This window comes from Podarcis tiliguerta (assembly GCF_965153285.1).
Source record: "Podarcis tiliguerta genome assembly, chromosome: 2".
NCBI classification, from domain to species: Eukaryota; Metazoa; Chordata; class Lepidosauria; order Squamata; family Lacertidae; genus Podarcis; species Podarcis tiliguerta.
In genome coordinates, this window is record NC_139535.1 from 9,117,926 (window position 1) to 9,184,551 (window position 66,626).

Sequence of the window (66,626 nt, forward strand, 5' to 3'; positions counted from 1 at the left end):
CCCTTGCTAAAAGACATGTGTCAAAGAGGCAGTGGAATTGTGAACAGCATGCCACCCCTGTTGCCGTTTGCTTGAGGACTAGAAGGAGAAGAAGAGTTTGGATTTGATATCCCGCCTTTCACTCCCCTTCAGGAGTCTCACAGCGGCTCACATTCTCCTTTCCCTTCCTCCCCCACAACAAACACTCTGTGAGGTGAGTGGGGCTGAGAGACTTCAGAGAAGTGTGACTGGCCCAAGGTCACCCAGCAGCTGCATGTGGAGGAGCGGAGACGCGAACCCGGTTCCCCAGATTACGAGACTACCGCTCTTAACCACTACACCACACTGACTAGTTTCTTTGACAGGGCTGCAGAAGCTGGGACCTTCCAGGTTTTTGCTGGAATATGACTCCCATCACCCCTCCAGCTCCGTGTACTCTTCCACCACCTCGCAAGAAAAGAGGGCCTTTCCTGAGTGGAGTGTCACAGCTGCTAGGGGGAATTCCGAAGGGAGCCACGGGTGCCACACGAGCAACCTTCACTCAGCGGTCAGCAAAGCTTCCCGCTTCTCCAGAAATCAGGCTGGAAGTTAAGCAGAGCAGAGGGCAGGAGGGAAAGGGATCCCCTAAGATGCTGTAGCCATGAAGTCACATGGCCTGGCCATACCTGGGCTTAACGTGGACTGTGAATCGCTTGCTCGCCCTTTAATGATCCACGCGACGGTCACCTCCAGGCTTGATTACTGTAACTTGCTCTACGCGGGGCTGCCCTTGAAGCTGACCCAGAAACTCCAGCGGGCGCAGAATGCCACGGCGAGGCTCCTTATGGGGTCCTTGCCGCGGGATCACATTCACCCAGTGCTTTACCAACTGCACTGGCTCCCGGTGAAGTACAGGGTCAGGTTGAAGGCGCTGGATTTGACCTTTAAAGCCCTCTGCGGCCTAGGACCACGTACCTACGGGCCACCTCTCCTGGTATGCCCCTCGGAGGACCTGAAGGTCCACAAATGACAACATTTTGGAGGTCCCGAGCGTCAAGGAGGTTAGATTGGTTTCAACTAGGGACAGGGCCTTTTCAGCACTGGCCCCGACGTGGTGGAATGCTGTCACAAGAGACTAGGGCCCTGCGGGACTTGACATCTTTCCGCAGGGCCTGCAAGACAGAGCTGTTCCGCCTGGCGTTTGGTTTGGACTCAGTCTGACCCTTATGTTTCCCTCCCCTTATGGTCTTGATTTATCAGCTACTTTAAAATGAGGCTGCATTTTAAATTGCATTTTAACCTGTATTTTAAATTGGTTTTTTTCCCCCTTTTCCTTTCCCCCGACCTCTCTTTCCCCCCTATTATGTTTTTACTGTGATTTTATTGGTGTTAACTGCCCTGAGCCTGGCTCTGGCAGGGGAGGGCAGGGTATAAATAAAATGTATTATTGTTATTATTATTATTATTAATCCCACCTCGTCCATGTGGTCTTCTCCTTCAAAGGCAGCCATCCCACAATTTCTCCTCCCTAATCCCAGAGATTCCCTGCGGCATTCGCTGCAGCTCTCCTATTCGGATTTTCAAAGCATGTGACTTTGCGGCTAGACAGCGACAGAGCCAGCGATTCCCCCCCTCCCTCTGCCTCTTGAGAATGGCTTGCTTTTCCTGGTGTCTTGGTCAGCCCTGATAAAGCTATTTATTGCCTGGCTGTGGACATGAGACGCTTTCTAGGTCTTCTCTTCCCACTCAGCCGTTTTGGCATGTGGTTCATATTAAGTCAGAAAGATGCATTTTTAAAAAGAGTCTGGGCGTAATCAGGGTGGGTCGTAAGGCAACTACAGCCACATTCACACCTCTGCCGGATTCAAGTTACAAAAAAAGAGATTCCAACTAAACAATGATTCCATCTGCTTGACAGTGAATGGTCCCCCAGGAGGTGATGGCCGCTCCTTCCTTGGAGGTTTTTGAGCAGAGTGTGAATGGCCATCTATCATGGATGCTTTAGCATTGCAGGGGGTTGAATCAGACGACCCTCAGGACCAACTCTACAATTCTACGGTTCTATAAACAGTCATGGTTCCCCCCAAAGAATCATAGAAACTGTGGTTTGCTAAGGGTGCTGAGAGGCCTCTGTTCCTATCGCAGAGTTACAACTCCCAGTGTGGTTTGATATTAAGCAGAGGGCCTTCTTGGTAGTGGCGCCTGCCCTGTGGAATGCCCTCCCATCAGGTGTCAAGGAAATAAACAACTACAGTTATAGCTCGGGTGACAGCTGCTTCAGGTTGCATTTTCTCGGGTTACGCACCCACCGAAACCCGGAAGTACCGGAACAGGCTACTTCCAGGTTTCAATGGTTGCACATGCACAGAAGCGCTAAACCCGGAAGTACCGGAACAGGCTACTTCCAGGTTTCAATGGTTGCACATGCACAGAAGCGCTAAATCGCGCTTTGCGCATGCGCAGAAGAGCCGAATCGCAACCCGCAGATGCGCTGCTGCAGGTTGTGAACGCTGTGGGTTGTGAACATGCATCCCACACAGATCACGTTCACAACCTGAGCAACCGCTGTATCTGGCTTTTAGAAGACACCTGAAGGCAGTCCTGTTTAGGGAAGTTTTTAATGTTTGATGTTTTACTGTGTTTTTAATGTTCTGTTGGGAGCCGCCCAGAGTGGCTGGGGAAGCCCAGCCAGATGGGTGGGGTATAAATTAATAATAATAATAATAATAATAATAATAATAATAATAATAATTCCCTCTTCACAGGGAGCTCTGGGAACTGAGGCTCTGTGAAAGGAATAGAGGTCTCGCCTAACAACTCTGAGCACCTTTAACAGAACACAGCTCCCAGAATCCTTTGGGGGGAAGCCATGACGGTTTAAAGCGGTACCACAGCACGTTAAACGTACGTGTGAGTGGAATACATGTGTGCATCAAAATGTCATTTTCCTAGACAGTATGGAACTGTGAAACTCAAGTCTGTGTGTTGTCCCCCCTCCCCATTTCTAACACTTCCCCTCTTGGTGGGTGCTCTGATGCCGCACGAGAAGCGAGCGGTCGCTGAAGATCTTCCCGCAGTCCGAGCACCTGTAGGGCTTCTCCCCTGTGTGGATCCTCATGTGGACCCTGAGGTTCGAGTTGCCGCCGAAGCTCTTCCCGCAGTCCGTGCACGTGTAGGGCTTCTCTCGCGTGTGGGTCCTCTCGTGCACCAGGAGGCCTGAGCTCTGGCTGAAGCTCTTGCCGCAGTCCCTGCACTTGTAGGGCTTCTCTCCCGTGTGGATCCGCTGGTGCCGGATGAGCACCGGCCTCTCCCGGAAGCTCTTCCCGCAGTCCGTGCACTTGTAGGGCCTCTCGCCCGTGTGGGTCCTCCGGTGGACGATCAGGTTGGAGTTGTCGCAGAAGCTCTTGCCGCAGTCCGAGCACTGGTACGGCTTCTCGCCCGTGTGGATCCTCTCGTGGGTGATCAGGTACGCCCTCGTGCTGAAGCCCTTCCCGCAGACGGAGCACTTGTAGGGCTTCTCGCCCGTGTGGGTCCTCTCGTGGGCCTGCAGGTTGCACTTCAGCTGGAAGTCTTTCCCACAGTGGGCGCAGGACTTCTGCCTCTCGTGAGCCGGCTTCTGCGACTCGCTTGGGGCAGGGACGGCGAGCTGGGCAGCATTCCCGTCAAATTCCACGTACCTGCCCTGGGAATTTATAAACTTGTCCCCTTCTTTCTCGGGGCGCGCTTCCTCCTGGCTGGCAGACGCTTTGCCCTGATTGGGCCAGCCAGAGGCGTTCTGCCCGCCTCTTCCTGACAGCACCCAGTGCCGTTCCCGTTTCCTGGCATCTTCTTGTATGTTCTGCTCCTGCCCTCCTCCTGCTGGAATAAAGAGAGAATCTCCATGTTATTTGCTGTTTGCCTGTTAGCTACGAAGCCATGTTCAAAGCCTTGCTATTACAGTGGTGCCCCGCAAGACGAATGCTTCGCAAGACGAAAAACCCGCTAGACGAAAGGGTTTTCTGTTTTGGAGGTGCTTCGCAAAACGAATTTGCTATGGGCTTGCTTTGCAAGACGAAAATGTCTTGCGAGTTCCTGCTGGGTTTTTTTCCTCCCCACCCTTTTTCCCAAGCCCCTAAGCCGCTTATCAGCTGATCCGCTAAGCCGCTAATAGCGCTAATCCGCTAATGGGCTTGCTTCGCAAGACGAAAAAAACCGCAAGACAAAGAGACTCGCAGAACGGATTCTTTTCGTCTTGCGAGGCACCACTGTAATGTGCAGAGCCCTGAGGAGCTTGGCACCAGGTTACCTGAAGGACAATGTTCTCTGTTTAGCCTTTGTTAAGTGTCAGGGCCACTTTCCCTTCTGAGGGCCATATGCCAGTGCTGGGCAGGACCAAAGAAAAACACGGGAGAAGCAATGTGGTTAAAACTCTGCCACCAGGAATCCTTACCCAGCAGGGCCGCATCCCTGTCGCCTTCCTGTTTGATCTCTCTGAAGAGAGGCCTTGGCCAGGCACCCAAGGGGGATGCCTCCACTTCAGGGATCTTGGCAGCCCCCTCCTTGGACACCCCCGGCACCTGAAACAGAAGGAGAGATTGTTCTTACTTATCCAACCCCAGCCCGGTGGGCATGGTGCTTCACTCCTGCCCCAGAGAGCTTACACTATTTAAAAAAAAATAAAAATAGGTGGGTGGGAGAGGAAGGGGAAAATGTGTGATTATTTCAGTTACTGTAGGGCATACTCAGACCATTCACAGGCTAGAAGCACCCACCCACACCCTGGGACCTTCTGCTTGCTAAGTGTGAACAATGAATTAAGTTTCTTCCCCATCTAGCTTAGTGTTGTCTGTTCTGACTGGCAGTAGCTATCGAGGTCACATGCAGAGGAAGATTATTCCCATCCCTTGCGGTCAGGCCCTTTTTCGAACTGAAGATGCCAGGGAATGAACCTATGAATATTTCTGTATCCGAAGTAAGAGCTCTGCCACTGTCCGTCCATTAAGGCCAACGCTCACCCAACTTAAAACACTAGGAGACCATGTCGAATAGTCATGGCTTCCCCCAAAGAATTATGGGAGTTTGTAATGGGCACTGAGAGTTGTTGGGAAGCCCCCTTTCCCCCTCAGAGGCCGTCAATTCCCAGAGCTCCCTGAGAAGAGGGATTGACTGTTAAAGCACTCTGAGAACCGCAGCTCTGTGAGGGAAACGGGGGTTTCTGAACGACACTCAGCATCCTTAAACCACAGCTCCCAGAATCCTTTGGGAGAAGCCAGGACTGTTATTGTGCCTTAATGTATGCTGTGAATGTGGCCTATCTCTGCCCTGTCCGCAACTCCGAAAGCCTCACAGGTAGCATGGAGAAAGCAGAATATTCCTCCAAATATTCCTCTATGCCACAGGAGTGGCAAGGATCCTAACTGTTAAAAACTGGAAAAAATAAATTGTGCCAACGAACAAGGAACAGCAAGACAAGATATTGAACTGGGTAGATTAACAGAGGCAATTAGAGATCACACTAGACAAGAGTTTCAAAAAGCATGGGGGAAACGCAGAGAATACGTCACAAAACAGTGCCCTAAAATACCTACCTGGACTTGTTTCGATTAATGTCTGCAGGAGACTTTGTGGATATTTAAGTTATAATTAGAAAAATCTTAATAATTATTCATAAAGGAAACAGCTTATAAGAAGTAAATAAGGAGGCCAGATACAGGATAGAGGAAGTCTTTTATTTGGTTGTTTGTATTGTTGTATGTTATGCTTATTGGACGTTATGTTCACGTTTAATGAGGGTGGATTTCTGTATTGGCAGGAATGGGGGGTTTATGTTATGTTGTAAATAAAACTTCCAATAAAATAAAAAAAAGAGGACGGTAGCAGGGAGAAGCAGACACTCACCTGCTCGGGCCGCTGCTGCCTTAGCAGGAAGTCTTCCGCCAAGGCCACCGCCCGCGAGCAGCTGTCCGGCCCGCCTTTCCTGACCCAGCTCTGCATCTCCGAGGGCAGGACAGCCAGGAACTGCTCCAGGATCACCAGCTCCAGGATCTGCTCCTTGCTGCGCCTCTCCGGCTTCAGCCACCAGTGGCAAAGATCCCAGAGGCGGCTGCAAGTCTCTCGAGGCCCCTCGGCCTCCTGGTAGCCGAACTGCCGGAAGCGCTGGCGCTCGGCGTCCATGCCAGTGGCCACGCCGTTCTCCTCCTCCCCCAGGACCTCTTCCTTGACTTTCCCGGACTCTCCTGTCTCTTTGGCCAAGGGGCTGTTAGCTGGCTGCTGGGCTTCTCTGCAAGACCCTGGCAAGAGAGGGGTTGTCATCTCTCTCCTCAGATGCGGCCTGGCGCCATCCATTCCCACCGAAGGAAGCAGGACGGGGTGGGCCTCATCCCGCAACGCCATCGTCCGCTGCGGAGGGTTTCTCCCATCGGAGTGGGAAGTCTCCATCGCTCTGAGGAACTCCTGCAGCTGGGCCTCCCATGGCTGCTGCGGCCCCTTCTGTGGCTCCTGCTTGACGTGGCCCGACATGTTTCTCTCCCAGAATTCCCTGGTATTCCTGGCCTGCGTGACGTGCGGGCCATTCCCCACTCCTGGGTCACGGGCCGCTAGGTCCGGTTGCTCCAATTTCACTCCCTGTTGAGGCCCAGCCTCGGGCTGGAGACCCAGCACCAATCCGTCCCTCGGCTTGGCTGCCATTTTATTTCTTCCCGGCAAATGTCCGCCCGAGCCCAAGTTACCAGTTCTTTCCGCAAGCCCAGGCTGTGAAGCTTTTGACCTCACGAAGCTGCTGGGTGTGCAGACATGCAAGCGGTTTGGAAGGGAAGTTTAAGCTTCCTGAGGAGGGGGAAAAAAAGGAGATTTATACTAATTTCATAAGAATCCAAGACAAGCACTGTTAGGTCAAACCAAGGCTAAACATATGCACTTAATACCACTCCACAATCACAGTTCGAAAGCACATCAAAGTGCAAGTAGATAAATAGGTACCACTCTGGCAGGAAGGTAAACAGCGTTTCTGTGCGCTGCTTAGTCATGCTGGCCACATGACCTGGAAAAACTGTCTGTGGACAAACATTGGCTCCCTCGGCCAGTAAAGCGAGATGAGCGCCGCAACCCCCGAGTTGTTTGTGACTGGACTTAATTGTCAGGGGTCCTTTACCTTTACCTTTAACAACTGTCCATGACTCTTAAAATGGAACAAGAGTGTTTCCAAAAGGTGTGAATGTCATTCTCTGTCACCCCAGGGGCTCGGACTAGATATAGGGCTGCCACATATACTAGGATTTCAAATGCGGAATTGAAAATTTGCCCTTGATCTTAGGCAGTCAATTGCAAAATCATGGGTTTTTGGAGGTTTGGTAAGAAAAAAGCTCAACAACTTTGGGGTCTTCCTAAAAAAAAATCAATAACTTTTGGGGTTTCCTGGTTTTTACTTTTTGAAATATGGCAACCCTAGACTAGAACCTGTAGGACGGAACCGCAGGGAAGATGCAGATTTTGGATAAATATCACAAGAAACCAATGGCCTCTCCTTCGCTGGAGATGTTTAAGCAGAGGCCGCGCAGGGACGCATTGAACAAAAGCATTGAATAGATTACCTCCCTGTTCATTTCTAGCTGTATAATTCTATGAACCTGGGACTTTCCACACGCAAAGCAGGGGATCTACCCCTGAGCTGTGACATTTTCTTCATTTGGAAGAGATTTATTTCACCCTCCTTCCCATATTTCTCCTTCCATGCCTGTGTTCATACATATTCAATACAATCAACACCCACAGCCCTTTTAGGGAATAACACTAAGGCGTGTTGGGCCAGACCTGGGAGACCAGGGTTCAAATCGCCCTCAGCCATGAAGTTCACAAGGTGATCTTGGGTAAGGTTACCAGACGTCCCCGTTTCCCAGGGACAGTCCCCGGATTTACACATCAGTCCCCATACAAAATAAATTGAAGTGGAAAAGTGTCCCTGGATTCATTCAATCTGGTAACCTTAATCTTGGGCCAGTCAGCAATTCTCAGCCTACCCTACCCCCAAGGGCTGTTCTGAGGATAAATTGGAGAGGACTATGTCTTCCACCTTGAGTTCCATATAACACCGGTCTTGAAAGACCTACACTGGCTCCCAGCACGTTTCCGAGCACAATTCAAAGTGTTGGTGCTGACCTTTAAAGCCCTAAACGGCCTCGGCCCAGTATACCTGAAGGAGCATCTCCACCCCCATCGTTCTGCCCGGACACTGAGGTCCAGCTCCGAGGGCCTTCTGGCGGTTCCCTCATTGCGAGAAGCCAAGTTACAGGGAACCAGGCGGAGGGCCTTCTCAATAGTGGCACCTGCCCTGTGGAACGCCCTCCCACCAGATGTCAAAGAGAAAAATAGAACTTTTAGAAGACACCTGAAGGCAGCCCTGTTTAGGAAAGCTTTTAATGTTTAATAGGTTATTGTATTTTAGTGTTTTGTTGGGAAAATCCATCCAGATGGGCGGGGTATAAATAAATAAATAGATGATAGATAGATAGATAGAGATAGATAGATAAATCTTCCTCATAGGTAAGGTGGTTTATAAAATATAATTAGTAAATAAATGGCCCATCTAGTCTGGAATTCTCTTCTCACAGTGGCTAAACCAGACACCTCAATAGGAAACCCCAAGCAGGACATGAGTGTAACAGCACTGACTCTTCCCACTTGTGATTCCCAAAAATTGGTACTTTGTCAGTGCAAGGAAACACAGACACTGCGGCTGGCAGCCACTGAATGCTTTATCAAGCCAAGAAGCATAAAATCACAGAATTGCAGAGTTGGAAGGGACCACAAGAGCCATCTAGTCCTGCCCCCAGCAATGCAGGGATCTTCTGCCCAAAGTGGAGGTCAAACCCACAACCCTGAGATTAAGAATCTCGTGCTCTACCGACTGAGCTATCTCCCTAGGTCCTTGATTCAGAGCGATCCAACAGAGGAAGGGCGTGTGCGCGTGCAAAAAGGCACCATCACAAGCTAACCCCAGTGCAGAAATCCGTCAGGTGCAGCTGCTCCCAAACACAGAAATGCCATGATGGAGGAAGGCTTCACCTGTTCAACTTCTGCCTGCCACCCAGTTACGAAAGGCACAGAAGCCCAACCGGAGAATCTCTCTGTTGAAATTCTCCATTTCTTCCTGCTGCGAACCCACTTTCCCCCACTCACCTGATCTTTCCTAAAAAGAACAAGGGAGATCAGCACCGCTACTCCTCCTGCAGCGCCTGGGAAATTTAAACCCCTGCTTTCCCACAGTAGGCGGGGCAGGAAGTGAGTTGCGCTCTCTTCGCATCCCTCTGCTCCCAAAGCCGCTTAGTATCTCTAGGAAATGCAAGTCTCCATGAACTTAACCCCTTTGGTGAATGGCCATAAAGCAAATTGCTCAGAAAGCGGAGGGCCATTTCTGTTTAGCATCCCTTGGGATCACAGCCCAGCATCCTGTTTCAAGTCACAGTGGCCTGTGGGAAATCTTCAAGGAGGACCAGAGCAAAAGAGCACTTCCCCCCCCCCCCGTGGTTTCCAGCAAATGGTATTCAGAGGCATAATTGCCTCTGTGTGGTGTAGTAGTTAAGAGCGCTGAACTCGTAATCTGGGGAACCGGGTTCGATTCCCTGCCCCTCCACCTGCAGCTGCTGGGTGACCTTGGGCTAGCCACACTTCTCTGAAGTCTCTCAGCCCCACTCAACTCACAGAGTGTTTGTTGTGGGGGAGGAAGGGAAAGGAGATTGTTAGCCGCTTTGAGACTCCTTAAGGGGACAAACCTAGACAGTACAGTCATACCTCGGGATGCATACGCTTCAGCTTAAATATTTTCGGGTTGTGCTCCGCGGCAACCCGGGCATAATGGAGTGCGTTACTTCCGGGTTTCGCCGCTTGCGCATGCGCAGATGCTCAAAAGGACATCACCCGCATGCGCGGAAGAGGCGAAACGCGACCCACGTACGTGCAGATGCACATTTGTGTCTTACGTTCGCTTCAGGATGCGAACAGGGCTCTGGAACAGATCCCGTTCGCATCCAGAGGTTCTACTGTATCTTAAAAAGCAGAGACATCACCTTGCCGACAAAGGTCCGTATTGTTAAAGCTATGGTTTTACCAGTAGTGATGTATGGAAGTGAGAGCTGGACCATAAGGAAGACTGATCGCCAAAGAATGGATGCTTTTGAATTATGGTGCTGGAGGAGACTCTTGAGAGTCCCGTGGACTGCAAGAAGATCCAACCTATCCATTCTTAAGGAGATCAGCCCTGAGTGCTCACTGGAAGGACAGATCGTGAAGCTGAGGCTCCAATATTTTGGCCACCTCATGAGAAGAGAAGACTCCCTGGAGAAGACCCTGATGTTGGGAAAGAGGGAGGGCACAAGGAGAAGGGGACGACAGAGGACGAGATGGTTGGACAGTGTTCTCGAAGCTACCAGCATGAGTTTGACCAAACTGCGGGAGGCAGTCGAAGACAGTAGTGCCTGGCTTGCTCTGGTCCCTGGGGTCACGAAGAGTCGGAAACAACTAAATGACTAAATAACGTTTATTATTATTGACTATACTGTTTATTCTCCCCTGGCCCCAGGGCACTGCCGTTGGGTCTCACACCATCCTCAGAATGACCCTGTGAGGTAGGCTAGAAGCAAAGTTGCCCATGCAGAAAAAAGGGCAGGTTCCTCTGGGGACAGCTTGATTTACGTCCGATCCCAGTGCTGGGGAATAGGGGAGGCCAGACAGGTGGGGTATCAAAGGTTTACAGCTCCACAGTGCGGAAAACTGGGGCTAGGGAGTGTTTCTGGAGCTGTATTCAGAAATGTGGAGGGCCAGAGGCTCTGCTTCAGTCAGCCTTAGTCCCTCCAGATGTCAAACTACAACTCCCATCAGCCCCAGCAAGCACGGGCAATGGCCAGGGATGCGGGTGGCGCTGTGGGTTAAACCACAGAGCCTAGGACTTGCCGATCAGAAGGTCGGCGGTTTGAATCCCTGTGACGGGGTTAGCTCCCGTTGCTCGGTCCCTGCTCCTGCCAACCTAGCAGTTCTAAAGCACGTCAAAGTGCAAGTAGATAAATAGGTACCACTCTGGCGGGAAGGTAAACGGCGTTTCCGTGCACTGCTCTGGTTCGCCAGAAGTGGCTTAGTCATGCTGGCCACATGACCCGGAAGCTGTACGCCAGCTCCCTTGGCCAGTAAAGCGAGATGAGCTCCGCAACCCCAGAGTCGGCCACAACTGGACCTAATGGTCAGGGGTCCCTTTACCTTTACCTAACATCTGGCGGGACAATGATTCTGCACAGCTTTGTACCTGCTGCATTAACTCACATCCCCGTCAGTTGTATCTGCAGCAGAGCAGCCGAGTGTGTTTTGGGGGCTGGGGGGCTGGGCAGAAATTCATGGGGTGCGTAGGCAGCAAATGTTTGGGGAAGTGGCACTGGTTGAATTTCTGCCTGCAAACATTCTGCTGCCACCACTCACCCAGCGGGGTGCACAGAACCCGATTTGGAATAGAGTGAGGGCAGAGAACCATTTTCAGGTTTTCCCTTCTGGGGGCCACATGCAAGTGGTGGGAGGGGCCGAAGGCAGTGGGGGCTGGTGTCCACACATGCACACACAACCCTCTCCACCCTCCATCCAGGCAATCACTGGATCTCAAGGACATATCAGCCAGGCCCAAACACTCAGGGAGAATTTGAAGCAATGTTGGTTGGAGGCATGGCCTGGGGAGAGGCTGAATTTGCCCCCCACCGTCACCCCGTCACTGATCATCCTATCTGTCAGGGATGCTTTAGTTGAGATTCCTGCATTGTAAATTGAAATACTTTATTGTCACTTGTACAACTTGTATACAGTGAGATTACACGAGCACCCCCCACTCAGCTCTCTTAGTCTTAATTCCCCTCCTTTACTGACGCACACCCACCAAACCCGAAAGTCAGTTTGTTATCTTTTCATTCAGCAGCCTAACAGCCCAGGATAGAAGCTGTTCTTTACCCTGTTGGTGTGACTAATCATGCTTCTGTATCTTCTGCCCGAGGGCAGGAGATCAAGAAAGTGCCAGCCAGGGTGTGAATCATCCCTGATAATTTTCCTCACTCTCCTGAGGCAATGTTCTTCCGCCATTTCATCCAGTGGATTCAAGGGACAGCCCATAATATATTGTGCTGTATTCACCACCCTCTGTAGGCACTTCCTATCAGATGATGTCAAACCAGCGTACCACACCGTGATGCAGTATGAAAGGACACTTTCTATTGTGGACCGGTAGAAGGAGATCATCAAATGTTGATTGACATCGTTCTTCCGCAATACTCTGAGGAGGTGGAGTCTCCGTTGGGTTTTCTTAACCACCTAGGTTAAGGTCTTCACTGAGATAAACTCCTAGGAATTTAAAGGAAGAGACTCTCTCCACACAGCCCTCCCCAATGTACAGTGGGGCTAGTTCTCTTCTCCTCCAAAAGTCCAACACCATCTCCTTTGTCTTGCTGATATTAAGGTGCAAGTTGTTCCCTAGGCACCATGTAGATATTTTTGCAACCTCCTCTCTATACGTTCATATGTCTCCACCTGTTATTAAACCCATTATGTTGGTGTCATCTGTGAACTTAATAACTGCAGATTATTAATTATTAATAATTGTGTAGGGGGTATTCTATGATTCTATGATATGTGAACGTATTTTCTGTTTTAGCAGAGCCAGCATTAAGGCAGGCATCCTAGGCTGTGATCCGAACCCCACTTACCTGAGAGAAAGCCCCGCTGGATTCCACCAGGCTTCCTTCTGAGCAGATTTGTGAGGGCTGTGTTGTTGATCTTTCCCAACAGATGCCCTCTTTGCATCACAAGTGAAAAGAAGCAACACCTTTTAAGCCACATGACTTTGGGAACCCGTGGCAAACTGAGGAAGCTACCAAGCTGATTTTGATTGTGTTCTCTACACAGACTGCCAGGGGCTCTCCAAGGTTTCAGAAGGGAAGGTCTCTCCCAATGTTACCTAGAGATGCTGGGGTTTGAACCAGGGACCTTTCTGCAGCATCAGCATCCCAGGAGCTCAAGGTGGTCGAACTAGGTTTCCCTTGGGGTCCCAAATCTATGATTCTACGGTTCCAACGCTGCGTGGTAGCTTAGGCTGAGAGACAGTGACTGGCCAGCGTGTGTCATGCCTGAGTGGGGATTTTAACCCTGATCTCCCAAGTCCTACGTCAGCACTCTAACCGCTACACCACACTGCCTATTTGCAGAGCAGATGCTCTACCACCTTCCTCATTGCCTGAAAGTCCAGTCAGTAAGATTCGCTGGATGACTCCCGTTTCTAATGTTATGAGAGAGAGAAAGCTTTCCTAGGCTTCATACAAGACACCATCTTTAAAGCACATTCAGAGCGCATTCTTCCCACCTCAAAGAATTCTGGGCACTGTAGTTTGTTAAGGGCTGCTGGGCATTGTAACTGTGAGGGGTAAACTACAAGGCCCAGAATTCTTTGAGGGAAAGGATGTGCTTTAAAGGTACAGAGTATATGCAACCCTGTTCGCCTTCACCACACGAGTCATGGTTTTATAACAAACAATGCTTTCGACCCTGAGGTGTATATTTTCAGGACTCAACTTCTTTTTGTAATTTCAAATTGTTTTACACTCTTTCTAAAATTAATAATGTTTTTTAATTGCTCTAACCTGCCCTGGCATCTTAGGGTAAGGGGCAGGTAATAATTTATAATAACAACACTACTACTACTACTAATAATAATAATACCCATGTAGCAGTTCGAAAGCACATCCAAGTGCAAGTAGATAAATAGGTACCACTCCAGCGGGAAGGTAAACGGTGTTTTTGTGCGCTGCTCTGGTTCACCAGAAGCAGCTTAGTCATGCTGGCCACATGACCCGGAAGCTGTGCGCTGGCTCCCTTGGCCAATAAAGCGAGATGAGCGCCGCAACCCCAGAGTCGTCCGCGACTGGACTTAACTGTTAGGGGTCCCTTTACCTTTTTTATGTCGCACAAAGAAACACCAAAGCGGAGGAGCAATAACCACAACAGAAACACTTGAGAAAGTGCGTTACTAATTTTACCAGCGTTTCCTAAACTGCACATAGAAGCACCAGCTCACGATGTTATGGATTGAGACCAGGGGGGTTGGGAAGGGACCTGCCAGTTCAGATCCAAGTTTTTCTCTAGAAACGTTCCCTGCGGCCGTTCATGCTTCCACCGTTCAGCTGTGATTCTGCGGTCAAAACGTTCTGAAGTCTTTCTCTCCATTATCAAGACTTTTAAAAATGACTCTTGTCTGAGGCAAATCCACATTTGGCCCTTGAATGGTTTAAGTGGTTTCTGTCACTGAAGTCACTGAAATCTGTTGGTGGTCGGCTGTGTAAATTCCTTCTCAAAATGTTTGTCCACTGAGCAGAGGGTTTCCCTGCTCAAATTAGCCAGAATAGCTTAGTTTGACAAATAGACCATCATTCCTCACATTCACACAAAAAAAGAAATGCACAGCTGTCTAGCCTTATGTGGCTACAAAGATTTTGAGCATACAAGGCTAACCAAAACGAGGCAATAGGTTTTATAAGCAGTTATAAACAGGATAATAGGAAGATGCCTTCTCCTGAACCTGACTGTTGCTCCATCTAGTTCAGTAGTGTCTACACTGACGGGCAGCTGCTGTCCAGGGTTTCTGGCAGGGAGACTCTTCCCTGCTGTCCCTGAAAATGCTTTTGGGCAATTGAACCTGGAATTTCTGCATGAAAGGCAGATGAGATAAGGCCCTTCCACCGAGCAGTGGATTCTCTCATGTCTGCAGGCTGGTGGGATTTTGGGGGGCTCAGGAGAGAAGCTGTGGTGTCTGACAGTGCCAAAGGAGAAGTGGATTTTTATCATGGAACGATAATTGTTCCTAGAGGAGCATCTCCACCTCCATCATTCAGCCCGGACACTAAGGTCCTCCTCTGAAGGTCTTCTGGCAGTTCCCTCACTGCGAGAAGTGAAGCGACAGGGAACCAGGCAGAGTGCCTTCTCGACAGTGGTGGCTGCCTTGTGGAATGCCCATTTATGGGCGTAGATGAGGGGGCAGGGCAGCTGCCAGTGTTTTGGGAGCCAGTGTGGTGTAGTGGTTAAGAGCGGTAGTCTCCTAATCTGGGGAACTGGGTTCGCTTCCCCGCTCCTCTACATGCAGCTGCTGGGTGACCTTGGGCCAGTCACACTTCTTTGAAGTCTCTCAGCCCCACTCACCTCACAGAGTGATTGTTGTGGGGGAGGAAGGGAAAGGAGAATGTGAGCCGCTTTGAGACTCCTTAAAGGGAGTGAAAGGCGGGATATCAAATCCAAACTCTTCTTCTTCTAACCCCCATCAAGTAAATAAATAAAAATAATTAAATGAATCAGAATATTTGAAACTGAAATGCTCGCTGAGGTCACTTGGATGATGTGGTGCATTCTAGCAACTCAACTGGCAACCCAACTGAGTGATCAGCATGGCTTCCATGAACTGACCAATCGCATTGCAGGTAGCTCAGTTCTGGAAGCTTCTCATCGTTTCCAGCATTTCTCCTGAGAGCGCGCACCATCAGGGCCAGCCTAGAAACAACTGGAAGTTTCTATACAGCAGAAAGCCCTCAGTCGATGATGTTATTTTTTTTATTTAACTTCCTAGCTTTCAAATGACTGAAGGCTTTGACAGATTTTCCCCGAGCACTTAGGGTCAAAAGAAAGTAATTTAAAAGAACGGTTGTTGAGACGTTTCATTCCGAATCTGTTGGACAGAGCCAGACAGAGGAGGATGACAGGCGCGTGTCTGCCCCCCCCCCCCATAAATCCTGGCTACACTCATGCATCCTGCCCTCAGATGCCAAGGAGATAATTATACAACTTTCCATAGAGATCTGAAGGCAGCTCTGCATTGGAAAGCTTTTAACGTGTGACGACGGCCTGTGGTGTTTTAGCATACAGTGGTACCTCTGGTTAAGAATTTAATTCGTTCTGGAGGTCCGTTGTTAACCTGAAACTGTTCTTAACCTGAGGTACCACTTTAGTTAATGGGGCCTCCTGCTGCCTCCGCATGATTTCTGTTCTCATCCTGAAGCAAAGTTCTTAACCCGAGGTACTATTTCTGGGTTAGCGGAGTCTGTAACCTAAAGCGTATGTAACCTGAAGCATCTGTAACCCGAGGTACCACTGTGTTCTGTGGGAAGCTGCCCAGGATGGCTGAGGCAACCTGGTCAGATGGTCCGGGTACAAAAATTAAATTATTATAATTATTCTTCCCTAGAGGATCCTGTCGCTCGTGTGGAGTCTCTGGTGTTTGGCGAAGTTCGACACATAGCGGAAGACCTTCCCGCAGTCCTGGCACTCGTAGGCGTTCTCTTCCGCGTGGACCCGTTGGTGCTTGGCGAGGCTTTGCTTGCTGCAGAACCGCCGGCGGCACTCGGCGCACTCGTACGGCTTCTCGCCGGTGTGGCTGCGGTGGTGGGAGACCAGGTGGGCCTTGCTGATGAAGGCCTTGCCGCAGAGCACGCACCCGTAGGGCCTCTCGCCCGTGTGGATCCTCAGGTGCTTCACAAACTCCTCCTTCCAGCGGTAGGTCTTCTTGCAGGCCGGGCAGGCGTAGGGCTTCTCGCCGGTATGGATCCTCTGGTGGTTGGTGAGCTTCCCCCTCTCGCGGAAGCTCTTCCCGCACTCCAGGCAGACGTGGGGCTTCTGCCCCGTGTGGATCCTCTGGTGGCGGATCAGCTTGTCCCTGCGGCGGAAGCTTTTCCCGCACTCCAGGCAGACGTGGGGCTTCTCGCCCGTGTGCATCTTCTGGTGGCGGATTAAGGTCGATTTGTGCTGGAAGTTCCGGCCGCATTCGGGGCAAAGGTACTTGACCGCCACGCCGTGGAGCCCCGCCTCGGGAACAGGCCCGTCGGCGTCCGACCGGTGCGACGGCTCCTCCCATATCGCCGCGGGAAGCCACTCCTGCTGCCGCTTCGATCCGGAAGCTTCCTCAAAGCTCTCGCACCTGAGCGTGAGGCGGCTGACTGATTTGCCCAGGAACATCCTGCGTGCTTCCACTAACTCCGAATCTCTTTGCTGCCCGACCTCTTCCTCTTCCTGGGACGTCGTACGGCTGTCTGAAGGAAAAGACACGGTTGAGTCATCGACACCCACCCACCCCGGCCAAATCATTTTTAGTTTTATTTAATAAGATTTAGATGCCAGTTAAGAATAATTTAAAAACTGAAGCGGTTTCCCATCTAATGTCACTTCTTCCCGCCTTATACAGTGGTACCTCGGGTTAAGTACTTAATTCGTTCTGGAGGTCCGTTCTTAACCTGAAACTGTTCTTAACCTGAAGCACCACTTTAGCTAATGGGACCTCCCGCCGCCGCTGCACTGCCAGAGCACGATTTCTGTTCTCATCCTGAAGCAAAGTTCTTAACCTGAAGCGCTATTTCTGGGTTAGCGGAGTCTGTAACCTGAAGCGTATGTGTCAGAGCTGGCTCCGGGTCCCAGCTCACCAAGGACCAACGCTAGCCGGTAGTACAGTATCAAAGTCTTTATTGAAGAATAGTCTCCATTTACAAATCTCAGCGTCCCAGCTCTACGTCTGAGCTTTAGACCGGCGAAGCTCTATCTGGATCTCCGCCCCCTGTGCACCAGCTTAAAACTCTAATCTTACTCCACCTCCTCCTTCTCTCTCTCTTCCTCTGGGTCTTACTACCCCCCGGGGTCTCTTCCCTCCTGGACTCTTCTGACGCAGAGCTGGACCCCTCTGACTCCTCCCCCTCTCTTCGGCGTGCTTTAGGACCTGGCTCCCTACCCGGGCTGCCCACCTTGCCGCCCTCCTGTACATTTGAACTTGGCGCGCGCGCGCGTTTAACTTTCCTGATGACCGTTTCCTCGCTCCCTGACGAGGGTGTGGCCACTCCTGCTTCACGCTCTCCCTCTGCCTGCGCGCTCCCTGATCCCGATGCCTTGGACTCCTCCCCCCTACTGCACTCTGGGGGGGAAGCTGGTCCGGATTTCCAGCTGTTACTCTCTGAGTCCCCTCTGGCCCCTTCTTCCCGAGGTGTCCCCCTTGCCCTGACCATGGGGGCCCCTTTCTGTGAATCCTCCGAGTCACTGGAGAGACTCAGAGACCTCGGACTACTGTCGCCGCTGACATTTCCTTCCGACTCCTCCCCCTCGCTCTCCGTTTCTTCCCTCTCCTGTGACTCTGCTCCTGAACCCCTGACAGTATGTAACCCGAGGTACCACTGTACATTCAAAGCAGTATGATACCACATTAAACAGTACAGTCATACCTTGGTTCTGGAACGCCTTGTGACTCAAACATTTTGGCTCCCGAACGCCACAAACCCGGAAGTGAGTGTTTCGGTTTGTGAATGCTTTTTGGAAGCCAAACATCCAACGCGGCTTCCGATTGAGTGCAGGAAGCTCCTGCAGCCAGTCGGAAGCTGCACCTTGGTTTTTGAACGTTTTCGGAAGTGGAACGGACTTCTGGAACTGATTCCGTTTGAGAACCAAGGTACAACTGTAATGGCATCCCCCAAAGAATCCTGGGAAATGTACGTGGTTATGGGCGCTGAGAGCTGTTAGGAAGTGTCCTATTCCCCTCCCAGAGCTACAGTTCCCAGAATTCCCATGGAAGAGGGATTGATTGACTGTTAAACCACTGTTAAACTGTAGCTCTGTGAGGGGAATAAAGCTGGGTGTGTGTGTCTCTCTTAACAACTCTTGGCACCTTTAACAAACTACAGGTCCCAGGATTCCTTGGGGAAGCCATGACAAATGCTTTAAATGAGTGGTGTGGCCTTCCTTTCACTTACAAGCTTAATAATAATAATAATAATAATAATAATAATAATAATAATAATAATTTATTTATATCCTTCCCATCTGGCTGGGTTTCCCTCAGCTCCCAACAGAATATAAAAAAGACAATAAAACATCAAACATTAAAAATTTCCCTAAACAGGGCTGCCTTCAGATGTCTTCTAAAAGTCAGATAGCTGTTTATTTCCTTGACATCTGGTGGGAGGGTGCTCCACAGGGCAGGAGCCACTATCGAGAAGGCCCTCTGTCTGGTTCCCTGTAACCTCACTTCTCACAGTGAGGGAACCGCCAGAAGGACCTCGGAGCTGGACCTCAGTGTCTGGGCTGAGCGATGGGGGTGGAGACGCTCCTTCAGGTATATTATTAGCTCCTCCCCCTCCCTCCTCCCCCTCCTGCAAGTTAAGTGACTCCATACCGAGTGTTTCTGCATCTCTGTCGCCCTTCTGCTTGATCTCCTTGAAGAGCGGTCTCTGCCAAGCATCCGATGGAACTTGCTCTCCCTCGGGGGAATTCACCATCACTTCCACAAAGGGTCCCAGCTCCTGTAAGAAGAGCGGAAAGGTTTCTGTCAGAGCTGGGACAGGGAAAGGATCCACTAGAGGCGGCAGGGAGACCAGAGTGGGAGGAAATTTCCCCCAATTTTTGTTAAGAAATGCGTCATTTCATAAAGTTAAATTGCAATGGAATGTTTGTGATGGAGCAGCAAAAAACAAGCTAATGCTATTCTAGGCTGCACCAAGAGAAGTCTAGTGTCCAGATCAAAGGAAGTAATAGGATGGCTGTATTCTGCCTTTCAATGACAAACCTAGACAGCATCTTAAAAAGTAGAGACATTACCTTGCCAACAAAGGCCCGTATAGTCAAAGCTATGGTTTTCCCAGTGGTGATGTATGGAAGTGAGAGCTGGACCATAAAGAAGACTGATCGCCAAAGAATTGATGCTTTTGAATTGCACATTGCGCGCATGCGCGGAAGAGGCGAAACGCGACCCATGTACATGCAGATGCACATTTGTGTCTTACGTTCGCTTCAGGATGTGAACAGGGCTCTGGAACAGATCCCGTTCGCATCCAGAATTTCCACTGTATCTTAAAAAGCAGAGACATCACCTTGCCGACAAAGGTCCGTATTGTTAAAGCTATGGTTTTCCCAGTAGTGATGTATGGAAGTGAGAGCTGGACCATAAGGAAGACTGATCGCCAAAGAATTGATGCTTTAGAATTATGGTGCTGGAGGAGACTCTTGAGAGTCCCATGGACTGCAAGAAGATCAAACCTATCCATTCTTAAGGAGATCAGCCCTGAGTGCTCACTGGAAGGACAGATCCTGAAGCCGAGGCTCCAATATTTTGGCCACCTCATGAGAAGACTCCCTAGAAAAGACCCTGATGTTGGGAAAGATGGAGGGCACAAGGAGAAGGGGACGACAGAGGACGAGATGGTTGGATGGCGTTCTTGAAGCTACCAGCATGAGTTTGACCAAACTGCGGGAGGCAGTGGAAGACAGGAGTGCCTGGCGTGCACTGGTCCATGGGGTCACGAAGAGTCGGACACGACTAAACAACAACAACATTCTGCCTTTGTCAGAGCACACCTGGAACACTGTGTCCAGTTCTGGGCACCACAATGAACCAATCAATTCAAGTTAAAAAAAAGGAGGTTCCGACTAAACATCAGGAAGGACTTTCATTGGAGGTTTTTAAGCAGAGCTTGGATGGCATTATACCTCTGTGAGGGGCAAAACTACAGCTCCCAGGAATCTTTGGGGGAAGCCATGACTGCAAAAAGTGTGATCATAGAATCATAGAGTTGGAAGAGACCACAAGGGCCATCGAGTCCAACCCCCTGCCAAGCAGGAAACACCACCAGAGCACTCCTGACATATGGTTGTCAAGCCTCTGCTTAAAGACCTCCAAAGAAGGAGACTCCACCACACTCCTTGGTGATGAATATGCTTTGAATGTACAGCATGAGACTTTTAACTTCCGGGTCATGGGTTTGAGCCCCAGGTTAAGCAAAAGATTCCTGAATTGCAGGGGGTGGAAACAGATGGCCTTCATGGTCCCTTCGAACTCTACCATTCTAGGATTCTACAGTGTGTACTGTGGATGTGGTCAGAGTCCAACCACCACACCACACTGCTCTACATGCTATACCACACTTCCAGTTCATTCCCTCCCCCCCCCTTTGCCCCACCCACTCAGGTTAAACTCTGGTTTATCAACAGATCCAGGCACTTGGCCCCCACCTAATCTAGCAAATTCCCACGTGAACCTCCCAAACTTCAGGCCGGCCACCGCCCCAGTCACCTCCTGCCCCAATTGTTCTGCCTCTTGTTGCCTTAGCAGGAAATCCTCGGCCAGGGCGATCACGTGGGCGCAGGTCTCAGGCTCCCGTTCCCTGACCCAGCTCTGCATCTCCGGGGGCAGGACAGCCAGGAACTGTTCCAAGATCACCAGCTCCAAAATCTGCTCCTTTGAGTGCTTCTCCGGCTTCAGCCACCGATGGCACAGGCTCCGGAGTTGGCCGTAGGCGTTCTGCAGGCCCTCGGCCTCTTGGTAGCAGAAGCGCCTGAACTGCTGGCGCCGGGCCTCTGCCCCGACCGCACCGCTCAGAAGAACGGCGGCCTTCCCTTTCCTGCTGCCCCTCCTCGCCCTGGCACCGTTTGGCGTGCCAGTCGCATGCTGCCCTTCCATTTCGGAGGCGGGTGTCCTCTGTCGAGACCCCCACTCTCTGGCCAGCCATTTGCACGTCGTGAGCGCTCCCTCGAAGGAGGCGGGGAACACTTTGACCCCATCCCAAGGCAGGGCCTCCTGACACGGCGGCAGGCTTCCCCACCCTGAGCGAGGGGACGGCCTCGCTTTCAAGAAGACCTCGTTTTCTCGGGTTTCCCAATGCACCTCCTCCAGTTCCGGCTTGACATGGGTCGAGGCAGTCCACGCATGAGGCTCCCCGACGCACACCATCTGGATGTCGTGAGCATCAGCGTCAGCCGGGTCTTGAGCCTCTGTTTTTATCCCGCCGTGCTGTCCCAGCGCAACCCGGAACTGCAGGCTCAGGGATGGTGAGGCGCTTCCTTCCTCAGCGGCCATTTTGTCTTGGCCTTCTCTCAGCCGTGGCTCTCAAACTCGCAGGGCTTAGCACACATCCGAGGGGAACATTGTGCCGGGGCAGATGGCTAGGCATTCAAACATGAGAATCGGAGTCTCTTTTTGCCAAACTGGTACCGAAAGAGAAGTTGGGGCCCCTCTCGACTGGCGACTGGGCCTTCTCCCTGAAAGAAGAAAACCGAGAGAAGGAGAAAGAGCTGTTAAAGTGCTGTTACTTTTGGAGCAGACTGCTTTTGGCTTCTCACTGCAGTTTATTCCATTTCTCCTTGTTATTTTGCGCATAATATTTGAGCTGCAATGCAATGGCATCGTTTAGCACTCGTTTCCGCGTCATTTGATTCCCAAATAAATCTGTTTGCACCCCCCTCAACCTAGTGGTGTTTCTCATTGCAATTTTGCCACCTTTTTCATGGGTTCAGGCCACTGCCACTCATGTTGCAAGATGTGAGGCGGCATGCTCTGCGCCCTCTTCCCATTTCAAGGTTCACACCTCTTTGTTTTTTGCCTTATGTGAAAGCATGGCAATATTTGGGCGTACCTTGTCATGCCAGAAAGGGAATTATTTGGCAATTTCCTTTAAAAAAAACGTTCCTTATGAAACTTTGTTAGTGCCCATTTTACCTAAAATAAACCTCTTTCTATGCGTTTTTGCCTAATATGTACATTTTGGCAAGCGGCTTTCACAAACAGAACACATTTTTGCTATATTCTATGTCTCACAAAGATACACAGTTTCATAGACATCCTTTTGGCTGGGGAATGGCACTGTAAATTTCGGATAAGTGCACATTTTGAAGGATCCCTGTATTTTGGTCACATATTATTTCCAGAAAGTGTAAATTAGGAGGGCTGGGGGGTTATTGGTTTGCTTTGTTCTTGTTTTCATTATGCATTTGTGTTTTTATCTTGTATTTCAATGCTGTGAACTGCCCTGAGATCTATGGATCTCCCTGAGATCTATGGTATGCAAATGTAACTAATAATAAAAATTAGTGAACCAAATTTCTACCCTTGCCCTAGATGTAGAGCTTTATAAACGGTACATCAGCCTTCTCCAGCGCCCTCCTGACATTTCGTTTTGGACTACAACTCCCATCAGTGCCACCCTGCACTGGCTGAGGCCGATGGGAGTTGTAGCCTGAAACACCTGGAGAACACAAAGAAACAATAATGATAGTAATAAAATACTCTCCAGGTTTCTAGCTTTCCCCTTTTAAGGGAGAAGTATTCAAGACCCTTCCAGGGGAATATTTATTCATTTATTCAATACATACCCTTCCCTTCCCCAAAAGGAGTCCAGGGTGGAATAGGATGATCAAAATATGATTACAGCCAGGAAAATAAGTTTCTACAAAGAGAGAAGGAAGAAGAAAGGGGGATCAAAATATGTAGGGGCCACCTGAAGCCTTATAGAATCATAGAATCATAGAGTTGGAAGAGACCACAAGGGCCATCGAGTCCAACCCCCTGCCAAGCAGGAAACACCATCAGAGCACTCCTGACATATGCTTGTCAAGCCTCTGCTTAAAGACCTCCAAAGAAGGAGACTCCACCACACTCCTTGGCAGCAAATTCCACTTTCGAGCAGCTCTTACTGTCAGGAAGTTCTTCCTAATGTTTAGGTGGAATCTTCTTTCTTGTAGTTTGGATCCATTGCTCCGTGTCCGCTTCTCTGGAGCAGCAGAAAACAACATTTCTCCCTCCTCTAGGTGACATCCTTTTATATATTTGAACATGGCTATCATATGACCCCTTAACCTCCTCTTCTCCAGGCTAAACATGCCCAGCTCCCTTAGCCGTTCCTCATAAGGCATCGTTTCCAGGCCTTTGACCATTTTGGTTGCCCTCCTCTGGACACGTTATATCCTGGCTCAGATCAGAGGGATCACATCCAGGCTGAACTGAGAGCAGCAAGAAACGGGAGCCTTTAGGGTCATTGGCCCAATCCTGTGGAAGGCTCAGTAGAGACCCAATGCATGCCTTCTCTTTAATCTTTAATCTCTTTAATCTTTAATCTTTAAAAGTCTGCTGCGAACTTTCCCATGCTGCCAGACTTATAAAGGTAAAGGTACCCCTGCCCGTTCGGGCCAGTCTTGCCAGACTCTAGGGTTGTGCGCTCATCTCACTCTAGAGGCCGGGAGCCAGCGCTGTCCGCAGACACTTCCGGGTCACGTGGCCAGCGTGACAAGCTGCATCTGGCGAGCCAGCGCAGCACACGGAAACGCCGTTTACATTCCCGCTAGTAAGCGGTCCCTATTTATCTACTTGCACCCGGGGGTGCTTTCGAACTGCTAGGTTGGCAGGCGCTGGGACCGAGCGACGGGGGCGCACCCCGCCGCGGGGATTCGAACCGCCGACCTTTCGATCGGCAAGTCCTAGGCGCTGAGGTTTTTACCCACAGCGCCACCCGGGTCCCTGTGCTAGACTTATGCAGGCTACTAAAAATAGTTAGTGGATGATCTTGGGTTTTTACATGTTTCTTTAGTGTGTGTTTGTGTGTACTCGTTTGTTGTAAACCACTTTGATATTTTTAGCGGCATACAAACATTTTTTTATTGATCAGATTGGTTTTGTCCGCCTGCCAAATTTTTGACCATTTGCCTTTCTGCCTTATGACAGAACTGCACAGCACCCTGTTATGCCAACGAAAGCAGCTCAAAACGAACAGCGCAGCACCAATGCACCAGTAAATACAATTTTCTCTTTCCGGGCACATTTGGGGAGAATTCCCCTCTCTCTTTCCACAGAGCAAAAAGTAGTCCCTTTCCCCCCAGCTGTTTCTTTTCCTCTCCAACCCCAGTGAAACCTCCTTCCCCCCACAAAGATCCCCCCCATTCTCCTTCCTTCTCCAACTCACCAGCTCCTTGCAGCAGCTGCCCTGCAAAGCCTCTTGGGAATGTCCTGCCAAGGCTCTGGTTTTCCTCTGTGGCAAAACACAGGAAAGGATTCCTCGCCAGGGCATTGAAGGGAAGAGGAAAGAAGATCTTCCCTTGCAGCCTCTTGCCTTTCCTGGCCTCTCTAGGAAGCAGAGAACTGCCTGGGTGACGCTTTATTTTTTTAACCCTTATTGCAGACATCTCTCTCTCTCTCTCTCTCTCTCTCTCTCTCTCTGGGACAAGCCACCATCACTGTCACAAGGCCAGGTACTCCTTAAAAAACAAACAAAGCCCTGGCCTTGAAGCAGCAGCGTGACAGGCAGACATCTAACAGGTGCAGCCAGGCACACCATTGCATTTCCATGCCCGGGGAGAGCTTTTCCTGCTGAATTTCTGCCTGCCACTTGAAAGCTGCAAGATCCCTTAGGGGAGAGGATGGTGGAAACCCCCATAACTCAGGAAGGGCTGTGTTTGATGCGCAGTGCTTGATATTTATAATTTTATACTATAATTTTATTTATAATTTTTCTTATACCCCACCCATCTGGCTGGGTTGGCCCAGTAACTCTGGGCGGTTTCCAACACATGTAAAAACATAACAACAACAAATTGCATTCCCCCCCACCTTCTTCTCTAAGGAGCTCAAAGGAGCATACAGTATGGGTAGGCAAACTAAGGCCCGGGGGCCGGATGCGGCCCAATCGCCTTCTTAGTCTGGCCCCCGGACGGTCCGGGAACCAGCGTGTTTTTACATGAGTAGAATGTGTCCTTTTATTTAAAATGCATCTCTGGGTGATTTGTGGGGCACAGGAATTCTTTCATTATTATTTTTTTCAACATATAGTCCAGCCCCCCACAAGGTCTGAGGGACAGTGGACTGGGCCCCTGCTGGAGAAGTTTGCTGAACCTTGCTCTAACCACTACTCCACACTGCCTCTGCGAGAAGGTTCGGTCTTATTCGGAAGTTCATGATGAACTAAGAAAGTAGGCCGGGTGGTACCTAAAGTTGCATTGCTAAGCTTGTTCATTGGCTATTTAAAAGAACTAGTGTTTATTTAATTCCTGTGTTGCCTTTTGGGGGAGGGCAGAGCCTGAGCTTGCCATTGATTTTTATTGCCCCCCCTTGGCTATGCCCATGACAGCAACAATTAAAAGCCCAGCACTGAAAAGCAGCAGGCCAGCCTATGACAGGGCGTGTGGCTGGAAAGAGTCTAAATGCAACGAATTCAGGGATATAAATGCAACAAATAAATAAAACTCTGGCTGGCAGAGAAAGCTCCTCCTTCTCCTCGCCCTGCCAAGCTCCTTGATCCTTTTAAACTGAGCTCTTGGGATGCTGCAAAGAGTTAAGGCAACAGAGGCTGCAGTTGCTAGAGAAGGGCCGGAAATCTGTGGGTTTTCCTTTCTTAAAAGTGAGCCTCTGTGTGTGTGTGTGTCTGGGGGGTGGAGAATGGGAAACCCTCCAGTCTCCTTCCTGCTCCACCTTCTCCAGGAGGGAACCTGCCTTTTGAATCGCCAGCCTCCGTTTGCACTGCGTTGCTTGGCTGATCTGCAAAAGAGTTTTGCTCTGGATTTATTTCTGCTGCATCTCTGGAAGGGAGGTGAGTTTTAAAGGGGTGGGTGCAAGATCAGAAAAGGGGGGGAAGACACCAGGAGAGGAAGGCAATGGGCTGCAGGGACCAGGCACTCACACCCACCCACCCACCCTCCAGTCATTTAAAAAGCAAACAAACACCTATACGTATCTGTGCAAATTTCACCTACCACAATCAGCTTCTACTTGGTTATTTCATCTGCTTCCTGCATCCACTATGTGCTTTGGAGTCGTTGTCTTTTTCTTTGGCGATCTCTCGTAGCTGAGTAAGATTGTCTTCCATGAACACAGTTTTAACAATGAGTCCGTAAGTGACTGTGGAGGCCAATTCTGGATCCACACGTCCTTCCACAGTGGAGACATTGGTTTCTGGGCTGGAGTTGATCATGGTGAGGGTTTGCCAAGCGTGCCTTCCTCTTAGCACGCTTCTCCCTTTCATCCTGAGTTTGAGCATCTTCACAGTCCATGACACCTTTGGTAAAGGCTGTTCTCCAGTTGGAGCTCTTGCAGGCCAGTGTTTCCCAATTGTTGGTGTTTATACAGTGGTACCTCTGGTTGTGAACGGGATCCGTTCCGGAGGCCTGTTTGCAACATGAAAAGCCTGCAACCTGAAGCGCCATATCTGCACAGGTGTGCGGCGCAATTTGGCACTTTCCGGTACTTCCGGGTCACTGCGGGACGCAACCTGAAAAAATGTAACATGAAGCAAACGTAACATGAGGTATGACTGTACTACATTTTAAAAGATTGCCCTGAGAGAGTCTTTAAACCTCTTTTGTTTTTCCCACCAGCATTATGCTTTCCATTCTTAAGCTGGGAATAGAGTAGATGCTTTGGAAGACGATCATCAGGCATCCGCACAACATGAATAGCCCTACGAAGCTGATGTTGAAGTATCGTTGCTTCGACACTGGTGATCTTTGCTTCTTCCAGCACACTGGTATTAGTTCGCCTGTTGTCCCAAGTGATGTGTAAAATTTTTCAGACACCGTTGATAGAATCTTTCAAGGAGTTGGAGATGGCGTTTATAAGTGGTCCATGTTTCACAAGCGTACAGTAAGGTTGGTAGTACAATAGCTTAGCATTTCGGTTTCCCTGCAAATGTCCCGGTCTTTAAACACTCTGTTTCAATTGGGAGAAAGCTGCACTCGCAGAGCTCAGGCAATGCCAGATTTTGGCATCGATGTCAGCCCTTGTGGAAAAGATAACTGCCCAGGTACTTTGTTGGGGTTTTTTTGGATTTTGAGTGATAGGCCAGGCTTTCCGCAAGCTTCTGCGAAGATACTGGTTTAGAGGTCATCCTCTGAGTGTGCGCACACTACGTTGTCACCAGCATACTGAAGCTCTATGATGAAAGTTATGGTAACCTTACTCTTTGCTTTCAGCCTACTCAGATTAAAGAGCTTTTCATCTGTTCAGTATATGATTTCTACCCCGGTGGGGCGTTTCCCTTCAGCAATGTATAGGATCATGGTGATGAAGATAATAAATAGAGTAGCAGCTGGGGAGAGCAGTGCTCTTGTGTTCAGGTCTTACTTACGTGTGAGAACACAGGATGCTTGACTGGACTGGATCCATGGCTGTGTCCTCCCTCCACTGTCGGAGGCAGTATACTGGGACTTGCAACAAGTGTGTAGAGACCCATCTTAACACACTTTAATCCCCGTCTTAACACTGGCAAAGATGGCACCCTTCCAATTTCACAATTTGGCGAATTACATTTTGAGGTCTCTATTCTGATAAGCAACAATAGAAAATACATCTTAAAAGGGAAGACAACTTTTAATTGTTAACTGGAGTATTGTTTACTATTTGAAATATTGTAACTACAGTATGCATGTATGTATACATGTGTGTGTGTGTGTATACACATGCATACACTGTTTTATTTATTTATTTTTTAAAATATATATTTTTATCAACATTGTTTTATTTCTGTGAAATTATTTTTATATATCATACAATTTATCTCATACAAGTTATCTCATACAATTTATATACTGCTTGACTGAAAAAACCACTCAAAGCAAATGTACAAAAAGAATAAAACTAAAAGTGATCAGTAAAAACAGCTAACAGCAGTTAAAAGCAGCTGCTTAAAACATTCAGATAATAATAAAAATCAGCTAAAAACAGATTAAAAAACATGTAAATAGTCTACATATCTGGGTAGGTTTGCCTAAAGAAAAATGTTTTCAGCCAGCGCCAGAAAAAGTACAGTAAAGGGCCCTGATGTCAATGGGAGGGAGGGAGTTCCAAAATATCACACTAACAGGTCAATTGTTATATATGTTTGTTGTTTAGTCGTTTAGTCATGTCCGACTCTTCGTGACCCCATGGACCAGAGCACGCCAGGCACTCCTGTCTTCCACTGCCTCCCACAGTTTGGTCAGACTCATGTTTGTAGCTTCGAGAACACTGTCCAACCAATCGTTATATATACTGTATATTCTGCATGTATCATATTAATATATGAATAAAAATGAAAACAAACCAAAAAATCCATGTCTTTTTCTGTAAACAGGCCCGTCACCTGTGAGTGCAGCTTGTATGGTTGAGACACGAGCCATTTATCCGAAAGTCTGAAGTTATAAGAAGGCGAGGAAGAGTGGTGTGAGGCTTGACTTGCGATAAGCCTGTCCCGTAGCTCGGGAAAGAAAATGGCCGACCAGCAAAGGATTCTGGGAGGCCAGGCTGCTCTGGATGAAGACCAAATGGATGAGGAGGACCTCACGGGCCCTGAACAAGTTGAGGGATCTGGAAGACGCGGGAAAGCACCTCACGGCATCCTTCATCCCGGGAGCGTCAGGAGACTTATGAAGAGGATAACGATCCCCCGGGTTAAAGAGGAAGCAGAGGAGGGCCTGCTCCAGAGCCAGGAGTCCGAGTGGCCGGAGTCCCCCGGGGGGAAGCAGGCCCCTTGCTCGCAGCCGACAGAGCCCGCCATGCCCTGGGGGGACATCAAGGCCTTCCTGGCCCACTTTGAGGGGGCCGGCGAGGCCAACCAGTGGGCCACCCGGCTGGGAGAAGCAGCCGAGGAGGGCTTGGGCGGCCCCAACGCCCGAGAGAGTTACGGGAAGATGAAGGCGGCCATCTTGCGCGGGGAGGCCAGCTGCAGGGAGTGGCAGCGCCAGCGCTTCCGTCTCTTCTGCTACGAGGAGGCCGAGGGGCCCCGGGAGGTTTGCGGGCAGCTGCGGGATTTCTGCCACCAGTGGCTGAAGCCGGAGAGGCGCAGCAAGGAGCAGATCCTGGAGCTGGTGATCCTGGAGCAGTTCCTGGCCGTCCTGCCCTCAGAGATGCAGGGCTGGGTGAAGGGAAGCGGCCCGGAGACCTGCGGGCAGGCGGTGGCCCTGGCCGAGGAGTTCCTGCTGAGGCAGCGAGAGGGCGAGCGCCAGGAAGAAGAGGTGAGGCTGCTGAGAGGGAGAGGGCAAAGCCTGAGAGCTGCTGTTGCTCCGTACAGAACAGTATTGCTGGCACTGGTTGGCCAGCGGCTTTCCCAGCCATGACCGGAGATGAGTGAGGCTGAAGATTTTGTATCTGCTCTGCCCCTGAAGTTGTGGCGCTTCAGACATGCAAGCTGGGCTGCCTTTAGCTCAGGGGTTGGGAACCTCAGGCCTGGGGGCCACACACAGCGCCTGCTTGCCCCAGGCCACCCCTGCTTGGCAGGGGGTTGGACTCGATGACCCTTGTGGTCTCTTCCAACTCTATGATTCTATGATTCTATGATTCTATGATTCTATGATTCTATGATTCACTGCTCCTGCTTCCTAGTACAGTGGTACCTCGGGTTAAGAACTTAATTCGTTCTCGAGGTCTGTTCTTAACCTGAAACTGTTCTTAACCTGAAGCACCACTTTAGCTATGGAGCCTCCTGCTGCCACTGTGCCGCCGCTGTGCGATTTCTGTTCTCATCCTGAAGCAAAGTTCTTAACCCGAGGTAATATTTCTGGGTTAGCAGAGTCTGTAACCTGAAGCGTATGTAACCCGAGGTACCACTGTATTGTTGTGGTTGTTGCCTTCTCCCTGTCTCGAGAGACATTGGAGTGTGACGACCTCGGGGCTCAAGCCTAGGTTGTGTGTATGGATGCCCTGGGCTGCCCAGATGATATTATCATTATATATTCATTCATATCCAGCTGTTTTTGGACTACAACTCATTTGAAATATGCACTTATCTGAGTTTTGCCATGCAGTTCTTTGGCCAGGTGACATGTACAGAAATGCATATATTGGGGTAAAGAAGTATGCATAAGAATTAGTGAAAATTACAGCCCAAAATGCATTATATTATTGTTGGGGGGAAATGCGCTGCAAAAATGTGTATTTTATGCAAAATTGCATACAAAAGTGTGTTGTGGTATCTCATCCAGAAAAATAATACAGTGGTACCTCAGGTTAAGAACTTAATTTGTTCCAGAGGTCTGTTCTTAACCTGAAACTGTTCTTAACCTGAAACACCACTTTAGCTAACGGGGCCTCCCGCTGCTGCTGCGCCGCCATCACGCAATTTCTGTTCTCATCCTGAAGCAAAGTTCTTAACCCGAGGTACTATTTCTGGGTTAGCGGAGTCTGTAACCTGAAGCGTATGTAACCTGAAGTGTCTGTAACCCGAGGTACCATTGTAATAGCAAACTGACAAGAGCTGAACTTACAATTAGAAAAATGGGGAACTGAGAGGAACTGTAATTGACAGATTTGCCCGTCCTTACTGTTGGGTTCTTGCTGCCTTTCCAGGTCTTGGGGCTGTTTGAGGAAGGAGCTGGGGATTCCCTCGAGGGTGAGCAGATCCTGTTGGATTCCAGCCAGACACAGCTGGACAGTGAACTTGAGCAAGAGAACGACCCAACAGATGGGAGCGTCTGTGGTAAGTCCAGTACATGGGTTAGTCTTCCCTTTGTGTTGCTTTGAAACCTGCCTTTGCAACCATGAAAGCTAGAGACTTCCTCTGCCCTGCTGGGCAGAAACAGAGCCCCAGGACCTTGTCACTCATGCAGATCTCTCTTTGGATGTTGTCTCTAACAGGTGACCTCGAGGGATCCAGTGAAAACGAGGCTTCCGTGGGAAATCCAAAGCAAACAGAGGTTGATGGAGCCTCGCTCAGAAGAGGAAAATGTGTTTCCCGGCACCACCCAAAACCAGGACAAACTTCCAAGAAATGGCTCAGGAGAAGGAGGAAGCAGGAATGCAGCCCAGACAATAGATCAGGTGCCTCTTTCCTTGGAGTAGACGATGTCAAGGACACCCCGGCGAGGCCTGCGTTCGAGAAGGTGGAGCCCTGTGAGGAAGAGGGGGGCGATTTTGGTGACGATGCAGACTTCTTAATCGATGCTGAGGGCAAGCCCCACAAACGCTCAGAGTTTGAGACGTCCAGTCAGAGAGCTGAGTTTATGAAGCATCGCGCGGGAGCCCAAGTGGCAAGTGAGAAGATGTGCTGCTGTTTGAGCTGCGGGAAAAGCTTGCACTCCGATTTAAGCCCAGCTGAGCACGAGCAAAGTGACGCACAGGAAGAAGAGGCTTGCAGATGCTCAGACTGCGGGGAAAACCTGGACAGGGGCTCGGCACTTGTTAAGCGCGCAATAATCCACGCAGGAGAGAAGCGTTACGCGTGCTTAACCTGCGGGGAAAAGTTTAGCCTCTATTCGAGCCTCATGAAGCATAAGCGCACCCACGCTGGAGAGGAGATGTACGCGCCCTTTGAGGCTGGGAAGCGAATCTGCCGGAGCGACAGCCCTCCTTCCGTGACAGAGAAAACTCCGGCAGCAGAGAAGCCTTACACATGCCCGACTTGTGGGAAGAGCTTCAGTAAGAGTTCCGGCCTCCGTTTCCACAAGAGAATCCACACCGGCGAGCGGCCTTACGCGTGCGGGGATTGCGGGAAGAGCTTCAGCCAGCGGTCCAACCTTATCCTACACCAGAGGACCCACACCGGGGTGAAGCCTTTCCGGTGTTCCGAGTGCGGGAAGAGCTTCCTGCGCAGCTCGGACCTGGTGAGGCACGAAATCACCCACACGGGAGAGAAGCCGTACACGTGCGCCGAGTGTGGCAGGTCCTTCGGCCACAACTCAACGCTCATTGCCCACGAGAGGACTCACACGGGCGAGAAGCCGTACAAGTGCTCCATCTGCGGGAGAAGCTTCCGGCACCACTCGGGCCTTATCAAACACGAGAGGACCCACACCGGGGAGAGGCCGTACGCCTGCCCAGCTTGCGGGAAAGGCTTCAGCCAGAGCTCAGGCCTCACGCTCCACATGAGGACCCACACGGGAGAGAAGCCTTACCAGTGTTCGGCTTGCGGGAAGAGCTACAGCCAGAGATCAAAGCTTACCAAGCACGAGAGAACTCACCTGACAGAATAACTTTACATTTTCTCATTTTCTCATTCAGGGGGTCCGGGTGTGAGGTGGGCAGAGGTTGGCTTGTGGGGGAAAACTTGTGGGGGGAAACATCAGTTACATGTGAGGGCTGCCAAACAGTGGGCTCCGTTGGCAAACCTGATTGTGGGCGCATCCCCACAGCAGTGCCATGTGGCACATTTTGACCTGTGTCCACGCCAGATGTCGCCAAACAACACCCACAGGAGACAGTGTGCCCTCCTGTGGCACCTGTGGAAAACTTCAATAAATCACCTCTCAAACATCCACAAGTTGAAAGGGACCTTGGCCTCCCTGCTCAGTTCCTGCCTGCACTGTCTAGGCCCCTCCTGCATTGAATGTGCCTCTTTATAGCTGCCCACATTCCACGAGGTGCCAGGGCTTCAGAGAGATGTTCTGAATGGGAGAGAAGAGCAACTCCCTTCTCTCTGTAAGTGGTGGCAGATGTAGGTGCCTGTTTTTTCTTGAGGGGGAAGGTGCATGCCTGCATCTTTGTGCGGCCCTGTCTCTTTTCCTGCTCTTGTGGATGTGCCCGCCATTTTGTGCTTTGCCACATCCTCACAGCAGCCATTTTGTGACAGGCGCCGCTGGCAGTTTCTCAGAATTCCACTGACCACACGCTATTGTCCTCATCAAAATGCTATCCTGTATCCCCCTTAATTGAGACGTACTATCGCTGTGGAAAACCTGTTGCTGTGGAATTTAATCCAATAAATTTAAAACAAACAAAGAAGCTGTAAAAACAGATTAAATTGGGCAGGGAGGAAGGGACGTCATTTGGTTGAGGATGACATGGTCAAGATACTGTGGGAAATGTGAACAGTACCAAGTCCACAATAAACTGTGGAAGTTAATTGTGTTTCTCAGGGCTTCAGCATGAATTGTGGGTGGTCCTTGTAGCCCACAACAACTCAAGTGTCTCCCATTTGAATGTTTGTTCAAACAATAAGCTATTCCACTGCTTTTGTTGTTGTTCCAGTAAGCGAGGTGTTTGCTCTTTATTTTTCTAATCCCAACTTGTCTTTTTCTTAACATGGTTTTGCCTGCCACAGAGGGCGCTTCCAGATTCTCGCTATTTGGCGGGCAGGGTTCCTTCATATACCAGCAAATGCAGGTTGCACGGTTGCAGTTGATGGGGAGGTCTTGAGCCACAAATCCACTTCCATCCCCCCAAGAAAGGATTAGACTTTTTTAGGGAAGGAAAGTGATGGCCTCGGTCCAGTATACCTGAAGGAGCGTCTCCACCCCCATCGCTCTACCCGGACACTGAGGTCCAGCACCGAGAGCCTTCTGGCGGTTCCCTCACTGCGAGAAGCCAAGTTACAGGGAATCAGGCAGAGGGCCTTCTCGGTAGTGGCGCCCTCCCTGTGGAACGCCCTCCCACCAGATGTCAAAGAGAACAACAACTACCAGACTTTTAGAAGACATCTGAAGGCAGCCCTGTATAGGGAAGCTTTTAATGTTTGGTGTATCACAGTATTTTAATATTCTTTTGGAAGCCGCCCAGAGTGGCTGGGGAAACCCAGCCAGATGGGCGGGATATAAATAATAAATTATTATTATTATTATTATTATGGGGAAACTCACTGAGGTAACCCTTGCTTGGACGCCGTCTTATGTAGCCTTCCCACAAACAAAGCAGAATTCATGAGCACATAGGAAGCTGCCTTATCTACCAAGTTCAGACCTTGGGTCCATCTTGCTCTCAGTAGTTTCTAATCCGACTGGCAGTGGCTCTCCTGGATTTCAAACAGGATCTTCTCCCAGCATTCCCACAGATTCCAGGGATTAAATCTGCATGCAAAGCAGATGTTCTGCAGCCAACACCTGTCTAATCTGTGAACCAATTACAGTCAATGCTCAATAAACAAGACGCCTGGAAGGGCAGCTATACCTCGCACCCTGTTTGTGTCCAGATGTCCAACTCACATTTGCTTATGACTGAAAATAGTTGTTTGGAAGGGGGAAAGCATACTGTCTTCGTTTTTTCAATGGTGTATGTCCACATGCTGGGGATTGAGGGGCACCCCCTCATGTGAAAGGGAAAATACCTCACTTAAGGTGGTGTCTGTTGTATGCTTTTTTCACTTAGAATAGAATAGAAATTTATTGTCATTGTCCGTATATACACAGTATACACAACAACGAAAATCAAACACCCACCCAAAGACCGGCTTCACATACACATTTGCACGTACCTCCAGCACTCTCATCCCATTCAGACATAATCTATAAAACATACATAGTCCAGAATATAACATGACCTATTAAAAGCATAACATGACCTAAACCCTATCTCATTCCTTCCTACTCCCTGCTTGCTATTTCTTACAACTGGCCCTGAGATCATTATTTAGTGCAATCAGAGCTCTTGGATAGAAACTATTCAGAAGGCGTGTGGTTCGTGTTTTCATTGTCCTATATCTTCTGCCCGAAGGCAACAGTTCAAAGAAGTTCTGAGCAGGATGGGTGGGATCTCTCAGGATATTGTGTGACTTCTTCAAAGTGCGAGACGTGAAGATCTCATCCAGGGTTGGTAGCTGGAGCCCTATAACATTCTGGGCAATTTTTGTTATTCTCAGTAAAGCTTTTTTATCCGTTTCAGAGCTGCTTCCATACCACGATAATATACTATAGGTTAAGACACTCTCGATGGTACTGTGATAATAGGACAGGAGTAGGTGCTGAGATAGATTCAGTCCCCTGAGCATTCTCAGGAAATACAACCTCCCCTGCACCTTCCTCACAACCATGTTAATATTTGCAGTCCATGAGAGGTCCTCAGAGATATAAATGCCCAGGTACTTAAAACTACCAACCCTCTCCACCTCCTCGCCATTTATGTGCAATGGTAAAAATACACTTTTCTTTCTCCTAAAATCAACTATGAGTTCTTTGGTTTTTTTGGTGTTAAGCATAAGATTGTTTTCTTTACACCATTGAATTAACCCCTGTACTTCTTTCCTATAAGCAGTCTCATCGTTCTCACTAATGAGCCCCACCACTGTTGTATCATCCGCAAATTTGATGATTGTGTTGGACTTATACAGTGGGGTACAATCAGATGTGTACAGGGAATAGAGAAAGGGACTTAGCACACATCCCTGAGGAGCTCCTGTGCCTAATACTAGAGTAGAAGAATAGTAAGGTCCCATTCTCACTGTCTGCGGCCTGTCAGTCAGGAAATTCCTTACCCACAGACAGATCTTCTGATGTATACCCAAATTGATCATTTTAAGAAATAACCTGTCTGGCAAAATTGTATTGAAGGCAGAACTGTAGTCCACAAACAACAGCCTTGCGTAGGTTCCCTGTCGTTCTAAATGACTCAGTACAGTGTGGACAACGATGGAAATAGCATCATCAGTAGATCTATTTCTTCTGTATGCAAACTGGAACGGGTCTAGAGTGGATGGAAGACCAGCCTTAATATGATCTAGCACCAATCTCTCGAAACATTTCATAACGACAGATGTTAGGGCTATTGGTCTATAGTCATTGAGAGATACCACCACTGACTGCTTGGGGACTGGCACTATAATCGATGTCTTCAGACAGGTAGGGACAGAACCCTGCGACAGGGATAGATTAAAAATGTCCGTAAATACACCAGCTAATTCTGCAGCGCAGTCCCTAATTACCCGTCCCGTGGTTCCATCCGGTCCAGCTGCCTTCCTAATGTTAATGCACCGAAAGGCACGTTGTACATCAGAGGTCTGTAGTAAAAATGGTTGTCTATCAGTAGTAGCTTCTGATGATGTGCTGGTAGCCAATGCTGTAGTGTCAGTAGTTCCAGTTCCCACCTCCAAGCGACTAAAAAATTGATTCAGTTGATCAGCTAAGTGCGCACTGCTGCTAGCCAGTTTGTTTTTAATATTTTGCCCTGTAATTTGTCGCAGGCCTTGCCATACTCGACGAGGGTCGGAGCTCTCAAAATGTTTTTCGATCCTCCGGCAGTACATAGCTTTGGCGTTCTTAATGCCCTTTTTCAATTTGGCTCTGGCTTCTCTATACTGTTGCGCATCACCAGAGTGAAAAGCAGCATTTCTTGCCTTTAACAGCAAATACACATCCCTGTTTAGCCAGGGCTTGTTGTTAGGGAACACCCGTATTTGTTTGGTGGTAGTGACGACATCGATGCAGCTTTTAACGTAGAACAGTACTGTTGAAGCGTATGTGTCCACATTATTCCCCACAAAAAGCGACCACTCGGTGCTCCGAAAACAATCTTGAAGTTGTTCAGATGCACCTACTGGCCACACTCGTATCTCTCTAATTGATGGTCTAATTCTACGTACGAGAGGTCTATATGATGGTATCATAAGTAGGGATATGTGGTCTGACTGCCCCAAATTGGGCAAGGGCTTGGTCTTGTATCCATGCATGATGTTACTATATACTCGGTCCAGGTTATTTCCCCCCCTGGTGGGACAATCAACATACTGGTGGAACTTAGGAAGCACAGTCCTTAAATCAGCTCGGTTAAAATCACCAGCAACCACAAATGCTCCATCCGGGTGGGCCCGCTGCTGTTTGCTAATAGCAGTTAGCAGGTGGCCCATAGCTGTAGTAGTGTTTGCATCGGGAGGTATATACACCGCTGTTATTATAACAACATTAAACTCACGTGGCAAATAGAAAGGGCGGCACTTCACCACTAGGTACTCCAAATCAGGAGAGCAATGCGTGTCCATTTGTTTAATGTCCGAGCTCCAGTTGTTATTTATATAAACGCAAATTCCTCCTCCTCTGCTCTTCCCGGATTCGGCGGTTCTATCCGCTCTAATTACTGAGCATCCTTCTAGCTGCAGAAGTCCCTGTGGAAAGGAGGGATCCAGCCATGTCTCTAAGAGGACCATGACACAGCAGTCCCGGATACTTTTCTGCCGAGAGGTAATAAGTTCCAACTCCTCTACCTTGCATCTGTATTAAAAAAAAAGAATGGATATTTCTTTTAAAAATGGATGGTTAATTGGGATGCATATTTAAAAGAGCTGTGGGGGGGGGGTTGGGGGGGCGTCTATTAAAATGTTTGATTAAAGCAAGGGTGGCTAATTCCCATTTAGGCAGATTTCTGCCCTCTGCATGTTTTTCTGGACCCCCAAACACTGATTTTGGCAAGGGTAATGTCAGTCCAGCTCACACACAGTGAGAGCCCTGCTATGAGCAGACCCCAGCCCTCTTGGGAGGCTAAAAAATGGCCCCTCCTCAGGCATCAGCACCATAGTTTGATGAGCACAGAGAGTATGGTAACTCCAGCCTCCCTCAGCTGATTGGCATGCACAGTCTCTCAGGTATTGTGATTTTATGAGGGAATATTTACTGAGACCTGCAGGGGCTGTCAGGGGGTACTGGCATCCGCAGGCCCCACTCTGGCAACCCCTGAGGAGTGACAAATCCAGAAAACATTCTAATTAAAGCAATTAAAATATTATTTTATTGGTATTTAATCTTCACCAACAATAACCAGAACAAAAGAATAACTGCAATAGATTCCGACTCAATATCAGGAAGAACTTTCTGACTGTAAGAGCTGTTCGACAGTGGAAAAGACTCCATCGGGAGGTGATGGTCTCTGCTTCCTTGGAGGTTTTCAAACAGCGGTTGGGTGGCCATCTGTCAGGGATGCTTTCGCTGAGATTCAGGGGGTTATACTAGATAACCCTGGGGGGGGGGTCCCTTCCAACTCTACAATTATAGGGTTCTATGCTTATTCAAGCACGCGTGGCGCTGTGGGTTAAACCACAGAACCTAGGACTTGCCAATCAGAAGATCGGCAGTTAGAATCCCTGCGACGGGGTGAGCTCCCATTGCTCGGTCCCTGCTCCTGCCTACCTAGCATTTCGAAAGCACGTCAAAGTGCAAGTAGATAAATAGGTACCGCTCCAGCGGGAAGGTAAACAGCGTTTCCGTGCGCTGCTCTGGTTCGCCAGAAGCAGCTTAGTCATGCTGGCCACATGACCCTGAAGCTGTATGCCGCCTCCCTCGGCCAATAAAGCGAGATGAGCGCCGCAACCCCAGAGTCGGCCATGACTGGACCTAATGGTCAGGGGTCCCTTATGCTTATTCAAAGGTTAGCTTAAATTTGTCACTTCCAGTTCCCTTACATAGGCTGTGCTTTGGTGCTGAAAGTAAAGAACAGCTAAATGAGCAAGTGAGGAGGCAAAATTCATAGCTGTCCCTTAGCCTGGTGGTTTTTTGGATATGCCACTGGCGGATTATGTCCAAATTACACAGTTTGTGAAAATAATGAAATTGTTCCAAATTGCAAAAAAATAAAACATTTTAGAAGGCCATTGCAGGAACAGGGTGTTGTTGTTTGCTGTAATGTTTTTAGTAAATACAAGTCAAGCATGGAGATGTGGTTTGGGGGTAAGAAATGTTAACCGTGGGCTTCAAAGCCAAAGCAGTACAAATGGCCATCGGAAGAGGGTTGTGGGACCAGTAAGTCAGTTAACCAGCAAAATGCACTTTGACTTTGCAGGTCCCACCCTCTTCCTTCTGATTTTAACATTGCATTTTAATATTGCAGCAACTGCTTAATGCACAGGTCAACGAGGTGTGGGAGCCCTGCCTTTTTTGGCAACGAGGCGCCTTCAAAAGGAGGAGCACAAATCTCAATCAGACAATCCTACTGGGTGCGTTTTAATCGATTCCAGAGGCGTGATGGGTTTGAAAGGGTTAAGGTTAAAAAAAAGATAAAGCGCGCCTCGCTTCCTAGAGCGGCCCTGAGAATGAGCGAGCACGTGGGTGTGCGCCGATTTGTTGTTGAAGGTTCCTTCCTGTTCCGCCTTCTGGACCCTCCCCCGCCCGCCCTCCCGCTGTTGGCAGAAGTGGCACCTGGAGTTCAGCTGCAGCAGCGACCTTGCAGGGGTCGCCCTCAAAGGAGGTGAGAGATGCGCGGAGCCTCCCTTCTCATCGGGGTGGAAAGCGAATTCAGCATTTATTTCTTTTCCAGGCCGAGGTGAACAGTGGAGCTTTTTATTTTGCAGTTTCCCCTTAGTTTGGAGTTCCAAATGGACCTGCAAATTCAGTTGGTTGGTTGAAAGCCACTGCGGTGGGGGGACGACACAGATTTTTCTCTCCTTCCCATCCCACACCGTTTCCCTATCTTTTTAAAGCTAGGGTGGGGTGGGTTGCTAATAATAATAATAATTTTTATTTATTTATATCCTGCCCTCCCCAGCCGAAGCCGGGCTCAGAGCGGCTAACAACAGTAAAAGTAACACAGTTTACATAAAATCACATTCAATTAATATAAATGCATTCTAAAATCAATTCGTTTTAAAATCAATTCAGAATCAAATTAGGAGTGTAACTTTGGAACCACAGAATTGGAAGGGGCTCCAAGGGTCATCCAGTCCAACCCCCTATAATGCAGGAATCTCTTTGGCCAACATGGGGCTCGAATCCAGAACCCTATACCGCTTGTTTTTTAGACCATCTAGCTGAGCTGGCTGCAGCTCTCGTGAGGTTTCGGGCAGGAGAAATTTCCAGCCTTTACATGGAGATTCCGGGGATTGAAAATGACAGTTATTGATGACTATCATTGGCTATGCTTGGCGGAAATAATGCTTCTGGATACCAGTTGCTGGAAGCCACAGGAGGTGAGCGTGCCTTTGTGCTCGGATCCTGCTTGCAGGTTCATCTTATTTCAACATCCTCAGAGCCTCCCTCAGAGTGGAGACCTTGAGAAGGGCCTCAGAAGAAGATCTAAAGGTCTGGGTAGGTTCATATCAGGAGAGACATGCCAGAACATATTGGGTTCCTGAGCTGCATCAGCGTGTAAGAAATCTGAGTTTGTAAGAAATCGTTTATAAAAAAAACATTTACAATATACAATGCAGCTGTTTGCAGAAGTATTTTATATTCATTATGAGTGAGAGAGAAGGCTAAGGGATGTCTAGCAGCCCCCTCTCTAGGGCCCGGAGGGGGGAGAGTGCGGTCTCCAAAGGCCGATCGATTGCCAAATGACTTATATTTGTGGAACACAGTTTAATATTTCAAACAGTTTTGCCTAATAACTTAGTTTGGAAGATGCTGGTTTAATAAAGCTCAAAAGGAAGGTTTGGACAATTATAAAAAAAAAATTGTTTTCAAATAGGGGCAAAAATGTGCTGAGGCTTTTCTTTTTCTCACAAACAGGGAGAATTGAGCTTGTCCTGAGTCGATGGCACCACTGCCATTCCTTTCCAAAACTGTGACACTGCAGAAGGTCGCATCTGTGGCATCGGATTAGCCTGTTGAATGAGCATCAGGGTGAGCATCAAACTCATGGGCTGTGGGACGGCGAAGACTTCATGGTGGGCTCTTCTGAGAGCAGCTGTAAGCCTGAGCTGGCGTTTGGAAACTGGAAGGGAGACAACGGTTGACTTCAGAGATGTCTCTTGTGGAAAGAAAGAGGGTGTCAAAATGGGAGGCGGCAGGAAGCCAGGACCAAGATGTGCCTGAGAAGTCAGGAGCGAAGGTGGACGAGCTGGACCCAAAGGGCCGTGGGCCAGGGGACAGAGTGGAGGAAAAGCAAGAGGGGAAGGAAAACCCTCGAATTATCCAGTGTGGAGCCACTGAGGACTTGCTAAGATGGCCACCTCTCCCTCAGGTGAAGCAAGAAGCGGATGACAAACTGACTGAGCACTGGGAAGCCCAGTGGCAAGAATTCTTGAAGGCCACACCATCCCTTCGCTCGACACTTGAAGACCCGCCAGTGTGTCCGCCATGGAGCGACTCAATGGCCTTTCTTGCCTCCTTTGAGGGAGCAGCTACCGTTCGCCGCTGGGCTCGAGGAGAGTGGGTGACCCGTCTCTCACCTTCCTCTAGCAGAGAAGCGGACCGAGCTTCCAGCCCCCTGAACGTGGCTGAGGTGGGGTCCTCCGGGAAGGGTAGGGAAGACTTCGTGGGGACAGAGATGCAGGACCCACAGCTGTCTCCGCAGAAGGCCCAGGGCCTCCGGGAGGTTTGCTGCCGTCTCCGGGAGCTTTGCCAACAGTGGCTGACGCCCAAGACACCCATGGAGGAGCAGGTGCTGGAGCTGGTGATTCTGGAGCAGTTTCTCTCCATCTTGCCGCCGGAGATGCAGAGCTGGGTCAGGGAGCACTGCCCGGCAGCGTGTGCCCAGGCAGTGGCTCTGGCTGAGGCCTTCCTGTTGAGGTGTCGAGAGGCCGAGAAGCAGCAGCGTGAGGTGAGCATCTCTTGCCCCAATGGAGGGAGGACTGGCATGGGCTGCAGAGCAGATCTGAAGGCAGACTTCTGGCGGGAGAGGGCAAGGATGGGTGCTGTGATGGGGTGGGGGTGTGTCTCTCCCCCCCCCCCAAATCTCCCTGCACTGGAAGGGCTGTAGCTCAAAGGCAGCACATCGGCTTTGCATGCAGAAGGTTCTAGGTTCAATCCTCGGCATTGCTGGGTAAGGGCTGGGAATGTATCCCAACTCCAACCTGGGAGAGCCACTTGCAGGTAGACAATAGTGCAGGTAGACAATACTGAGCTAGGTGGACCGGCAATTGTGTGGCTCAAGATAATGTAGCTTCAATATTCTATGCTACTTTGCCTATCTAGTTCTACTTTATCGGTAAAAGTAAAGTTAAAAGGTAAAGGACCCCTGGACGGTTAAGTCCAGTCAAAGGTGACTGTGGGGTTGCGGCACCCATCTCGCTTTCAGGTCAAGGGAGCCGGCGTTTGTCTGCAGACAGCTTTCTGAGTTAAGTGGCCAGAATGACTAAACCACTTCTGGCGCCCCCGTGACAAGTGCCAGAGCACACGGAAACGCCCATTTACCTTCCTGCAATAGCAGTACCTATTTATCTACTTGCACTGGCATGCTTTCGAACTGCTAGGTTGGCAGGAGCTGGGACAGAGCAACGGGAGCTCACCCCGTTGCGGGGATTCGAACCACGACCTTCCAATTGGCAAGCCCAAAAAGCTCAGTGGTATAGACCACAGCGTACAAGAGTTACTTCCTACATAAGGAAAACAAGTGAGGCAGAGCTACAATGCGCAGGGTGGTTTAACTATCAGTCCCTCTTTTTGTAGCTGTTAGAGGAGAATAGAGGGCTTCTCAACAACGCTCAGCACCGCCAGAAAACTGCAGTTCCCTGGAATGCTCTGGGGGAAGCACTGACGTCATATAATTCTGCTTTGAATGCAGGCTTCAGATGCCCCAGAGTGCAGTGTGTGTTGGAAACCAGCTATTAGACCCATTGCCGCCCTGCTAACCTGTAATGTTGCTCGCAAAGGCATTCACATGGGAGACTTTGGGAAGGGGCGCATGTGTCAGTGTGTGTGCCGTCTGTGTGCGCGCACGGCATCCAGCCCTTGCCTGTAGCTTTTCCCTTTTCAGCCCCGCCACCCTGCACTGATGCAAGACCTTCACTGCTGCTGTTGCAGGTCCCGGGGCCTCTTGAGACGACAGCTCTGAACTTCTCAGCGGCTGAGTGGACGCTTTCCGACATCTGGCAGAAACACCTCAGCAGAGGCAGCAAGCTAGACGGGGACAGAGATGCCGGCTTGCTGGGTAAGGAGAGAAACATGTCCTTGGCAGTAGACAGCAACATTAATAATGTGCTTTCGGTGCTGGCTCCTTTTAAATATACAAGTTAAGTTTCTAGTCCTTCATACTATCTTCCTTGGGACGTTATCAGGTTCCTCCTGCCACTCATTGGGAAAGGGGCTCTGGATTTTTATTTTGTACTTCGGCAAACTTGGGTATATCCCCACACTCCCAAGCATGCCAATACTTCGTTTAAGCATGGATCGTTCACTTTTTATTCATTCATTCATACGTTTGGTGAGTTTCACCCCCACCCTTCCTCCCAAAGGAGCCAAAGACAGGAAACAGCAAGTGATAAAAGAGAATTTTAAAATCATAGATAAGATAAAACTTTATTCACATTAGCCAACGGCCATAGCAACAGTAAAACATTATAGTATATGCAGAAAAGGAGCACAATTTAAAAACCATAAAACTTCTTTAAAGCATCTTAGAAACAATTCCGGCACATGCACACTGGGAAGGATCGCTGCTGAAAAGACTGGTTGGTTTTCAGTAGACAGCAAAAAGACAGCGGAGATTGGAGGAGATTCCCCCCGCTACACTACAGGCCTGATTCCTACATTGCACAGAACAGAACTCTTGATAAGGTGGCATTTGCAGAAACCTTCCGCCCTCTGCAGAATGCAGCAATCAAATGAGAATATAGGAATGAGGTGATCTTTCAGGTATCATGGCCCCAAGCTCTATAGCCTTTATACACCCAAACCATGTGAGTTTTAATCTGTTTTTAGTCTCTTGCTGTTTTAATTTTTCAAATGTCTTCGATTGTTAATTTTTCTTTGTTTTGTTTTCTTTTTTGTAAACTGCCTTGGTAGAGAATCAGAGAGTTGTATTCCACAGTCAAACAGCTCTTAACTGCCAGAAAATTTGTCCAGCTGGTGGTTTTGGTCTTGTTTTGAAATACAGCGGTACCTCGGGTTACATACGCTTCAGGTTACAGACTCCGCTAACCCAGAAACAGTACCTCGGGTTAAGAACTTTGCTTCAGGATGAGAACAGAAATCACGTGGCAGTGGGAGGCCCCATTAGCTAAAGTGGTACCTCAGGTTCAGAACAGTTTCAGGTTAAGAACGGACCTCCAGAACAAATTAAGTTCTTAACCTGAGGTACCACTGTAAATAAGCAAACCAGCATCTTGAACTTGGCCTGGTAGCTAATTGGCAGTCCATGTTGCAGAATAAAAAGGTAGAGGTATTACTGACCATTAGGTCCAGTCGCAGACAACTCTGGGGTTGCGTGCTCATCTCGCTCTATAGGCCGAGGGTGCCACCGTTTGTCCGCAGACAGCTTCCGGGTCATGTGGCCAGCATGACTAAGCCGCTTCTGGCGAACCAGAGCAGCGCACGGAAATGCCGTTTACCTTCCCGCTGGAGTGGCACCTATTTATCTACTTGCCCTTTGATGTGCTTTCGAACTGCTAGGTTGGCAGGAGCTGGGACCGAGCAAGGGGAGTTCACCCCGTTGCGAGGATTCGAACTACCAACCTTCCGATTGGCAAGCCCTAGGCTCAGTGGTTTAGACCATAGCGCCACATGTTGCAGAATACACCCACACAAAAAACCACTGCCCTGCCCAGGGCTGGGGAGCATCTCTTCTAGGCACAAGGTATGACTAACTTGCCAACTCTTCTTTTTACCTTATTCCAGGTGGGTGGCGAAGCGAGGAGGAGAAAAACCTCTTACTCAGAAGAAGCGAGCTGATGACGACACTGAGGCAGGCTAAGGAGAACGTGGTCCAATGTCCTAACCAGGGGGATGCCCTTAAGAATCTGGACAGGCCAGAGCGGAAGCAGGAGCCCCTCAGAGGGATCAAGTCCAATAGACTGTCCCGCTGCAGTGGAGAAAAGGAGAGTGGCGACCTCAGCGTGGCTGGGACTCCGCAAGGACTTTCCAAGGGTGAAAGCCAGGACCTCTCGAGGGTGTGCCCCGACCGCCCAGCGCCCGAGGGAGTGAACGCCGACGTGAAAATATACAACTGCGCGGATTGTGGGAAGAGCTTTTCCCGCAGCTCGAACCTCATGAGCCACCAGAGGACCCACGCGGGCGACAAGCCGTACAAATGTTCGGACTGCGGGAAGGGCTTCACCCGCAGCTCGAACCTGATCAACCACCAGAGGACCCACACAGGAGAGAGGCCTTACACGTGTCTGGACTGCGGGGAGAGCTTTTCCCGAAGCTCGCAGCTCATCAGCCACCGGCGGATCCACACGGGCGAGAAGCCGTACCAGTGCGCCGAGTGCCGGAAGTCGTTCAGCCTGCGCTCGCTCCTGATCCGCCACCAGAAGATCCACACGGGCGAGAAGCCGTACCAGTGCGCCGAGTGCGGGAAGAGGTTCATCGAGAGCTCTGAGCTCATCACCCACGAGAGGACCCACACGGGCGAGAAGCCCTACAAGTGCGGCGTGTGCGGCATCAGCTTCTGCCAGAGCTCGAACCTCTTGGCGCACACCCGGACCCACACGGGGGAAAAGCCCTACCGGTGCGCCAGCTGCGGGAAGAGCTTCAGCCGCAGCTCGAACCTCATTGTTCACGAGAGGACGCACACGGGCGAGAAGCCCTACGAGTGCTCCTACTGCGGGAAAGGCTTCAGCCAAAACTCCCGCCTTCTCAGCCACAAGAGAATCCACGCCAGGGAAGCCGTGTGAAAAGCGTTCGGCTCTCTCTCGAGAGAAAAAGCAAAGCCAGGCACGTTTCGGACAAATGGGGACGTCGAAAACTCCGGCTCAGTTAGGCGCAAGAATGTCTGTGCAGAACGGAAGCGGGGGAACCTCTGGGAGCTGCTGAACTAGAACTCCCATTGTCCCTTCTCCCTGGGGCGGATGGGAGTTGTAGCTCAGCACTGTTTAGAGCAGTGTCCCAAACTTGGGTTTCTTGCTGTTTTGGGACTACAACTCCCATCATCCCTAGCTAGCAGGGCCAGTGGTCATGGACGATGGGAACTGTTGTCCAAAAACAGCTAGAGACCCTGGTTCAGAGGGCCGCTGTTCCTGATGCAGAAGGGCATGGTTAAGAATCAAAATAGTTTCCGGTGGCTGCAGGGAGAGATTGGGTGGGGATCTTGATGCTGCAGAAGCTGAGCTCTTGTGCAGACAGGCCTTGCTCTGCCTCGTCCCAAGGATCCTGGCTCCTCACCCCCAGATTGAGCCTGATCCGAGACTTACTCTGAAGCAGAGATTTCCAGTCGCCCTCTGATGAGTGCTCCCCGGACTGAGACATCTTACGAAACTCATGTACCGTTTTGGAGTTCCCTGCTTCCACTGGGTCGGCGTTTGACGGTTATTTTATTTGCCCCAGTGGAGTTACTTGAAATCTGCTTATGGCTCTGCTTAATCTTTTTCATTGCTGCTTTTGTCCTGGACGTGTTTGAATTGTTGCAGAGTTTGAGATACTTGAAACAATTTAATAAAATTCCAGTGGAAAAAATAGAATAAGAAATGTTTATAGTACATTACTTTCCCCCCTCTCTCTTCCAGTCAATAATGTATTGATGTTGGATTAGATTCAGGAAGAAGATGGGTGGCTCAACTAGAATTGGTCGGCTCCGCTGGTCATTGGCTCTCCAGCGCCACCTACTGTCAGGCTCCTGCCCTCTGCCCTATCATTCTCTATGGACATCAGCCGCTGCTGCTCATCACCATTTCTCCCTTTTTTTTGCTTCCAATGATGGCCCTTTAAAAGGGTTGAAACCACAGAGCACTGATTCTCAGAGAAGCCAAGAAATTTGAAAAGGAGGGGGGGGGGGCGAATGTAAATACTGCAAAGTCCCTTCCTCCTCCAGCTCCTCCTTTATGGAGAAACGCTAGCATTCTCCTACTGTACAGGCGTCTACAACACCCACGAAAACAAACCCCATTATTCTGTTTTGCTACTGTTCCCCAACCTCTTTCCCTTTTGTCTCTTATAACAGAGGGCATGCCCACAGGTGTAGTTTGTGGATGAAATTCATTCTGCTTAAAGGGGCAGGGGCTCCGGTCACGTGTCTGAACAACACTACCTCCAATTGTTGTGGTGTTTCATACAATTAAATGCACCTCTATCTAAATATTTTTTTTAAGCTGCAGATGGCTGGTACTCTTCCTATTAACATGATAGCTTTCTTTGTTCAGTTAATTTGTTTAAAATAAAAGAAAATAATATAAAATAATATATAAAATAATATATGTCCTAAAAGACAGACTGAAATTTTTGATATTGTGATATTATGATATTTAACAAATGCATTTAAGTCCTGCCTGGGGTGCTAATGGTACAGTTCAGAAGCAGCATGATAATATCTATAGCTTTTCTCGAAAAGGAATTGTTGTGTACTGAGTTGAATAGGATCCAAAATGCAGCAGTCTGATTGGTCCTAGAACAATAGGATTCAGAATGCAGCAGCCTGATTGGTCCACAGGAGCCACCCAATCCAGCTCCAGGTGGAAGTGAATCCACAACCTGATTGGCCTACAGGAGAATTCCGGAATTAGCCAATCACGTGGAGCCCATTGTGTAATGTATATAAAGCAGACATTCTGGGGGAACTTCCATTCCTCCTCACCACTATGAGCTGAATAAAGAGCATGAAATCCATTCTCGACTCTGAGTAAATTTCAGTAATCAAACTCCTGATTTCTTCCTCGTTCTATGCCTGTAATATGTGCGGTTCCGGCACTTTGGCTACCGGGAGGCTGAGGGCCCCCGCGAGGTCTGCAGCCGCCTCTGGGACCTGTGCCAGCAGTGGCTGAAGCCCGAGAGGCGCAGCAAGGAGCAGATCCTGGAGCTGCTGATTCTGGAGCAGTTCCTGGCCGTCCTGCCGCCGGAAGTGCAGAGCTGGGTGAAGGATCGTGATCCAGAGACCTGCGCCCAGGCGGTGGCCCTGGCAGAGGACTTCATGCTGAGGCAGGAAGAGGAGCCCCTGGGGGCAGGCGGTGAAGTCCCCCAGTCTCTCGGAGCGGGAGAGAAGGGTTTGGGGGCGCTGTTGCCTTTGCAACATATGGAGAAAGTGGTATGGATCAGCCTTTCTGCTCTGCTCTGCCTCTCCATCCCCCCGACTTCCCCTCTTCTTCTCATTTTCCCCTGCCCGGACTTCCCTTCTGCTCCAAACCTAAATTGTCTGTTACCTAGACTAGGGTTTTTTCAAATCTTCTCCTCCCAGGCCTCAGTTGATGGGCCTGGAGATTTCTGGGATAGATCTCAGAAATAAATGGTGGCGGATGGAGACAGACAGAGTTGGGTATAATCAGCGGGGAAGGAATCGGATCATTTTCTCTTGCTAATCCCTCTTTGCCAGTTGCCAAAAGATCTTCCTTCGCCGTTGTGGCGTTTGCCTGTGTGAAAATGTCCGTACAGGGGGAGAGAAAGGGTTAATATGTAGACCAATAGGAAAGCTGGAGCCTACCTGTTTATAAAAGGGCTTTGCCCAAGGTTTGGGTGGTAGTAGTTCGTTGGCTGGCTGGGAAAGGCAGTTGGAAAAGCAGTTGGCAGACAGTTGGAATTAGAGCGACAGTTAGTGTAGTTGGTTCTTGTGTGAGGGAAGGTAGAAGAGTTATGAGACAGGATAAAATAAGACGAAGAAGGTAAAGAGTAACAACGTTTTGAATGCAGTTAAAGTTTATTGGGAGGCGGGTGGCGCTGTGGGTTAAACCACAGAGCCTAGGACTTGCCGATTAGAAGGTCGGCAGTTCGAATCCCCGTGACAGGGTGAGCTCCCGTTGCTTGGACCCAGCTCCTGACAACCTAGCAGTTTGAAAGCACGCCAAAGTGCAAGTAGATAAATAGGTACCACTCTGGCGGGAACGTAAACGGCGTTTCCGTGTGTTGCTCTGGTTTGCTAGAAGCGGCTTAGTCATGCTGGCCACATGACCCGGAAGCTGTACGCCAGCTCCCTCGGCCAATAAAGCGAGATGAGCGCCGCAACCCCAGAGTCTGTCATGACTTTATTGCATATATACAGAAGCAATGTACACAGCTTAATACATTGGCAGGATTTTTAAAAGTCTTGTAAAGACATTATGATTGGACCAGAAGTAATTTTAATGATTTCATAATTTAAAATGGGCATGCAGTAGGATGATAAACAATGGAGCCAGGGAAGGGAATAAGGGGAAGTCAACTCTATCCCCCCCCCCCATGTTTGAATATGTATTGTTGCTTTTATTTTTTGTTGGTTTTGGAAAATTAATGAAATAAATAAAATAATATTTTTTAAAAAGCAAAAAAAGGGGGGGGCTTTACCTCTTTCCTGCACCCAAACATGCTTTAATCTCGGTGGGCCTTGGCAGGACAGTTATCCACAGGCTGGGCAGAATTAAACACTCTCCTCTTCTTTAGTGATGCTATAATCTGTCAGCAGAGTGACACTGATTTCGGAGCCTGTGACCGACATGGCCCTGGTGGGAGTTGCACTCTGGACGATGCGGGAATGGCCCGGAGGGGTCTTGGCTTGGCAGCACAGGACTTCCTTCTTAAAATGTTGGCGGAAACTTTTGCTCAGCCAGTAGAGAGCAAAGGGGTTGACGCAGGAATTGCTGAAAGCCAGAGCCCGGGAGAATATTGTGGCAACGAGGTGGAAGGTGGATGTGTCGACGGAAGCGTAGTAAGTGAAGGAACGATAAAGGTAAAGGACATGATTCGGGAGCCAACAGAGGGCAAACAGGCCAACCAAGACCAGCACAGTTTTGGCGACTCTCTTGCGAGATTCAATCTGCAGGGGGGAAATCATTGCACATGTTAAAAAACCACTTTTTTAAAATTAAAAAAATCTGCATACGAGAGTCACGAAAAGCAATGTGTACGCCAGACGCCGCCACCCCACCCCACTTCACCCTGTGTACATCAAGAAAGGGAGCCCTCTGAAGAACGTCGTCGCTTTTGGAAAACACTCTGAGAAGGAAAAAGAAGAGCTTGTGGATCCTTAAACTACTGTCAGGGAGCATTGTGAACAGATTGAGAAATGTGTGAAAGCTTGGGAACGTTTAGAGGAGTGTACAGATTGACTCTTTGACTTCTTGCATGCTAGAGACCATTGTGTAGCTCACAAACTCTTCAGCAAATTGAAATAAATGTTAATATAAGCCTGTGTCCTCCTCGTGCGTAGCTGATGAAAACCTGAGTCTGTTCATTTTGAGTAAACACGCAGCTCTGCACCTGTGATATGAAAGTGAATGCAGCTAGCTCTGTGGTAATTCTGGGAGAATTTAAGAGTTGCCATCAGGATACATCTATGTTATGTACAGTGGTACCTTGGGTTAAGAACTTAATTCATTCCAGAGGTCCGTTCTTAACCTGAAACTGTTTTTAACCTGAAGCACCACTTTAATGGGGCCTCCCGCTGCCGCCGCGTGATTTCTGTTCTCATCCTGAAGCAAAGTTTTTAACCCGAGGTACTATTTCTGGGTTAGCAGAGTCTGTAACCTGAAGCGTCTGTAACCTGAAGTGTCTGTAACCCAAGGTACCACTGTAGAAGATTTGCAGCTGCTTAACAAAGTGTTTCTGTAGACTTCTGATATTAAAAATATTTCCTGTCCAAAAAAAATTAAATCTGCATACAATCTCTTTAAAAAAATAATAATTGTGACTAAAGATTTTCCTCATTCAGAAAAGCACAAGCATTGCCTCTTTCTTCAGGCTGTGTTTCCTACAGATCAGTTTCATTTGTTGTGAGACATCGGCGTCATATGCATTTTAAGGTTAGGAAGAAAAGTGTGGGGGCGAGAGAGGGGTTGTGGTAAAGCTTATGTTCTTTTACTTAGTGGATGTGTGGGATTTTGTGTCAGTGTCAGCTGGGTAGATTCTTCTTTCTATTCATTTATTACATTTCCTTGGTAGTGAGAGGTATTGGGGGCCAGGCTGTGGTTGGTTGTCTGTGGTTGGCTGCAGTGGGGTTTGTTTGCATTTGTGGGGTGGGTGGGTGTTTTTGAATCAGGTCAGCCATATTGATTCATTTGCTGATGGTGGATTCTTGTCGTTGTCTTGTTGGGCTGTGTATGTGATAAAGGGAACCAAACCGGGGTGAAGGTGTCATCTTTTTGTCCCTGTGTCAGCTTCAGTTTATTGGTTAGTTTTTCCAATAAGGCTATTCCCATACAATTTCATACCATTGGTCCATGTTTATTCCTGACAGGTCTCTCCAGTGTTCGGCTATGATGCTTCTGGCTGCTGAGAGTAGGCGGGTTATGAGCTCTTTATGATATGAGTGGGCATTATTATCTTGGAAGATGTTCAGTAGAGCCAGTTCTGGGGTGACGTCTAATACCTGTTCAGTTATTTTGCTTATTTCTTCTATGACTCCTGTCCAGAAGGGTTGGATTTTAGGGCATTCCCACCACATGGGGAGGTATGTGCCTGTGGAGGTGCACCCTCTCCAGCATTTTGGTGAGGTTCCTGGGCTTATTAGCATTAGTTTCCGTGGTGTTAGGTGCCACCTGTAGGTGAGTTTCAGAGTGAGTTCATTTCTTTTCACTGATATGGACTTTAAGGGAGGTTTAGACCACATTCTGGTCTATTGGGTGGGGTTAATTTTGTGGCCTATGTCGTCCTCCCATTGTTGAGGAAGGTGTGCAACTGGTGGTGTGTTAGCCAGAGTATTTGGGTGTCCTTCTGCATACAATCTTGAAAGAAAATAGCCCCAAATCAACATGGCGGTGAAGGCTAGACCAGTGTCCCTGAACCTGGTGCCCTCCAGATGTTTTGGATAGCAACTCTCACCCCCAGTCAGCTCCGCTAGCTCAGGATGGTGGGAGTTGTATTTTGAAACATCTGGGAGGCACGAGGTTTGGGAAAGCTGTATTGAAGTTTCTCTGGGCGGGAGCTATGGTTTATGTGTTGGAGGAAACAAAAGGAACTCTCCATCCTGCAACTTTAGTTTTTAACTACTGGTGGTCATCTACTTCGGGGAGTTGAAGGCCAGATTTCTGTTCATTGATGGGAAACATCGCTTTCACGCGTCTCCTGCATCAAACCTTACTTTCTTTTAACTCTCACCCAGTTTATCAGGGGCAGGCTATGCCCAGCTGATTGTCTGTGCTGAGAAGGTATGGAACGGAAAGCCACCAATGTTCTCCTCCACCACTGAGAGGGTTTGGTTGGCAAATCTCTGGTCATACCTAGCCAAGCTCATATATATTGATGAAGTTGTGCGAAAAAGGCCGTTTCTTTGTCGCCATGGCTTGAATTCAACTTTATTTGCAGAAGGTTAGGAGATTTTAATAGTTCAAGAAGATTTGAGTGGCTGACCAACTTAAATGTCAAATATTGGCAATGTGTTTTTAAAGTATTAACTTTTCTTGGAACAACAACAAAAATGCTTTAATCGTCAAAATATTTGTTACCTTGGTGAATTACAAAAAGCCTAGGGTACTCCCTTACCGAAGAGTTTCCCACTGAATTCAATGGGACTTACTTCTGAGTACAGGATTTGCTCACTTTGGAAAAAACAGCAGAATTCTTCTCTTGCATGCTCATTGATTATGGTCAAAACCTTGGTCAAAGCAAGGTTCAGACAAACACCAACAGCATTTTATCAAATGTATTTCGTGTTGGGATTTTGCCTATGTGCAGCTTCATACAAAGCAATTAAGAGTTGGCCGAAGGCCAAGAAGACTGAGCAGAGGGAGTAATTCTGCCTAGAGATATGGGACCTTGGATACAACTCTGCTATTGGTCGAGGTTTCCACTTTGGCATGATGACTCATAAGCGTCCCTGACTGGATAGTGTTGGTCAGTGTGGTGTTCTGAGAGTCGTTTGGAGTTTGTTAAGAGAGAGCTAGTTTAAGATCCGTATCTGTTCATGTATACAGTAACTTGTAGAGTCTGCTGTAAATAATAAACACCTCTAAGTAACCAAGTTACTAGTAGCAGCGTCTTGTTCCTGCTTCACCCTTCCTGCCTGCAACTGATTGCTTCTGGAAGTCTGCGTATGCTCTGCTATACTCAACTGGGTCTGGCTGAGATGGTGCAACAGGTTAAAGTTGCGAAACACCAATATTTTGTTCACTGGTAGCAGAGACATCCAGAATTACCAATTCAACTGTACATTTTGTGGTGGTGGTGGTGGGGAAATGAAATTAATTGTTTAATACTGTAACGAATCACAGCTTCTTCAAGCTGCACCTGCAAATAATAATAATAATAATAATAATAATAATAAATTTTATTTATATCCCGCCCTCCCCAGCCGAAGCCGGGCTCAGGGCGGCTAACAACAATAAAACAGTACAAACAACACTTTAAAATCATTCATTATAAAATTAATTAATTCAAGCCACTGGCAACCATTGGGCCAGAGCTCTGCGAAGATTGCCAATGGAGGGAGTCAGGCTGTGCCCTGGCCAAAGGCCTGGTGGAACAGTTCTGTCTTGCAGGCCCTGCGGAAAGATGTTAAGTCCCGCAGGGCCCTGGTCTCTTGTGACAGAGTGTTCCACCAGATCGGAGCCACGAATTCAAGCCATGGCGACAAAGAAACGGCCTTTTCTGCACAACTTCATCAATATATATGAGCTTGGCTAGGTATGACCAGAGATTTGCCAACCAAACCCTCTCAGTGGTGGAGGAGAACATTGGTGGCTTTCCGTTCCATACCTTCTCAGCACAGACGATCAACTGAGCGTAGCCTGCCCCTGATAAACTGGGTGAGAGTTAAAAGAGAAAGTAAGGTTTGATGCAGGAGACGTGTGAAAGCAATGTTTCCCATCAATGAACAGAAATCTGGCCTTCAACTCCCCGAAGCAGATGACCACCAGTAGTTAAAAACTACGCCTCAAGTCAGCACAACATACGTCTCAGTAGCACAGTTAATTAACATTGCTGATTAGCTACTTAATTAAGCAAAGTGGCACTTTCCAGGTGCATGGCTCCTCCCTCACCTATTGATACAACCTTTGGTCCATAAGTGAATAAGCTTCTACTATGGGCTTCCAGGGAGATGGATTCTCGATCAGCCATGTGCCAGAGCAGCAACCCCAAACATCTGGAGGGCACCAGCTTGGCGAAGGCTGCCCTAGATCTCTACTTACCTGCTTGCGAGCGTGGCTGTGCTCTTCTGCCGGCATGTTGGATGTGCTTTTGTACAGCGCCTTTGCAATGAGAAAGTAGTAGATCGATATAACTGCCAGCGGTATGATATAAAACATCAAGAAGCACACCAGAGAATGGGCTTCCTGGATGATTCTCTCAGAGACGGGGTAAGGCGCGCAGGTCTCAAAGGAGCCGTTTTTATCAGGAATGTGAAAGGCGTAGAGGTCGGAGGACACGGCCTCTGGAACGGCTAATAGCATGGAGATGATCCAGACGGCCGCGGCTTTGCAGCAGGTCTTCAGGACGGCATCAGCCCTTTGCAGTTCCAGGGGCTTCACAATTGCCTTGTACCTGGAATGGCAATTAAGGTCAGAGTGTTGAAAGCAATGAAAGCACTGAGCGAAATCAAAGGAACACCCCGTTTCCCAATAACAGTCTCCCTGGCATTCTCTGTGCCCCACCAGACTCCAGGAAATGTGTTTGGCTTCCAAACTTATGGAACAATCTGTTACGAATGCCTAACTCTTGCGTGCATATGGGAATTAATGAAATTGAACGCAGTTGGCTTAGCTGATCTCAGCCTGTTTGGCCAAATATATTGAGCCTTGGAGATTCTATTCTGCCTTTTGGTTTCGGCTTCATCTACACCATAGGTAGGTAAAAAATGGCCCGGGGGCCGGATCTGGCCCAATCGCCTTCTCAATCCAGCCCACGGACAGTCTGGGAATCAGCGTGTTTTTACATGAGTAGAATGTGTGCTTTTATTTAAAATGCACCTCTGGATTATTTGTGGGGCCTGCCTGGTGTTTTTACATGAGTAGAATGTGTGCTTTTATTTAAAATGCGTCTCTGGGTTATTTGTGGGGCATAGGAATTCCTTCATTCCCCCCCCCCAAAAAAAATATAGTCCGGCCCACTACATGGTCTGAGGGACAGTGGACCGGCCCCCTGCTGAAAAAGTTTGCTGACCCCTGATCTACACTGATAAATGGGCTGCAAAAGTTTTCTGTCATTCTTACACTTCAATTTTTGCTCTTCCTGAACTGCTTTAATACACCACTAGGTGGCATCAAGACACAGCTTACTTTATCCTGCCTTTTGGCACTTGGTTTGTATCATCACTCATTCTTAAGGAGATCAGCCCTGAGTGCTCACTGGAAGGACAGATCGTGAAGCTGAGGCTCCAGTACTTTGGCCACCTCATGAGAAGAGAAGACTCTCTGGAAAAGATCCTGATGTTGGGAAAGATGGAGGGCACAAGGAGAAGGGGACGACAGAGGGCGAGATGGTTGGACAGTGTTCTCAAAGCTACTTAGCTGAGTTTGACCAAACTGTGGGAGGCAGTGGAAGACAGGAGTGCCTGGCGTGCTCTGGTCCACGGACACGACTAAACAACAACCACATTGTATCATCATCACTACCATCACCATCGTTATCACTATCATATAAAGTGGGAAATGTTGTATCTTCCAGATGCTAGCAGTTTAACCATTTGGGATTGTTCCAAATATTCCATGTCACATTCAGCGTCCGTTATTCAGGAATGAAGAAGTTAACATTTTACATATCTGAGACAAATTGCTAAAAAATACAGTTGCTTCTATTAACATAAAGGGAGGTCTTAATCTCTAAACACAGACTGGAAATACAAAGCTTTGAAATAATGAGAAACAGGGACATCAAAAGCTCCCATCACCTTGGCTGTTGGCTGTGCTGTTTGGGGAGGTGGAATCCAATACCTGGTGGAGTGGGGCACAGGCTCAAATCCCCCCCCCCAGGCTAAGGGGTCGTTTCAAAGACTGTATACACATTGCACATTAAAAGCACATGACATCTCATGACATCTCCCTCCGCCCAAATGATCCTGGGAATTGCAGTTCACCCCTCACAGAGCTACAATTCCCAGCCCCCTTGACAGGTAAAAAAGGTAAAGGACCCCCTCAAAGAACCTGGGAACTGGTTGTAAGTTGCTTTAGGTTGCCTTGAGCAACATAAATTTAATTAATAACAGCAACAACAGTAACTACAACCATAGAGAGGCAGTGTGGCATAATGGTTAGAGCGACCAGGGTTCAAATCTTTACTCAGCCATGAAGCTCACTGGCTGACCTTCTGCCAGTCACTGCCTCTTGGCCTAACCTACTTCACAGGGTCGTTGTGAGGATGAATTGGGGGAGGGGGAGAAAGAAGCATGTACACTCCCTTAAGCGCCTTGGAAGAAAAATGTGGTCTATGAAGGTAATTGGACAAGGGTGGCGCTGTGAGTTAAACCACAGAGCCTAGGACTTGCCCATCAAAGGTCAGCAGTTCGAATCCCTGCGGCGGGTGAGCTCCCGTTGCTCGGTCCCTGCTCCCCCCAACCTAGCAGTTCGAAAGCACGTCAAAGTGCAAGTACAGTGGTACCTCGGGTTAAGTACTTAATTGGTTCCGGAGGTCTGTTCCTAACCTGAAACTGTTCTTAATCTGAAGCACCACTTTAGCTAATGGGGCCTCCTGTTGCCGCCGTGCCGCCGGAGCACAATTTCTGTTCTCATCCTAAAGCAAAGTTCTTAACCTGAAGCACTATTTCTGGGTTAGCAGAGTCTGTAACCTGAAGCGTATGTAACCTGAGGTACACTGTAGATAAATAGGTACCGCTCCGGTGGGAAGCTAAACGGCGTTTCCGTGCGCTGCTCTGGTTCGCCAGAAGCGGCTCAGTCATGCTGGCCACATGACCCGGAAGCTGTACACCGGCTCCCTCGGCCAGTAAAGCGAGATGAGCGCCGCAACCCCAGAGTCTTCCGCGACTGGACCTAATGGTCAAGGATCCCTTTACCTTTACCATTATGAAGGTAATAATTAAATAACAGTTTGATCTCCTCACAGCTTTACAATTCCCAACAACCTTAACAAACCACTGTTAGCAGGATTATTTTTGGGGGTAGGGGACAACACTCTGTAAATGCCTAGGATGCAAATGAGTTATTGTTAGAAAGCAGTTTTTAAAATGGGAGGTGATAAATACAGGGTGCCATGGCCCCTATGGACTCTTTCACTGGTGTCCCTGGGCAGGTCACTCAGACCCTGCAAGTGCTCCTATTTTCCAGAAACAGTCCCAGATTTACAAAAGCCATCCCAGTTTCTTGATCCCAGAATTTCCTGCTTTTCCTTAAGACGTCCCTATTTTCATCAGAGAAATGTTGGAGGGTATGGAGTTATGCGACACCCCCCCCAAGCCAAGTTGATTGGAAGACATTTGAAGGCAGCCCTGTATATGTTTTATAAAAATTGGGTGGGGGGGGGGAGACCAGGTGTTTTCCGCCCTTCCCCAAAGCCGTCTTTTCCAGGAAAAACTGAAAGAAAAAAAAGTTTGATATAGTTTTAATATTCCATACCCCCCCCCCATTTTTCCTGGGGGGAAAACGGACCCCAGGGAAAAATGGGGACCCCCAGGGGAAAATTTCCTCCAGTTTTTCCCCCCAGGCCTTCCCATCTCTAGTAGAAAGAGTAAAATTATCATTATGGAATGGGCGTCCCTATTTTTTTACCGGAGAAATGTTGGAGGGTTTGCAAGACTCAAAACTCCCGACTCGGAACTCAGTCCCGTCCAAGCCACCGCGCGCGAGCAAACCCCGCCCCGCTGCCAGACTCTTGGTCCTTCCAACTCACCTGTCCGCACTGAGCACCGTTAAAGTGAAGACGGAGACGCCGACGGACGTCCTCTGGATGAAGGAGAGGAGCTTGCAGCCCATTCTTCCGAACAGCCAGGTGTCCACGATGTAGCACGCAGCATCCACGGGGACGCAGGTGAGCAGGAGGAGCAGGTCTCCGAAAGCCAGGCTGGTGATGAAGATGTTCGGGACGGTCTGCATCGACTTGATCTTGAAGAAGACTTGGACGAGGATCACATTCCCGAGCAGACCAACGGCAATGATCGCGGCGTATGCCACGCAGATTGTGCAGAGCACTCCCAAGCCGAGCGAAGTGTCTTCGGACCACCTTTCCTCCTCCGCAGTTTGGTTCCCCGTGGCAGGTGCCGGGTGGCCAGTTGCGTTCGCAAAATCGGGAGGAGCCGCGTTCATCCCCAGCGGAGGGGCCCTGGACATTTTGTTGCCAGCTGAAGGTGGAATTAAATTGGTCAGAAGCATTAATGCTGATAAGGGAGAGAGAGAGAGAGACAGAGAGAGAGAGAGAGAGAGAGAGAGAGAGAGAGAGAGAGAGAGAGAGAGAAGCAATTGGCTGGAAATCCAATTCCACAAGATGTTTTACTCACATCTCCTCGCTCTGGAGTCTCAAAGCATGATAGGAATGGATGCTCACAGATTCACTGCTGAACTGTGTGGGAGGTGTGGAGCGTCTTTATCTTTAAAAAAAAAAAAAATTATGCCTTTCAGCAGCTACTGTGGGGGCAAGAGAGAGGAGGAGGAAATTGGAGTGGGGGTGGGGATTGATGGCTTTTTCTCACTGGTTTCCCTGTCAACAGTACTCTGCTATTTCGATTAGGCTGGCTCTTTGCACAATTTGCACGCCGAATTGACTTTCTCCACATTAAAAGTGTCTATGGCGCACCGGCTGAGTGCCTATGTACCCAATAAAACATTGTGATAGGGGGAATTAGGGAACACCTTGTCTCAAAATAGAGGCAAACAAAAGAAACTGTGTTTGGCCCTTGCTTTACTCAGTCCTCATATCGAGTTCTAAAAGACTTCACAAATGCAATCTCAGGCATCATGAAAAACGTAAAGGACCCCTGACAGTTAAGTCCAGTCGCGAACGGCTCTGGGGTTGTGGCACTCATCTCGTTTTCCGCAGACAGTTTTTCTGGGTCATGTGGCCAGCAGGACTAAGCCACTTCTGGCGAAACCAGAGCAGTGCATGGAAACGCCATTTGCCTTCCCGTCGGAGTGGTACCTATTTATCTACTTGCACTTTGACATGCTTTCAAACTGCTAGGTTGGCAGGAGCTGGGACCGAACAACAAGAGCTCACGCCATTGCGGCTGCTCCCCCACCTGCGCTGGGTGCCCCGCCCCCGGGACGCACACCGGCCCGGCCCCCACCAGCTCTCTGCCCCCCCCCCAGTGCTGGAGCATGAAGCTCCTCTACAGTCAGTGGGAAGTGCAAGAGTAACCTTTCCTTCTGTGGTTTCCAACAAGAGATGTTTAGAAGCACCATCACCTCTGGCGCTGGAGGCAGAATATACTCATCAGGGTTCGTAATCACTGATTGCCTTCTCCACCTTGAAAGATAAGGGACGCAGTCTAAACCATTGAGCCTCTTTGACTTGTCACTCAGAAGGTCGGCGGTTCGAATCCACAGGACAGGGTGAGCTCCTGTTGTTCTGTCCCAGCTCCTGCCAACCTAGCAGTCTGAAAGCACACCAGTGTATTATTTATTTATTTATTTTTAAAAGGTAAAGATACCCCTGACTCTGGGGTGGTGTGCTCATCTTGCTCTATAGGCCGAGGGAGCCGGCGTTTGTCCGCAGACAGCTTCCGGGTCATGTGGCCAGCATGACTGAGCCGCTTCTGGCAAACCAGAGCAGCGCACAGAAACGCCGTTTACCTTCCCGCCGGAGCGGTACCTATGTATCTACTTGCACTTTGACGTGCTTTCGAACTGCTAGGTTGGCAGGAGCAGGGACTGAGCAACGGGAGCTCACCCCGTCGTGGGGATTCAAACCACGACCTTCTGATTGGCAAGCCCTAGGCTCAGTGGTTTAGACCACAGCGCCACCCACGTCCCTCACACCAGTGTGTTATAAGAAAAACTGCTCCCTTTCCCTTATGGGGTATTCCAGAGCCCGAATAGAGTCCTTAAGTGGGTTCCCTGTCGGTAGGAGAAAACAAAGGCCAACCAGAGTATATTGAGAAGCAAATTGGATAGTAAGCCTGATCTTTATTAAAGGAACTGTTGCAACAGGGTCCCCACCCCCCACATGCAGGAGGGAGGAAAGAACCCAGAACAATGGTGTGCAAGCCCTTTTAAGTACATGGGGAACGGGATTTCTTCCGTGGCCTCCAAAGCAAGACTTGTCCAATACAGGCCTTTCAGTAGCCAGGGAGAAAGTATTGCGTTCTTGGTTCCAAGTCATTCGCTTCTTCGTGCACTTATTAAAAACCGCCTTCTTCAGCTTTTACCTTCCCTTATTACAATGCTTTCTTCCCACATTCTCCAGATTTTGCAATTGAACAAAGTTAAGAAAATGTCTGTTTTGCAAGTTGCGCATTTCTTTCTTTCCTTCCAGAATGAATCCTGTCCCCCATTGAGACATCATTGCTCCCCCTCCCATTTCTTGCATAATGACTTCTATTGTTCTTCCTGCCGCAGAGATACAGTTCCCCGGGGGGGAAAGGGCGGTGGCTTTTATCAGAGCGTTCCCCGAAGCCAGGAATGCTTCACCCCATCTCTTCAGAAGAGAAGCTCTTCGGCTTGGCTTGGAGGGTCAGCTTGCCGCCTTTGCTCTCCTCTGGAGAAAGTGTCAGCATCGCCCTTGAGCCAGTGCCACTAACTGGACTCATCCACTTCAGCCCGACTGGGCTAGGCGAGCTGGGTAGCACTTCCAGGGACCACCTTCAGCACAGGAACAGGTCAAAGTGCTGTGGACTCACAGCTCAGAGTTGTGAGCACCGGATTCACCCCCACAAGTAGACAGTCGTCGCACAGCAGAGTCCAGCAGAGTATATAAACAACTCGGAGAGCAGCTCTGTAGAATATTCTCTTTATTCTATAACTACAACTATTATACAACTATATACAGAGCTAAATAGGTCTAAGCATAAATGAATGCTGAACCGCACTGAGTGCCTGCAGCTGCTCTTAGCAGCAACCTTATCTAAACACACAATCTCTAACACTCAGTCTCTCCCACACACTGACCGACTCACTCACTGACCGACTCTTTAATGTGGTGCTGGAGCAGAATATGTAGAGAGCAGAACACCCCGCCTCCTCCTCTCTGCAGAATCAGCAGACTTCTCAGGAGATTCTTGGATATGGGAGGGGTGAAATCTCCATCAAGGAAAAAGACAACACCTTCCCACTTGCTCACCCTCATTTCAAGCTGACAGCAGGTCTTCTCTGACGGGTAGCCAGGCTTCAGGCTCAGTTCTGCCCAGCTAAGCTGAGCGACAGCCAGGGACAGTGCGCAGAGGTGTCTGAGGGAGGTGCAAATGGCACCATGCTTTGTGGGAGGTTGGGCCCTTGCACCTCTTTCCCTTTGGGGGAGGAACCAATCAATCTCATTTATGAGTTATGCCGGGTGGTCAGGGCAGGGTCACTGCAAAACCCACTTGGGACCTCATTGCTCAGTCCAGCTAGCGCAGCACTGTCCACACCAGCTGTTCTCAAGCCTTTGTGGGCCACTGACCCTTGGTTCCACAAACTCATCCCAGTGGCCTCTGTGCAACCCTATAAAAAGCAGTATCCTCTCCCCCGTGCTTTTTAGCATCTACATGAAGCCGCTGGAAGAGATCGTCAGGGGGTTTGGGCTGGGTGTCCATCAATATGCAGATGATACCCAGCTCTACCTCTCTTTCAAATCAGAACCAGTGAAGGTGGTGAAGGTCCTGTGTGAGTGCCTGGAGGCGGTTGGAGGATGGATGGCGGCTAACGGATTGAGGTTGAATCCTGACAAGACAGAAGTACTGTTCTTGGGGGACAGGGGGCGGGCTGGCGTGGAGGATTCCCTGGTCCTGAATGGGGTAACTGTGCCCCTGAAGGACCAGGTGCGCAGCCTGGGAGTCATTTTGGACTCACAGCTATCCATGGAGGTGCAGGTCAATTCTGTGTCCAGGGAGGCTGTCTACCAGCTCCACCTGGTACGCAGGCTAAGACCCTACCTGTCTGTGGACTGTCTCGCCAGAGTGGTGCATGCTCTGGTTATTTCCCGCTTGGACTACTGCTTTGCGCTCTACGTGGGGCTACCTTTAAAGGTGACCCGGAAACTGCAATTAATCCAGAATACGGCAGCTAGACTGGTGACTGGGAGTGGCTGCTGATACCACATAACACCAGTCTGGAAAGACCTACATTGGCTCCCAGGATGTTTCCGAGCACAATTCAAAGTGTTGGTACTGACCTTTAAAGCCCTAAATGGCCGCGGTCCAGTATACCTGAAGGAGCGTCTCCACCCGCATCGTTCAGCCCGGACACTGAGGTCCAGCTCCGAGGGCCTTCTGGCAGTTCCCTCCCTGCGAGAAGTGAGGTTACAGGGAACCAGGCAGGGGCCTTCTCAGTAGTGGCGCCTGCCATGTGGAACGCTCTCCCATCAGATGTGAAAGAAATAAACAACTATATGACATTTAGAAGACATCTGAAGGCAGCCCTGTTTAGGAAGATTTTAATGAGTGATGTTTTAATGTATTTTTAACCTTCTGTTGGAAGCCACCCAGAGTGGCTGGGGAAACCCAGCCAGATGGGCGGGGTAGAAATAATAAATTATTATTATTCAGAATAGTGTTTTGCAGGTCCCCCTAAGGAACATAACAACACAATAGAATTCAAAACAGTAACAAGGTAGCAAAGGGCAGCTCGTGACTCAAAGCAGGATGTCTGTCCATCCTTTTCCTCTCATGCCCCAATGAACAGAGACAGGCAACTTCATTTTAGCATTGCTGTTTGAGATGAAGACACACTCTACACATCCAGTTTTATTAATTAAGAACATTGCAACTTAGGACATATTTTACTCAAAGATGCGGTGGCGCTGTGGGTTAAACCACAGAGCCTAGGACTTGCCGATCAGAAGGTCGGCGGTTCGAATCCCCATGATGGGGTGAGCTCCCGTTGCTCGGTCACAGCTCCTGCCAACCTAGCAGTTCGAAAGCACGTCAAAGTGCAAGTAGATAAATAGGTACCGCTCCGGCGGGAAGGTAAACGGCGTTTCCGTGCGCTGCTCTGGTTCGCCAGAAGTGGCTTAGTCATGCTGGCCACATGACCCAGAAGCTGTACTCCAGCTCCCTCGGCCAATAAAGCGAGATGAGCGCCGCAACCCCAGAGTCAATCACGACTGGACCTAATGGTCAGGGGTCCCTTTACCTTTACCTACTCAAAGAGGGATCAACCGGACATTCTTTTTTTGCCTTGTGCTTTAAAGCTTGTGCCTGAGCATTTTCCTTCCTTCCTTCCTTCCTTCCTTCCTTCCTTCCTTCCTTCCCAGCACATTCCCCAGGAAAACCTGCTTCTTACCGCTGAAAACAATTCCGCTGAAAACAATTCTGCAGAAAACCTGAATTGTTGTTTGTTCCGATTCAGCACTGAAGAGCAGGTTTTCCAGGGGAAAGTAGCAAAGCAAAGAAAAAGAAAGAAAGAAAGAAAGAAAGAAAGAAAGAAAGAAAGAGAAAGAAAGAAAGAAAGAAAGAAAGAAAGAAAGAAAGAAAGAAAGAAAGAAAGAAAGAAAGAAAGAAAGGAAGAAAGAAAGAAAAGTGTTTGGGCACATCAGGTTGAAATGTGGACCCGTGCCTAGAAATTGTAGGTCAAAAGCTAAGTGTGGATGAGTTCTAAATTGCATGGGCTTTCCAGAGATGGGCATGTGTGGGCGTGTGGACACGCAAATAATATGTTTAGAGTCTGAAAGTTCTTTAAAGTTCCTTAATTGCATAACACAGGGCCTGTTAAAAGCCTATCAGTAATCTGAATTGGGCAATTCATCTCTGGTATATATTAATATTCTCAAGGTTTGAGTCACTGGGATAATAGAAGATTGTGCTCACTCTTTCGAAAAGGCTAATCAAATTCATCGTTGCTTTGTTAGCCCACATTTTCTGGAGCTGGTGTGTGTAAAAGCCGAGAGCAAGACTGTGGGTAAAGGGGTAGAGAGATATTTCTCATTTTAAAAATTCTTTTGGAGATTGGCTGGAGAGCTGGAGAGCTCAGCTCAGGCCCTGATAAGGAGAGAGCCAACTTCAGAAGGCCCAAACTAGAAACCAGGTGTTAACTGAAAATGCAATCAACCTGCATGCTTTCAAATATGTAAATAGGGGTCCTGGATAAGCCTGAGCAGTCTCAAAAGCAGGGGGGTGGGAGGAGGGTGAGATGGACAGTTTAACTCTTTATTGTGTGCCACCCCAATCTCCAAGCAGGGTTAGATCCCAGCATCGCCTGAACTCTGTGAGTTGAAGTGCAGAGTGTTTGAGGACCGGAACATTCGCAGGGAAACCAAAATGCTTGTTTACAAAGCTATTGTACTACCAACCTTTCTGTATGCTTGTGAAACATGGACCACTTAAAACGCCATCACCAACTCCTTGAAAGATTCCATCAACGGTGTCTCTGAAAAATTGTACATATCACTTGGGAAGACAGGCGAACTAATACCAGTGTACTGGAAGAAGCAAAGATCAGCAGTGTTGAAGCAATGATTCTTCAACATCAACTTCATTGGACTGGCCATGTTGTGCGGATGCCTGATGATCGTCTTCCAAAGCAACTACTCTATTCCGAACTTAAAAATGGAAAGCGTAATGCTGGTGGTCAACAAAAGAGGTTCAAAGACTCTCTCAAGGCAAATTTTTAAAAAAGTGTTAAGTTGTGGGCGAACATATCAGATGACACAGCGATTCTTCAAACAGCTCTTGTTTATTCAAAAGGCCAGAACAGAACAGAACTGAAGAGCTCTGTCAGCCTGCTTATATAGAGCTCCAGAACAGTGTAACTGTTGCAACTTTCTAAAACTATCCAATCACTGAACATCACTTTTTGATCCTTCATTTGCATACAAACTATCCAATCACTGAAAGTCACTTTCGATCCTTCATTTGCATAAGTATCTACAGTATCCCCCTGCTGGCCCAGGGTGAGAACTTCAGTACATAACAAAAAGTATAAACACCAACAACTGGGAAACACTGGCCTGTGAGCGCTCCAATTGGAGAACAGCCTTTACCAAAGGTGTGATGGGCTTTGAAGATGCTCGAACTCAGGACGAAAGGGAGAAATATGCTAAGAGGAAGGCATGCTTGGCAAACCCTCACTGTGATCAACTCCTGTCCGGAAACCAATGTCCCCACTGTGGAAGGACGTCTGTTTCCAGAATTGGCCTCCACAGTCGCTTACGGACTCACTGATAAAACCGTGTTTATGGAAGACAATCTTACTCGGTTACGAGTGATCGCCAAAGAAAGAAGAAACAGAGATCCTAGTGTTTCCAGGCACTATTTACACAGACGTCATTGAACCGTGGCGCCCATCATGGTTAACCTGCAGCCTTGATGGCTGGGGCTGGTGCGCTCTGGAGGCCAAAGGCTCCCCCCCCTCCCCCCCCCACATGTACATCCCATAATAGGTAAGAGGTGTCATCATGACATCAAAGGTGTCTCTTATATCTTTGGCAATCGAAGAGCCTTTTAGCTGCGCAGGTGCTGTTAGCAAGGCATTGAGGAGGGGATGTTTTCAACTCCAATGTACAGCAGAAAACGGTAAACATGCCATTTAAGAGTAATTTGGATCACTTCCAGCTTCATGCATCCACATCGTAAACACATTCCCAGATATCACCAGCCCCCTGCCCCCCCCCCCGGCAACTGGATCTCTGTTGCCACCTCTGCCTTTGGGTGTATCTTCATGTTCACATTTGAATATTCTTTGAGGTGATCAGGAAATGACTCGAGATGAATTCAGCAGGTGTTATTGTCTCTGCTCCTCCATACCTGTCGCAATGCCCCCCCCCCCAATCTTGCAAGGAGGAATCAGAGAGACAAATGAGAGGGTGCCAGGTGTAGAGAGAGAGGCTGATTCACGCCCCATCATAAAATTATATGCCTTCATTCCACCTGACAACTTAAACAATGCTGCGCTTGAAGTTTAAATGAAGCACTCTTGAGTTATGGAATGAGGGGAGCAGTTGGGGGGGGGGCTGGCTTAGATAGAAGATAGCAACAGGGACCAGCCAAAGCTCCTTTTTGCTCTTATTTTTCCCCACAGAAACCAAAATGCCTGTTTTTCGCTTTGGCTTCTATTTGCTTTTAAAGACAGGGTTTAAAATAAATGTGACCAAAAGTAATAATTGAAATACTTTTCTTTACCAAGACACACACACCCTTTCCCCCAAGTGTGCTGTTCTTCACGAAGGGACGTGGGTGGCGCTGTGCACTAAACCACTGAGCCTCTTGGGCTTGCTGATCAGAAGGTCGGCGGTTCAGATCTGAATGACGTGGTGAGCTCCTGTTGCTCTGTCCCAGCTCCTGCCAACCTAGCAATTCTAAAGCACGCCAGCGCAAGTAGATAAATAGGTACCACTGCGACGGGAAGGTAAACGGCGTTTCCGTGTGCTCTGGTTTCCGTTACTGTGACTCATTGCACCGGAAGCAGTTTAGTCCTGCTGGCATGACCCGGAAAGCTGTCTGTGGACAAACGCTGGCTCCCTCGTCCTGAAAGCAAGATGAGAGCCGCAAACCCATAGTCACCTTTGACAGGACCTAACCGTCCAGGGGTCCT

At 48.9% G+C, this 66,626-nt stretch overlaps 5 protein-coding genes across 14 annotated transcripts; 2 read left to right on the forward strand and 3 right to left on the reverse strand.

Moving 5' to 3' along the window:
- Nucleotides 1-2,608: 2,608 nt before the first annotated feature.
- Nucleotides 2,609-12,786, reverse strand: LOC310670374 (uncharacterized protein). 3 transcript variants are annotated; one of them, XM_083425617.1, is made up of 4 exons: nucleotides 9,112-9,277; nucleotides 5,836-6,762; nucleotides 4,388-4,514; nucleotides 2,609-3,813 (listed from the first exon to the last, which is right to left on the reverse strand). In XM_083425617.1, the coding sequence occupies exons 2-4, from the start codon at nucleotides 6,622-6,624 to the stop codon at nucleotides 2,963-2,965; spliced, it is 1,767 nt and encodes a 588-aa protein (XP_083281743.1). In that variant the 5' UTR covers nucleotides 6,625-6,762; nucleotides 9,112-9,277; the 3' UTR covers nucleotides 2,609-2,962. The 3 variants fall into 3 exon arrangements, with proteins under 3 accessions (XP_083281743.1, XP_083281742.1, XP_083281741.1); XM_083425616.1 differs by lacking the exon at nucleotides 9,112-9,277 and adding an exon at nucleotides 12,663-12,786 and having other exon boundaries at nucleotides 2,653-3,816; XM_083425615.1 differs by having other exon boundaries at nucleotides 2,653-3,816; nucleotides 9,112-9,276.
- Nucleotides 12,787-15,535: 2,749 nt separating this feature from the next.
- Nucleotides 15,536-24,855, reverse strand: LOC310670380 (uncharacterized protein). 2 transcript variants are annotated; one of them, XM_083425626.1, is made up of 4 exons: nucleotides 24,693-24,855; nucleotides 21,035-21,999; nucleotides 19,142-19,268; nucleotides 15,536-17,021 (listed from the first exon to the last, which is right to left on the reverse strand). In XM_083425626.1, exons 2-4 carry the CDS (start codon nucleotides 21,815-21,817, stop codon nucleotides 16,177-16,179), a joined length of 1,755 nt encoding a protein of 584 aa, XP_083281752.1. In that variant the 5' UTR covers nucleotides 21,818-21,999; nucleotides 24,693-24,855; the 3' UTR covers nucleotides 15,536-16,176. The 2 variants fall into 2 exon arrangements, with proteins under 2 accessions (XP_083281752.1, XP_083281753.1); XM_083425627.1 differs by having other exon boundaries at nucleotides 24,689-24,791.
- Nucleotides 24,856-28,859: 4,004 nt separating this feature from the next.
- On the forward strand, nucleotides 28,860-32,714 carry LOC310670232 (uncharacterized protein). The gene is made up of 3 exons (XM_083425172.1): nucleotides 28,860-29,709; nucleotides 31,040-31,169; nucleotides 31,328-32,714. Exons 1-3 carry the CDS (start codon nucleotides 28,966-28,968, stop codon nucleotides 32,659-32,661), a joined length of 2,208 nt encoding a protein of 735 aa, XP_083281298.1. The 5' UTR covers nucleotides 28,860-28,965; the 3' UTR covers nucleotides 32,662-32,714.
- Nucleotides 32,715-39,481: 6,767 nt separating this feature from the next.
- LOC310670323 (uncharacterized protein) lies at nucleotides 39,482-46,656 on the forward strand. Of its 5 annotated transcripts, none has more exons than XM_083425494.1 (5): nucleotides 39,482-39,565; nucleotides 40,344-40,461; nucleotides 40,822-41,854; nucleotides 43,057-43,183; nucleotides 44,869-46,656. In XM_083425494.1, exons 3-5 carry the CDS (start codon nucleotides 41,057-41,059, stop codon nucleotides 45,864-45,866), a joined length of 1,923 nt encoding a protein of 640 aa, XP_083281620.1. In that variant the 5' UTR covers nucleotides 39,482-39,565; nucleotides 40,344-40,461; nucleotides 40,822-41,056; the 3' UTR covers nucleotides 45,867-46,656. The 5 variants fall into 5 exon arrangements, with proteins under 5 accessions (XP_083281620.1, XP_083281622.1, XP_083281623.1 ...); XM_083425497.1 differs by lacking the exon at nucleotides 40,344-40,461 and adding an exon at nucleotides 40,125-40,283 and having other exon boundaries at nucleotides 39,490-39,565; XM_083425498.1 differs by having other exon boundaries at nucleotides 39,497-39,565; nucleotides 40,344-40,401.
- A 2,136-nt stretch (nucleotides 46,657-48,792) lies between these two features.
- Nucleotides 48,793-58,541, reverse strand: BRS3 (bombesin receptor subtype 3). 3 transcript variants are annotated; one of them, XM_083426336.1, is made up of 4 exons: nucleotides 58,466-58,534; nucleotides 57,862-58,309; nucleotides 54,213-54,564; nucleotides 48,793-49,903 (listed from the first exon to the last, which is right to left on the reverse strand). In XM_083426336.1, exons 2-4 carry the CDS (start codon nucleotides 58,296-58,298, stop codon nucleotides 49,508-49,510), a joined length of 1,185 nt encoding a protein of 394 aa, XP_083282462.1. In that variant the 5' UTR covers nucleotides 58,299-58,309; nucleotides 58,466-58,534; the 3' UTR covers nucleotides 48,793-49,507. The 3 variants fall into 3 exon arrangements, with proteins under 3 accessions (XP_083282462.1, XP_083282463.1, XP_083282461.1); XM_083426337.1 differs by having other exon boundaries at nucleotides 49,027-49,903; nucleotides 57,862-58,290; nucleotides 58,450-58,541; XM_083426335.1 differs by lacking the exon at nucleotides 58,466-58,534 and having other exon boundaries at nucleotides 49,027-49,903; nucleotides 57,862-58,433.
- Between the last annotated feature and the right edge of the window lie 8,085 nt (nucleotides 58,542-66,626).

Excerpts from the sequence above, each read along its gene's own strand:
- LOC310670374 (XM_083425616.1), bottom strand. The coding sequence starts at position 6,624 with ATGGCAGCCAAGCCGAGGGACGGATTGGTGCTGGGTCTCCAGCCCGAG. Across the intron at positions 4,515-5,835 it reads GGCAGCAGCGGCCCGAGCAG|GTGCCGGGGGTGTCCAAGGA; the intron begins GTGAGTGTCTGC and ends CTTCTGTTTCAG. Across the intron at positions 3,817-4,387 it reads CAGGGATGCGGCCCTGCTGG|CAGGAGGAGGGCAGGAGCAG; the intron begins GTAAGGATTCCT and ends TCTTTATTCCAG.
- LOC310670380 (XM_083425626.1), bottom strand. The coding sequence starts at position 21,817 with ATGGCCGCTGAGGAAGGAAGCGCCTCACCATCCCTGAGCCTGCAGTTC. Across the intron at positions 19,269-21,034 it reads CAGAACAATTGGGGCAGGAG|GAGCTGGGACCCTTTGTGGA; the intron begins GTGACTGGGGCG and ends CTCTTCTTACAG. Across the intron at positions 17,022-19,141 it reads CAGAGATGCAGAAACACTCG|ACAGCCGTACGACGTCCCAG; the intron begins GTATGGAGTCAC and ends CTTTTCCTTCAG.
- LOC310670232 (XM_083425172.1), top strand. The coding sequence starts at position 28,966 with ATGGCCGACCAGCAAAGGATTCTGGGAGGCCAGGCTGCTCTGGATGAA. Across the intron at positions 29,710-31,039 it reads GCGAGCGCCAGGAAGAAGAG|GTCTTGGGGCTGTTTGAGGA; the intron begins GTGAGGCTGCTG and ends CTGCCTTTCCAG. Across the intron at positions 31,170-31,327 it reads AACAGATGGGAGCGTCTGTG|GTGACCTCGAGGGATCCAGT; the intron begins GTAAGTCCAGTA and ends TGTCTCTAACAG.
- LOC310670323 (XM_083425494.1), top strand. The coding sequence starts at position 41,057 with ATGTCTCTTGTGGAAAGAAAGAGGGTGTCAAAATGGGAGGCGGCAGGA. Across the intron at positions 41,855-43,056 it reads CCGAGAAGCAGCAGCGTGAG|GTCCCGGGGCCTCTTGAGAC; the intron begins GTGAGCATCTCT and ends CTGCTGTTGCAG. Across the intron at positions 43,184-44,868 it reads CAGAGATGCCGGCTTGCTGG|GTGGGTGGCGAAGCGAGGAG; the intron begins GTAAGGAGAGAA and ends ACCTTATTCCAG.
- BRS3 (XM_083426335.1), bottom strand. The coding sequence starts at position 58,340 with ATGCTTCTGACCAATTTAATTCCACCTTCAGCTGGCAACAAAATGTCC. Across the intron at positions 54,565-57,861 it reads ACGGTGCTCAGTGCGGACAG|GTACAAGGCAATTGTGAAGC; the intron begins GTGAGTTGGAAG and ends TTGCCATTCCAG. Across the intron at positions 49,904-54,212 it reads ACAGCCACGCTCGCAAGCAG|ATTGAATCTCGCAAGAGAGT; the intron begins GTAAGTAGAGAT and ends TCCCCCCTGCAG.